Genomic DNA, 63,419 nt, shown 5'->3' on the forward strand with positions numbered 1-63,419 from the left:
GATGGGTTGAAAACACTAATTAGGGTTTAGAAAACTCTAATTTTAGGATTTTGGGCTTGGACTTATCGGGACCCACATTTGGGCCATTAGAATGGAATTGTGTACTAAGCCCAATCATACCATATGACTTATTTAGTAAAGTGAGGGACTTAATGGATTAAGTCCTTAATGGGTTAAGTGAGAAACACTTAACCCTAATTGTCATTTTATGTGAAACCCTAATTTCACTTGGGTTTATTGTTGAGCCCTCCTATTGGGCCTTGATGATTAGGTTATTAATGAGCCATCCAAGATCAAGCAAAATGGACTAGAATAATTAATAGGCTTTGAGGTAAGGCCCATATAAGGGCTTGGGCCCAATTTGGAAAATTAGGCCATAAATGGGCCTTTATGATTATGAGATATTGGGCCTCTAGAAATCCCAAATGTTTAGACTGGACTAATTGGTTGGGCCTTTGAATAGGACCATGTAAAGGTTTGGGCCCAATTTGGAAAATTGGGCCATATGGTTGGCTTTGATTCCTAGTTTGACTTTTGGGTCTTTGGATTGGGCCTTGGGCTTGAATCAAGCCAAGATGGGGTAATGTAGCCTATTACTCCAAGAACTTATGGTTATGTGTTGGGACCCAATTATTAATTGGGTGATGTTTTGATATTGACAGTTCGGGAATTTGTCATCCAGCAGCTGGGATTGTGTCTATGGGACTTCAGCAGTGTGAGGTGAGTTACCTTCCAGTAGGGGTGGGTCTAAGGCACCAATGTTGGCCCACCAGTAGGTGATTATGTTTGAGATGATTGTCTTGCCACTATTTGATATGCTTATTGTGCTGGGATGCTATGAGATATGTGTTCGTAGTAATGGGGGTGCAATAGTCCCCAGTTACCGGTTGAAAGATACTGAAGACGGTTACCGGTTGAAAGAAACCGAAGGGGTGGACAGGACCCATGCTTGCCTAGCAGTAGGGGTGAGCGCGGTGCGGTTTGGTGCGTTTATTAGCCAAAACCTCACCACTAACCGCAAATGCGGTTAATCCATTTTCAAAACCGCTTGGTGCGGTTATTTTTGCGGTGCGGTTAGACGGTTATTTTTGCGGTGCGGTTTTGGTTTTTTGTGTTGCGGTTATTAACCGCATGGATTTGGTGCGGTTATTTATTGTGGTTTTTAACCACAGTTTAGAGCTCAAACGATTTTAAGAGTTCAAACATATTACCTGTAATAATAAAAAAACCATAATGTATAAGACAATTAACTTAAATCACAAACAATTAATATCTTAAAAACGTCAAATCAATAATAATTAATAATAAATTTCTTAAAATTGTCTAATTTCATCATTTTTCAAAGTTAAACATAACAAAAAAAACACACTTTTGTCTTCTAGTATTTTATTCATCTTTCATTCATGAAACTTGTCTTATTTTTAATATTTAAAATATTAATAATTAATAAAAAAAAGTTGTATATAATATATGCGATGCGGTGCGTTTTTTTTGGGGTTTTTGAAAACTAATAACTGCACCGCACCGCAAATTTGAGGTTTTTGAAAAATAGAAAACCTCACCATCGATTTTTATTGCGGTTGTGGTTTATCGGTTGCGGTTTATGCGGTTAATTTTAGTTGTGGTGCGGTTTTTGCTCACCCGTACCTAGCAGTATGTTTATGATATGTTATTATGTGACCAATATGGTTATGATATGCCATTATGTGAGTGATATGTTAATGATATGTTATTATGTGACCAGTTTGGTTATGATATGCCATCATGTGATTCAATATGTTTATTTTATGTTATCATGGAACCAATATGTTTACGACATATTATTATGTGATAGTGATAGGGGGTGAAATAGTCCCCGGATATCGGTTGAAAAATACCGAAGGGGAGGTTAGCTCCTGGTTACCGGTTGAAAGATACTGAATGGGAGGTTAGTTCCCGAGTACCGCTTGAAAGACACCGAAGGGGAGCCCAACTCCCAGTTATGTCAGACAGATACCGGTTGAAAGATATTGATGGATAAGCATTATGTGGTATGTGGTATGATGGGGGAACTCACTAAGCTTCGTGCTTACGATTTCAGTTTTGGTTTCAGGTACTTCGTTTTCAAAGGAAAGGAGCCGGCGATCGCAGCGCATCACACCATGTTTTTCGCATAAGAGATCTTTGGGATTACACTCTGATATTATTTTATGATAACATGTTTGACTACTGACACTTTGGTTTTGACACGAGAGGTTATTATGGATGTTTTTATACATATGGTTTTATAATAACTTATTTAAAAATGAAATTTTTGGCCTTGAATTTTGGGATGTTACAATATAGCCCCAACCCGAGATATTAGGGTTTCCTTCTGTTATGATTACGCCCAGCGTACTCAAGTGTACGCCCAGCGTACTAGGGCGCGCCCTAGTACGCTCAGCGTACCCTTATGTACGCGCAACGTACTCCTCCTGGTCCTAAAATTACAAGTTAGCCCTTAGGCTCTTCATGGCTTTACCCTTCCATCCCTAGGGACTACAAATGATGAAACCTGGGATGTTATAATAGTCATACTTGAGAAAAACACTCACTTTTAAAAAAGAACAAACATACAGAACAATTGGGTCTTGGTAGAAGGCTACTTTCCATTTTAGTAGAAAATATAGGATTTTCTAGGAAGTATACAAACATTTACATCAAAACACTTACAAACACTTTCATCCAACTTATACAAACATTTGACACTAAAATACTTCTGAACCTACCAGCTTAAATGTTGATCTACTCTTTCAAAGTAACTTGTATTCTTAGGTCACCAGTAGACAAGTACAGATGGCCAGGTTTTGAGAAGACGGAGTACTTTCAAGACTCATTTTTTATTTTGATATATATATATATTTTTGGTGTCTTATAAATACATTCATAACACACATGTATAACTTATACTATTAATAAAATAGATGATGTTGTTGCTTGTTTTACTATTGTGCATTGTTATGATACTGAACATGACGTCCTCTGCCCCCGAACGTTTCTGCCGTTCTGGTTTGGGGGTGTGACACTTCCGGACCAAGGTCCGATACCGGGCGAGGCCCGAGGAAGGTTTATAGGTATATTATTTCGGACCAAGGTACGATGTCGGGGCAAGCCCGAGGAATGTTTGTATGTTAGTTATACTTGTTGTCTGCGTGATACTTGTATGTGCCTGGTAGGGAGGTGAGTATGGGCGAGGTCCCGTATCTCATCACTAGCTGAGTATGGACAGGGTTCTGTATCTCATTATTAGCAGAGCAGGGGTGGGGCCCGAGATAAGAAAGAAGTGAGTATGTGAGGGTGCTCGTATCTCACTATCAGCAGGAGTGTGGATGGGGTTCCATGACTCATCAGTAGCAGGACAGGGGCAAGGCCCAAGTTATACGAGGCCTTAGAACAGGAATACAGTAAAGTATGATTCTTATGTGTTAGCATGTTATATGATTGTATGTGTTTAGCGGGCAGGGCCCAGAGACAGGCGGGGCCTAAGAGAGATAGATCTGTATACCGAGCGGGGCTCAATGCAAGGCGGGGCCTGATGCCGGAGCGATTCCGATGCCGAGCAAGTCCAGATGCAACGGTCGGGGGCCTAGTATGCGGTTATATGTTTGGTATGTGGTAGTATGGGGAACTCACTAAGCTTCATGCTTACGGTTTTCAGTTTTGGTTTCAGGTACTTCCGGTAGCGGAGGGAAGAGTTCGGGATCACTGCATCGCACACACCATGATGTTTTAGCTTGGGATGTTTTGCATGGAATTGGGTCATAGGAGGCCCATTAACGCGTAAGTGCGTTCCATTCGGGCCCAAAGATCATGTTATTGGGCTAGTAAGGCCCAACAAGCACAATTTGAAACTTTCAAGCCCAAAGTTTGTATGTTGACTCATCATAGCTATCGCATGTTTAACGAATTACTTGGGTTATTGATTTTTGTTTTGCTATTGATTCGAGACCGAATCAATTTGTTTGTAACGATATTTGTTGTTGAGAGTGCATTTGTTTTTCCGTTTCGTCGGTAGTCGTGGATCTTGTATTTTGTCTTAATGAATTAATTTGTTTTAAAGTAAGATTTTTACCCTTTTACAAACTTTCTTTTATAAAAATAACACTTTTAGTCCTTTATATAAAAGAATTTCATTTTTAGTCCTTAAAACATTTTTTTTGACACTTTTGTATCATAAACTTGTTGAAAAGGCATTTTTAAACCAAAATTTATTTTGTAAACAGCTTTAGCCCTTCCAGAATGATGTTTTCTCGGTTAGAACCCCTAATTTCGCAACTTTTACAGTTTTGGCCCAAAATAGAAAATGTTTACATTTTTTATCCTTTTTAAATTTAAAAAGCATTTTTGACCTTTGAAATAGTTTTATTACACTTCAAATCTCCTGTTTTACAGAAAGTTACATTTCCAGCCCCTCAAACTTGTAAATTTTGCATTTTGAGGCTTATTGGGCTGAAAAGCGCAAATCTAGTCCATTAAGTGCCAAATTTACATTGTAAGTCCCTTAAAATGTTGTTGTTCAGAAAAATTATTATAGAAACTGTTTGGACGCTTGTGACCCTCCAGAAACTATAAATTTGTCGGTTTGTACCGTAAGTTTTGTATTTTTGACAATTTAAGCCCTAAAATGTGTTTTAAGTTAGGATATGTTCATCTTAACCTTATAAACTATTTTTCTTGGCTTGATTAGTGTATAATAGCTTAAGTTATGTTTATTTCCTTTCTCATGCCTTAGATCTCGGTTTTTACACACATTTTGATAACATAATCATCACAAAACACATGATATCACACACATGCATGCATCCAATCACACATAACATACATTTACACATAGATCTACACATTTTCTTGTATTCTCCCCCATAAAACTCATAAAAAACCGAAAAGGAAGGGTTATGAAACTCACCTTGAGTTGTGATTTCGGTTTTGAAGAAGATTGGAAGAAGTTTGATGTTACTTTTGGCCCTAGCAAGCTTTCCTTTGTTGATTTCGAACTTAGAGGGATTCTAAGAGAGTGATCATGATTTTTGCATGGGTTAGGAGGAGATTTTTGATAAAAAAAAGAATCTAGATCATAGATCTAAATATAAACTTACCTTGGATGATGATTTTTGTGGAAAAATCTCTTTGAAAAGCTCCTAAATCTCAAAAACTTGATGAAGAAGAGTGAGGATGTTCTTGAGAGAGTTTGTTTAAGAAAATTGGATGAAGTGTGTATGCTTGGGAGGCTCTCGACCGAAGGAAAAGAGAGGGGGGGGGGAGAGAGAGTGAGTTTTGCATGGAAGTATGAGATTTGCATGGAAGTCCATGGTGTAATAAGGAGGTGGCTAGCCCTCCTTAATTCAAGAGTTTTTTATTTCTTCTTCTTGGGCCGAGAATAGAGAAGAGAGGAGAGAGTTTTGGGACTTGAGTGATTAAATCCAAGATATAGGCCAAATATACATCAAAGTATAAAATTTTATGGCCCATTAGGGTTATTTAGTTTTGTTATGGCCTAATAAGGTCCATTTGGATATTTTATTTCATTCTAGGCCCAAAATATTTAAAATATATGGGAGTGGGTCCAATTAGAGCCCTTTTATGAGTTCTAAGCCCAAGATAGTCAAATTGGAAGCTTATTGGTCCGTTGGGCCCAATAAGGAAATCCTAGTCCAAAATGGACTCAAACAAGGATTTCTAGGGTTTCCAATTGTTTGTTGACTATTTGCAGTGCATGTATGATGTGTTTGACTGAGATTTTGTTGTTAATGAATAAGTATCTTACATGATTTCCCATTGTTGGTTTACATTTGTTATCCTTGTTCAATGTTTACAAGGCTTCAAATTCCTAGTTGTGACATCATCCCCCCGTTAGAGGGAATTTCGTCCCGAAATTCTTTTGAAAGCTAGATTTGAGAATGCTAGAATAGATGAGGGTACTTTTGCTTCATTTGATCTTCACGTTCCCACGTGAATTCTGGGCCACGCTTCGCGTTCCACCGTACTTTCACGATCGGAATGCGACTTTGCTTAGTACGCTTCACTTCCCTGTCCATGATTTCGACTGGTTCTTCGACGAACAGGAGATTCTCGTTGATTTCAAGTTTGTCAAGGGGAATGATGAGAGTTTCATCGGATAGGCACTTCTTTAGATTTGAAACATGGAACACGGGGTGTACACTGTTGAGCTCAGCGGGTAGCTGCAGTCTGTACGCCATTGGACCAATTCGGGCAAGAATATCGAAAGGTCCAATGTACCGTGGGTTCAGTTTTCCCCGTTTTCCAAAAAGAATGACCCCTTTCCAGGGAGAAACTTTTAACAGCACTCGATCCCCGACCTGAAACTCCAAGGGCTTTCGCCGTTTGTCGGCGTAGCTCTTTTGTCGGTCGCGCGATGCTTGGATTCGAGCTCTGATTTGAACTATCTTTTCTGTGGTTGCACGTATGATCTCCAGTCCCATTAACGTCTTGCCTGATGCTAGTTCCCTCGCTAGCTGGGTGTCGCCCACCTCAGCCCAACACAACGGGGATCTACACTTACGTCCATATAGCGCTTCGAAAGGAGCGACTTTGATGCTCGAATGGTAATTGTTGTTGTACGAGAATTCAACTAAGGGTAAGTGGGTATTCCAGGACTTCCCAAAGTCTATCACACATGCGCGAAGCATGTCTTCAAGCGTCTGAATGGTTCGTTCACTTTGACCATCCGTTTGTGGGTGATAAGCAGTACTCATGTCCAGATGGGTTCCCAGTGTTTTCTGAAGTGATTGCCAAAAACGTGAAGTGAACCTACTATCTCTATCTGAGATGATAGACACCGGCACTCCGTGAAGTCTCACGATTTCTCGAATGTATATTCTTGTCAACCTCTCCATCTTGTAGGATTCTTTTCCTTTCCGCGTAATGCTTCGCTTGTTTTGTTTTCCACTTTCATGGCATCTGACTGGGCTGCCCTGATCTGAGTGGTTAGGCGAGATTGGATGGTTATTGAGAGAGTTTTCACACAACGATTAGAGTACTCTTTCCGACTCAAGGCATCAGCTACCACATTAGCCTTGCCTGGGTGGTACTTGATTTCACACTCATAATTGTTTAATAGTTCAACCCATCTTCTTTGCATCATATTTAGCTCTTTCTGATTCAAGATGTGCTGGAGACTTTTGTGGTCCGTGAAGATGGTGCACTTCGTACCATAAAGGTAATGCCTCCAAATCTTCAGAGCAAAGACCACCGCTCCCAATTCTAGATCATGGGTTGTATAATTCACTTCATGTGTCTTTAGTTGGCGGGATGCGTAAGCTATCACTCTTCCACGCTGCATGAGAACGCAACCTAAACCTTGATTCGACGTGTCACAATAGACCACGAAATCTTCCGTTCCCTCTGGTAGAGATAGTACCGGGGGACTACGGAGGGCTTGATTCAGGGTTCGGAATGAAACTTCTTGTTTGTTCGTCCATTTGAATGGTATGCCCTTTTGTGTAAGCGAGGTAAGTGGATTGGCGATCTTAGAGAAGTTTTGAATGAACCTCCTATAGTAGCCTGCTAGGCCTAAGAATTGGCGAATTTATGTGGGTGTTGTCGGGACTGCCCATCCTTCGACGGCTTTGACCTTAGAAGGATCCACATGAATTCCTTCCCGACTAACAACATGACCTAAGAAGTTCACGCTACGGAGCCAGAACTCACACTTAGAGAGTTTTGCGTATAGCTTTTCCGTTCGCAGGGTTTCTAGGATTTGTCGGAGATGTTGGCCATGCTCTTCTTCGCTTCGGGAATAGACGAGAATGTCGTCAATGAAGACGATGAAAAAGTTGTCGAGGAATGGTCAACAGATTCTGTTCATCAGGTCCATAAATGCGGCGGGGGCATTTGTTAGACCGAAGGGCATTACGACAAATTCATAATGTCCGTAACGAGTTCGAAAAGCGGTTTTGGGAATATCCTTTTCTCGGACTTTGAGTTGATGGTACCCAGATCGTAGATCTATCTTAGATAAGTAACTGGCTCCTTGGAGCTGGTCAAATAGATCGTCGATTCGTGGGAGTGGATAGCGATTTTTGACTGTGAGCTTGTTTAGTTCCCTGTAATCGATGCACATCCTAAAAGATCATTCATTCTTTTTGACAAAGAGAACCGGAGCTCCCCATGGCGAGAAGCTGGGATGGATGAATCCTTTGCCCAGGAGTTCACTGAGTTGGCTGGACAATTCCTGCATCTCAGCAGGAGCCAATCTATACGGTGATTTGGCGTTGGGAGTAGCTCCTGGAACAAGATCAATCCAGAATTCAACTTGTCTCTCTGGGGGTACTCCAGGAAGATCTTCGGGAAATATGTCTGGGAATTCACATGCTACTGGAATGTCTCGAACGTTAACCTCTTCCTTGGTTTTATCCACTATATGCGCCAGGGACGTCAAGTTGTTCTTTCGCAGATGCTTCTGAGCCTGGACGCGCGAGATGAGACGAAGGTTCGTGCTAGGTTTGTCTCCATAAATAAATAGGGTTTTGTGATCTGGGAGGTGAAGGCGAACGGCCTTCTCGTGACACATAATTTCAGCATGGTGGGGGCTTAACCAGTCCATGCCAACAATCACATCGAAACTCCTAATGGAAACATGCATTAAGTCTATTTGGAAGACGTGTTAATTTAGAGTTAGGGTACATCCGATGTAGATTTCCCCAGTGGATTCGGTTTTCCCATTGGTCATTTCCACCGTAAAGGTTTCATTGAGCTTCCGGGGTTGTTGTTTAACAAATGTTTAAACTTATTGCTCACAAAACTTCGTTATGCTCCGGTATCAAATAGGATGCATGCATAAGTGTGGTTTAGGAGGAACGTACCGGTAACGACAGCAGGGTCCTGAATCGCTTCTCCCTGACCCATGGTCAACACTCTCCTTGTTCCTCCATTTCTGGGATTGTTGTTGTTGGGGCAATTTCGACGGAAATGCCCAGTCCCTCCACATCCATAGCAGGTGTGAGTTGGTCCTGCATCGTTGCCTCCATTGTCGGTGTTGTTGTTGTTGTTGCGGCTGTTGCTGTTGTTTCCTTGTTGTGGGTTCTGAGGAGGGTAAGTCCTGCAGTACTTTGTCGTGTGCCCCTTCCGATTGCAACTGGTGCACTGCATCTCTCTGCATTCTCCATTGTGATGGAGACCGCACTTGTTGCACTTGGGAAGATTACCAGAATAAGGTCTAGGAGCACTTGGAACAGTTGAGGCTGGAGCATGTGGTGTGGATGAAACTTGAGTGGTTGCAGCATTAACTGCCACCATTTGCTGTTTTCTTGGATGATTCGGAGCCTTGATGCCCTTTCCTCTTATCGTTCTTTCCCTTTTTGTTGTCACTTTCCTTCTTTACTTCAGTCTCCACTGGCTTCTCACCCTTCTTGTTGTTGTGGTCATACAGCTTCTTGGCCAATCTCTTGGCACTGTTGAAAGTTTCTGGATTTGCAGCTATCACGTTCCCTTGGATCGGGGAGGTTAGTCCCCAGATGAATCGCTCGATCTTCTTTCCTTCTGAGGTGATCATGTCAGGGCATAGCAGAGACAGTTCATTAAACCTTGATATGTATGCATCTATATCCGCGTTTCGGACGGTGAGATTCCACAACACTTGTTCCATTTTCTGAATTTCGCCACGAGGGCAGTATTCGTCCATCAACATTTCTTTCATCTCTGCCCATGGCATGGAATTGGCTACGGGGAGTGTCATGGCTTCCACGTGTCCGTTCCACCAAGTGAGCGCTTGGTCAACAAGAGTGCATGCGGCAAATTTCACCTTCATCTCCTCAGGGCATTCACATATCTCGAACACCGATTCCACCTTCTCGATCCATCGTTTCAGGGTAATCATTCCTCCAGTTCCGTTGAAGGTTCGTGGTTTGGCGTTGGTGAAGTCCTTGTAGGAGCATGTTTTGGTAGGTCCTTGATTCACCCCGTTGTTTGAACTTGCAGATCTTGGTCCGTTGACTCCTCCATTGTTCCCTTGGTGAATTTGGGCCATAGCCGCGGTGACCGCAGCCGATACCGCTGCCTGAAAAGCAACAGGGTTGAATTCGGGCGGGTTTGGCTCAGGGTTTCCATGGGTTGGTCGTCGAGGCATCTTTCTGCCATGGAACAGAAAGACGTTGAGTATCTGTGCTTTTTGTGAGAGTGTGATCCTATGAGCTAGGTGTGTGGCACGAACTTAGGTACTTTCACAATTTGGCACACAATCATGGATTTGTAACACATAGTAGATTACAACGTCAAAGTAAAACATATAAAATTTTTACTAATATTATCCGCAATTGATTCATGAAAATTTTGCTCGAAAGAGCATACATAAGCGGTACAAGTTCGGCAGCATAACGGCTTTATGAGTAGTGTAATCACTTAAACATAGAGTCGGGGTACATAGCATAGATCCTAATGGCATAGTACTAAAGACTGATACGGCTAACCCTAGTCGCGGTGAGATGTGACCGGGGGTGGTGCTGAGGAAGTGGAGGCTCCCTGAAGACGAGCCACCTGTCGTTCTGCATCCTGGAGTCAGGACTCCCACCTTACCTGCCTCATGTGGAACTCTCGAAGAACGTCTCGTGTCTCTTGCTCTGCACGCTCGACCCTAGTCCACATCTGACGTACCTGGTCGGCGGTACTTTGAGCTAGGTCACCTGTGTTCCGTAATCGTTTCACCATGACCGGAAGGGCTCGATCGGCCGGTCCTCCGTCCCTAAGGTCAAAGAACTCGCGTGACATGCCGAATGGGGGTCGCTGTCCCTGCTGCCTGCTCCATCTCCAGAGATCAATACCCCAGGGGGGTGTAGGACCAGTGGGGCCCACCCGGTAAGCGGGCACCCTAATCAGATAAGGGGGGTTGATGACCTCGGACTCCGCGTCCGAATCACCCCCTTCGTTATCGCTGGGTTCCTCCTCGAGGCTTCCTTCATCTTCTTCCTCCTCCTGTTCTTCTACTGGTTCGACAGGTTCGCCCTCGACTTCTACCTTCGGTTCCCTGTCAGATTCTTCCTCGGGGTCTTCCTTGGGCTCTTCTTCAGGTTCTTCGTCCAACCATCCGTTATTCCCATGGTCTGGGAAATAAGGATCCCCGGGGTGGTGGAAACCAGCCATGTTGTCTGCGAGAGTGTATAAATATGCTAATATCATCCTATGACGCTTTAGTTGCTAAATGTACTGAATTGGTGTTCTCTTCTTGGGGATAAAGGGGTATGTTTTTAGGTTCCCTAGCTATCACGATTTCCTCAGGACATGTGATAGTTGTATCTTGGAGGAAATGTAGTTGATCAGGCTACATCCACTCCTTGATACGACTAAGAACAGTCCTGGCTTAACCGAGATACTAGCATTATCTTGTTTGGTTCGGTATTATGTTCTTTTTCCTAATACAAGCAAGGGTGTTTTTATTGTTGTGTTTTACTTGTTTTGTTCAGAGTTGTGTTAGTCCCTCTTTTTGGTTTATAGTTGATGGGTTTTAGCCATATGAGCATTCTTATGTGCACATGCAAACCCTAATGCTTGGATCTAGGTTTCTCTAATTAAACATGCATTGAATCCAAGACTTCTAATGACTAATAGAGTATAATAACATAAGAAATCAGAATTAGAAGTTTACCTTGAATCACTTGCTTAATTTTCTTGTCCTTGGAGCTTTAGAGTCACAATTGTCACTCCTCTAATGGCTTACAAACACCAACTAGCAAGAGGATGATTTATGAGAGAGGAGAGGGGATCAAACTCGGCCAGGGTTTCTTTCTAAAGCACAAGTGCCGATTTCCCTTGACCCCTAGGGTCTATTTATACTAGTGAGGCTCCTAGGGTTTCACCCTTAAACCCTAATTGGATAACTTAGGCCCTAAGCAATCCAATACCCTAATTGATAAGCCTTTGGACGAATTCTAAGCCTATCCTAAGCCCTAGAAATCGTCCCCCCTTATCCTTAAGGGATTTATAGCCCAAAGTACAACTATCAATCAATTGACAGTTTATACCCCTTTATTTAATTAATCTCTTTAAGTCACCAAATTAATTCCTAATTAATTTATGACTTATATTAATCAAATAATAATAATATTATTCCTTATATTATTCTCATAATATATTAATAATATTTCTTCTCTCATTATAAATCATCCTGTCAAGTTGCTATGGTGAAGGTAACCCAAAAGGACCATGCACAACCGGGTCAAATACTTGCCTAATATAGTTGTAGCCTTAGACACTATTCCAACAGTCTCCCACTTGGATAAGTCTAGTAACTATATACAAGTATAATCCGATTAGCAATCGTAGCTCTCAAAGATGCTGTCAAACTCTGATCTAATCAATCTTGTCCTTTAGATAAGGGATCGTACAATCCTCTGTTTAGATATCATGCTGACAATTCTATGGAACCAATTTGTCTAGCATTTGGTTTCTCGATCTCCGATTTATTTGACATAGAACTTAATCGAACACATCAATTCAGTTCTGACCGGGCCCGACACATAAGTCAAATCAAATCATCGAGCGGCCGAGATATCACTTTTACCTTCTTAGGATAAAAGTAACAGATAAACTTCGACTTATATGCATTTACTTATTCATTAATCAACTATACACAACAATGCGTTTTATAACATCAAGTTACTGATGCAATTTCGCATTATCAATGTACAACCAATTAACAAATAACAAACCATATACCTTGGTTTTAAGACCATATGATATTATCGTCTTGCGATCACCCTTTTTATCACATTCCATAAGGTGATTCCAGCAAGTGCGAGTTTGTTCCAATGCTCAAAACTAGTTCATAAGCACTCATGAATGTTGCAGCAAACCTTTGTTGTGTCTAATACCATTTAGACAATCTACACACCAATTCATGACAATCTTCATTCATACCTACTTCCAACATATGAACGATTGTGGACAACTTGAATAATTCGATTACTCTTAATAAACTCAATTATTCTGGAAGTCAAAACATGCAAAGTGAAACAATAGTTAAACAATTAACATAAGACAGTAACATTACTCATAAATAATACTCTTTTATTTAATCATCAAATGTTAATTACATTTATTCATTAAACATTTCTACTACTATCTAATCTATACTAATATCATCCTTCAGCCCAATACTCCTAGCATGTTGCAAGTGCTTAACCCTACTCAGTCCCTTCGTAAGCGGATCTGCTGGGTTATCTTCTGATGATATCCTCTTCACCACGAGTTGTCCTTCTTCTACACGATGTCTAATGAAGTGATATTTTCTGTCGATATGTCGAGATCTACCATGATCCCTTGGTTCCTTGGTCAAGGCAACCACTATTTCATTATCACAGAAAATTTCCATAGGCTCCTTTATGGCAGGTACAACTCCAAGATCACCGATGAAGTTCTTCAACCATATTGCCTCCTTCGACACTTCGCTCGCCGCAATGTACTCTGATTCACACGTTGAATCAGCTACAGTTTCTTGCTTGGAACTTTTCCAAGTTACTGCTCCTCCATTCAGGGTAAAGACCCAGCCCGACTGCGAACGGTAGTTGTCCCTGTCGGTCTGAAAGCTGGCGTCACTATACCCTCGCACCTTCAAGTCATCACTCCCTCCGAGGACTAAGAACCATTCCTTCGTCCTCCGAAGGTACTTAAGGATATTCTTGACCGCAATCCAATGGGCTCTGCCAGGGTTCCCTTGATATCTACTAACCATGCTCAAAGCAAAGGCTACATCAGGGTGAGTACAAGTCATAGCATACATGATTGAGCCAACAGCGGAAGCGTATGGAACTCGACTCATTTCTGCTATCTCAGCTTCGGTACTCGGACTTTGAGTCTTACTCAACTTGGCATTACTTTGTATCGGTAATTCTCCCTTCTTCGAGTTTTCCATACTAAAACGTTTCAGTACTTTATCTAAGTAAGTGTTCTGAATAAGTCCTATTAGTCTCTTACTTCGTTCTATCACTATCCTTATTCCCAAAATATAGGAAGCCTCTCCGAGGTCCTTCATAGCGAAGCACTTCCCGAGCCAGGACTTAACCTCCTACAGAGTCGGGACGTCGTTTCCTATGAGTAGTATGTCATCGACATATAGAACGAGGAAGCTTACTATACTCCCACTGGCTTTGACATATACACATGATTCATCTTCGCTTCGTACAAATCCAAACTCTTTGACTTTCTCATCGAAGCAAAGATTCCATCTGTGAGACACTTGCTGAAGTCCATAAATGGACTTCTCAAGCTTACACACTTTATTTGGATGCTTCGGATCGACAAAACCCTCTGGCTGAGCCATGTAAACATCCTCAACCAACTTCCCATTAAGGAAAGCGGTTTTGACATCCATTTGCCAAATCTCATAATCATGAAATGCGGTAATAGCTAGCATCACTCTAATAGACTTTATCTTCGCAACTGGTGAGAAGGTCTCATCATAGTCAACTACGGGAGTTTGAGTAAAGCGGTTTTGTCCACGTCGCTCTTCTTCTTGAATATCCATTTGCACCCAACGGTCTTACGTCTGGGCACATTATCAACCAAATTCCAAACTTGGTTATCATACATGGACTGGATCTCACTGTCCATTTCCTCTTTCCATTTTGTAGACTCCGGGCCTGCCATGGCTTCCTTATAGTTATTAGGTTCATCTAGATTTATTAGTGTACCATCACTAATATACGTATCCCCTTCGGTAGTAATATGAAAACCATAAAACTGGGGTTGAACTCTAACTCTTTCGGAACGTCTAAGAGGTAAGGACTCGTCAATCGGTTCAACCGGAGTTTCCTCCTCGGGTTGAGTGCCAGCGGTAAAGGTTCCTTCATCTATCGACTCTTGAATCTCTTCACGCTCGATTTGCCTCCCACTGTCTCCTTGGCTTATGAGTTCTCGCTCTCGGAAAACTCCTCTCCTCGCAACAAAGACAACATTGTCCTTCGTTCTATAGAAGAGATATCCAAAGGATTTATGCGGGTAGCCGATGAAAATACATCGCTCACTACGAGGTTCGAGCTTGTCGTGAGTATCTCGTCTTATGAAAGCCTCGCAACCCCAAACCTTGATATGTGATAATGAGGGAGCTTTCCCTGTCCACATCTCGTGAGGTGTTTTGGCAACCTTCTTAGTAGGGACTCAGTTAAGGATATGGGCGGCAGTCTCTAAGGCATACCCCCAAAAAGAGATAGGTAGTGAAGCACGACTCATCATAGAGCGAACCATGTCTAACAAGGTTTGATTACGCCTTTCTGCCACACCATTCAATTGTGGTGTCCTAGGTGGCGTTAATTGTGAAACTATTCCACACTCCTTGAGATAGTCGTGGAATTCAAGACTTAGGTACTCTCCTCCTCGATCGGATCGAAGCATCTTGATTTTCCTGCCCAATTGATTCTCCACTTCATTCTTGAACTCTTTGAACTTTTCAAACGTTTCTAACTTTTTCTTGATTAAGTAGATATACCCATATCTACTATAGTCATCGGTAAATGTCACATAGAAGCGGTTCCCATCCTTTGTGGTTGATCTAAACGGTCCACATACATCGGTATGTATGAGGTCCAATAGACCCTCACCCCTTTCACACGTACTAGTGAAGGGTGACTTAGTCATCTTTCCAAGCAAACAAGACTCGCATGTGTCATCTTCCCTAAGGTCGAATGACTCCAACACTCCATCCTTTTGGAGTTGGGCTATGCGCTTCTTGTTGACATGTCCAAGACGACAATGCCACAAGGATGCTCTATCCATACCATTGGAAGAATCCATGCATAAAACATCATTTCCTAAGTTATCTACAATCATAACAGTTTCATAAATTCCATTACACGGTATTGCTTCAAAATATAAGACACCATTTAGATAAGCAAGAATAGAACCATTCTCATTATTAAAAGAAAATCTAAAACCTTGTCTAAACAAACCATGAAATGAAATGATGTTTCTTGCCATTTCTGGCGAATAGCAACAATTGTTCAAATCTAAACATAAACCATTCCTAAGCACTAAAGAATACACTCCAATCTTGGTCGCAGGCGACGATCTTCTGTTCCCCATGATTAGATTTATTCTTCCATGCTCCACATCCCTATTTCTTCTTATTCCCTGCAATTCAGAACAAATATGGTAACCACAAACGATATCAAGGACCCAAGAAATAGCACGAGATGAATCGTTAGATTTAATTGTGTATATACCTGCGAAAGATGGCTTGATCTTTCCTTCCCTTATGGCTTGCAGGTAGTCTGGGCAACTTCTCTTCCAATGCCCTATTTTATGGCAATGATGGCACTCTGCCTCCTTTGGGTTAGGGTTAGGCTTATCGGGATAAACTTTGGTCCCACTAGAAGAGGAACCATCTCGGGACTTTCCCTTGCGGTGGCTCTTAGACGGAGCCTTCCTCTTCTTGCCTCTTCCTTGCCCAATGGCCAAAACAGGAGCAGCGGGTGGATTGGGAGTGGGTGCAACAGACTTGTCCTTGAGGTTGCTTTCAGCAACCCTAAGGAGACCTTGGAGGTTGCTTAGGGTGACCTCTTCTTTGTTCATGTGGTAGGTCATCATAAATTGATTGTAACACGGAGGCAAAGAGTGAAGCACCATGTCGATCGCCAAGTCTTCCCCAAAGTCAACATTCAACTTGCGAAGACGATCGACATACCTTTGCATCTTTTACAGGTGCACGGTTAGAGATTCTCCATGACCCATTTTGGCGGAAATCATGTTAGCGAAAATCTCGTAACGCTCCTGCCTCGTGTTTTGGTGGTATCTCTCCAACAAGTCTTGGTGCATTTCGTACGGATACATGTCCTCATAGGACTTTTGGAATTCGGCGTTCATTGTGGCTATCATGATGCAATGAACCTTCGTTGCATCACGCTCATGAGTCTCAAAAGCAGTCATTTCAGCCGGAGTAGCAATTTCTAGGTTGATCTTCTCGAGCTTCTCATCGAGGACATACTCCTTGTCCTCGTAGCGAGCAATTATGCGAATGTATCTTATCCATTCGCTAAAGTTCGTTCCATCAAAAGTCACCTTTTGACAAAGGCTCATCAATGTGAACGAGCTAGCAGCAGCGTTGTTCGCGTTCGACATCTACAAATAGAAAGGAAAAAGATAGATTAGAACTTGAATCCCTAATTATCACCCAATAAGAAAAATTAGGGCCAGGATCCAACAACAATATTTACATATTAGAAAAGGGATGCCGTAATCTAACATGCAAACAATTTGAAGGTAAGTGAATGACGATTCACTAATTCTCCATCACGAAAACATAACTTTAAGTTCTAAATGTATTGAGAATTCCTAGGTTTGGATGAGATTCATTGAAACTTTTCAATGGCATGTTTAAATCTCGACATGCCCCTCTTGTTTGTGACTGGGACACTGAGGATCACAAAGTGGGTGTGAATTACCATGCAAATTCACATGGTGCCTTCATTGTAACAATCACCTATTCGATGTGCCGGTAAACCACACGCGCTCCATCGAACTATGATAAACAATGAATCACCCTTTGCCACCTTTGCTTAGAACCAATTAGTGTGCCGGTAAACGACACACGCTCCACTAACTTCTTAGCAAGGGCAAAGTGTAATTTCATGGGATTGCATCAATTCCCTTTTCCTAAAGTAACTAGGATTGAGAATTTTTTGAAAAACATGTAGTTACTTTGTATTTCATATTATACTTTTAATTAAGAGATGAGGTTGCCCTATCCTACCCGTTCGGCTAACGACCCTTCACCGATCAAGCAAGCGGTGGGTGTGAGTGTACACCCATTAAGCGCCATTTTATAGGCAGCAACCTTATACCCACCTTATAGACCGGCTTCGTGAATGAGGCCTACTAACGGTAAGACTAGCATTTTAATTATATATATATATATATATATATATATATTAATCTTGTAATATTATATTAGTATAGGGTTGAATTTTAAACTTGTAAAATTCTAGGGTTTGAAATTTAAATTGTCTAAATTAAACTTTTAATCACAAAACATAAATTTCAAAATTTGAGGGCAAGTTTTAAACTTTTCAAAACATAGGGGATCAAATAACAAATAATCTAAATTAATATTTAATCACATAATTATCCATATTTGATTTATTTAATAATTTCTTGCAAAACAATTTACCAATTTAATTAAAATAATTAATCAATTATCACATAAGGAAATAAATATTTTATTAATTGATAAATATATCTTCAATTAGATCAAGAATATACTCATATATATTATAAAATCGGATTTATATTGATCTAATATGATAAAGGCAAGTATCTCAAAGATAAACAACAAGAAATCCCGATATTTGCTCTTTCTGACGCTTGGACTCGCCGAGTACCCCAATGGACTCGCCGAGTACCCCAATGGACTCGCCGAGTCGAGCCTACTTGCCGAGTCCACTATGGGACTCGCCGAGTCCATCAGACAGAAACACAAAATTCAAATTTAGAAAGCATCAAACAAGCAACCAATGCATCAATTCAATAAAAACCAATCTAGGCTCTGATACCACTGATGGGTTTTAGCCATATGAACATTCCTATGTGCACATGCAAACCCTAATGCTTGGATCTAGGTTTCTCTAATTAAACATGCATTGAATCCAAGACTTCTAATGACTAATAGAGTATAATAACATAAGAAATCAGAATTAGAAGTTTACCTTGAATCACTTGCTTGATTTTCTTGTCCTTGGAGCTTTAGAGTCACAATTGTCACTCCTCTAATGGCTTACAAACACCAACTAGCAAGAGGATGATTTGTGAGAGAGGAGAGGGGATCAAACTCGGCCAGGGTTTTTTTCTAAAGCACAAGTGCCGATTTCCCTTGACCCCTAGGGTCTATTTATACTAGTGAGGCTCCTAGGGTTTCACCCTTAAACCCTAATTGGATAACTTAGGCCCTAAGCAATCCAATACCCTAATTGATAAGCCTTTGGACGAATTCTAAGCCTATCCTAAGCCCTAGAAATCGTCCCCCCTTATCCTTAAGGGATTTATAGCCCAAAGTACAACTATCAATCAATTGACAGTTTATACCCCTTTATTTAATTAATCTCTTTAAGTCACCAAATTAATTCCTAATTAATTTATGACTTATATTAATCAAATAATAATATTATTATTCCTTATATTATTCTCATAATATATTAATAATATTTCTTCTCTCATTATAAATCATCCTGTCAAGTTGCTATGGTGAAGGCAACCCAAAAGGACCATGCACAACCGGGTCAAATACTTGCCTAATATAGTTGCAGCCTTAGACACTATTCCAACAATAGTTGCATATCAATGTGTGGTTAGATATGCTAGTTCACTATAAACAGATGTCACACCCCCGAACCGGACGGCGGAAACGTCCGAGGGCTCTTGTGACTTAAATTGAATACCATCACAATGATTATACATGAATCATAACATCATTCACCACCATGCATTGAAATATTACAACTGATATTGTTTACATTCAGTACATTGTTTTAAACATTACAATTTTCATAACATAAACCGTTCGATAAATAATCTAAGCAAAACACCATGACATAACTTGATACTTATTCTTCGGCTTACCTGGTACCTGAGAATACAAGTTATTTTGGAAAACGTCAACATATGAAATGTTGGTGAGTTCATAAGTAATGTTATGGAAAAATGATTTTTGTGAAGTTTGAAAAACCCAGAAAATCCGATATTTTCTGAAAAGAGTATTTGTTTATAAAAAGTGTGAAGATCCGTAAATATGCTTGTCGATTTTGAAAACATGTATAATTGTTGAATTTTGTTTACATCACATAGGTGAAAATGTTGAACTTCCCGGGAAAACCCGATGTTTTCCCAATACGTAAATTACATGACTTGTTTATTGTTATACCGATACGACGATTGTTTTTGATTACCCAGGTGACATTGGATTAATTAAGGTTTGTGAGTTGTTACAATCACACATTAATGAAAATGACTAGTTTATAAATACACATTACGAACGATCCTTGAGGCGTCGTCCATACTACTCACATAATCCAACCACCCTGACTTCTCTTGTTTAACGTCACGAATCTGTTTACTCGAATTCTCATAAGCCGGTCAACCGAGGAGAAAGGAGGGTACGAAGCCCCCTTTATTTCCATAAGTTAATCAAGGCTATCGGGAATGCGAAAAACACTTGGCCCAACTCGCATTTGACTTCTCGACCTCACTAGCAGTACTAATGGACCATTAGGGCCCAATAACACATTAGAGCTATTGAAGTCCTTTTACATGGAATTGGGTCATAGAAGGCCCATTGACACGTAAGCGTATTCCCTTCGGGCCTAAAGATCATGTTATTGGGCTAGCAAGGCCCAACAAGCATGATTTGAAACTTTCAAGCCCAAAGTTTGTTTATTGGCTCCTCATAGTGATCGCGTGTTTATTGAAATACTTTGGTTTATTGATTTTTTTGTTTTGTTATTGATTCGAGACCGAATCAATTCGTTTTGTAACGATATTTGTTATTGAGAGTGTATTTGTTTTTACGTTTCGTCGGTAGTTCGTAGATCTTGTATTTTGTCTTAATGAATTAATTTGTTTAAAAGTAAGATTTTTTACCTTTTCACAACCTTTACTTTATAAAATAACACTTTTAGTCCTTTATATAAAAGAATTTCATTTTAGTCCTTAAAACATTATTTTGACACTTTTGTATCATAAACTTGTTGAAAAGACATTTTTAACCCAATTTTGTTTTGTAAATAGCTTTAGTCCTTCCAGAATAATGTTTTCTCTGTTAAAACCCCCAATTTCACAACTTTTACAGTTTTGGCCCAAAATAGAGAATTTTTACATTTTTGATCCTTTTTGAATTTGAAAAGCATTTTTGACCATTGGAATAGTTTTTATACACTTCAAATCCCCTGTTTTACAAAAAATTTCATTTTCAGCCCCTCAAATTTAGAAATCTCGCAAATTTGAAGCTTATTGGGCCGAAAAGCCCAAATTTAGCCCATTAAATCCAAAATTTACATTTTAAGCCCCTCAAAAATGTTGTTGTCCAGAAAAATTAACATAGAAACTGTTTGGACCCTTTTGATCCTCCAAAATTTATAATTTGTTGGTTTGGACCTCAAGTTTTGTATTTTTGACAATTTAAGCCCAAAAATGAGTTTTATGTTCAAGTATTCATCCTAACCATATAAACTATTTTTCTTGACTTGATTAGTGTAAAATAGTTTAAGTTATGTTTATTTCCTTCCCCATGTTTTAGATCTCGGTTGTTACACACTTTCTGGATAACATATTCATCACAAACACATGATATCACACACATACATGCATCAAATCACACATAGCATACATTTACACATAGATCTACACATTTACTTGTATTCTCCCCCATAAAAACTCATAAAAACCGAAAAGAAGGGGGTATGAAACTCACCTTGTGTTGGTTTCGGTTTTGGAAGGAGAAGATTAAGAAGAATTCGATCCTAGCAACCTTTCTTTGAGGATCTCGAACTTAAGGAGCTTCGAAGGTGCAAGATCACAAGATTGAATGGATTTAGAAAAGATTTTGATGAAATGAAGTAGCTAGATCATGGGTTTAACATCAACTTACCTTAGATGATGTGTTTCTTGATGAAAATCCTTAGACTTCAAGCCAAATTTTCGAGATTTTTGGATGAAGAAGAGTGGATGATTCTTGAGTGATTTAGGGAGAATTTTGTTGTGAAGTGTGTGTGTTTGAGGGACTCTCGGCCGAAAGGAAAAAGAAGAGGGAGAGAGTGCATGGAAACATGAGTAAGGCTTGGATGCATGATGAATAATGGCCTAGTTACCCACAAAATAACAATGAGGTGGCTAGCAAAAGTCAACCCTTCTTCTTGGGTTTGTCTTGGGCCGAGAATGGAGGAAAGAGAAGAGAGTTTTGGGCCTTAAATGCTTAAGCCCAAATTTCATGGTTATGTTGAGTGATTTTTGGTCCAAATAAATATAAATGTGATTTTTATGAACTATTAGGGCTAAATTAGGTTAATTATGGCCCAATATGGTTCATTCAAATAATTTATTTCATTCTAGGCCCAATATGGCCCAAAATATTGAAATAAATGGAAGTGGGTCCAATTAGAGCCCATTCAAGAGTTCTAAGCCCAAGATAGTCCATTTGGAAGCTTATTGGTCCATTGGACCCAATAAGGAAATCCTAGTCCAAAATGGACTTAAACAAGGATTTCTAAGGTTTCCAATTGTTTGTTGACTATTTGCAGTGCTTGTATGAAGTGTTTGATTGAAATTTTGTTGTCATAGAGTAAGCGTCATACATGCTTTCATGTTTTTGATTCATAATTGACATAAGTGTTGTAGTTACAAGGCACAAAAATTTCTAGTTGTGACAACAGAGCTCTGATACCAACCTGTCACACCCCCGAACCAGACGGCGGAAACGTCCGAGGGATCTTGTGACTTAAATTGAATACCATCACAATGATTATACATGAATCATAACATCATTCATCACCATGCATTGAAATAATACAACTGATATCGTTTACATCCATTACATTGTTTTAGTCATTACAATTTCATAACATAAACCGTTCGATAGATAATCTAAGCAAAACACCATGACATAACTTGATACTTAATCTTCGGCTTACCTGTTACCTGAGAATACAAGTTATTTTGAAAAATGTCAACATATGAAATGTTGGTGAGTTCATAAGTATTGTTATGGTAAAATGATTTGGTGAAATTTGTAAAACCCAGAAAATCCGATATTTTCTGAAAAGGGTAATTGTTTAAAAAAAAGTGTGAAGATCCGTAAATATGCTTGTTGATTTTGAAAACATGTATAATTGTTGAACTTTGTATACATCACACAAGTGAAAATGTTGAACTCCCCGGAAAACCCGATGTTTTCCCAATACGTAAACTACATGACTTGTTTATTATTATACCGATACGGCGAATGTTTTTGATTTCCCAGGTGACATTGGATTAATTAGGCTTTGTGAGTTGTTACAATCACACATTAATGAAAATAACTAGTTTATAACTACAGGTTACGAACGATCCTTAAGGCGTCGTCCGTACTACTCACTTAATCCAACCACCTTGACTTCTCTTGATTAACGCCACGAATCTGTTTACTTGAATTCTCATAAGCTGGTCAACCAAGGAGAAAGGAGGGTACGAAGCCCCCTTTTACTTCCATGAGTTATTCCAGGCTATCGGGAATGCGAAAGACGCTTGGCCCAACTCGCATTTGACTTCTCGACCTCACTAGCAGTACTAATGGACCACTAGGGCCCAATTGCACAATAGAGCTATTGAAAGTCCTTTTACATGGAATTGGGTCATAGGAGGCCCATTAACGCGTAAACGTGTTCCCTTCGGGCCTAAAGATCATGTTATTGGGCTAGTAAGGCCCAACAAGTACGATTTGAAACTTTCAAGCCCAAAGTTTGTATGTTGATTCATCATAGCTATCGCGTGTTTAACGAATTACTTGGGTTATTGATTTTTGTTCTGTTATTGATTCGAGACCGAATTAATTTGTTTGTAACGATATTTGTTGTTGAGAATGTATTTGTTTTTCCGTTTCGTCGGTAGTCGTGGATCTTGTATTTTGTCTTAATGAATTAATTTGTTTTAAAGTAAGATTTTTACCTTTTTACAACCTTTCTTTTATAAAAATAACACTTTTAGTCCTTTATATAAAAGAATTTCATTTTTAGTCCTTAAAACATTTTTTTGACACTTTTGTATCATAAACTTGTTGAAAAGGCATTTTTAAACCAAAATTTATTTTGTAAACAGCTTTAGCCCTTCCAGAATGATGTTTTCTCGGTTAGAACCCCCAATTTCGCAACTTTTACAGTTTTGGCCCAAAATAGAAAATGTTCACATTTTTTATCCTTTTTGAATTTGAAAAGCATTTTTGACCTTTGAAATAGTTTTATTACACTTCAAATCCCCTGTTTTACAGAAAGTTACATTTTCATCCCCTCAAACTTGTAAATTTCGCATTTTGAGGCTTATTGGGCCGAAAAGCCCAAATCTAGCCCATTAAGTGCCAAATTTACATTTTAAGTCCCTTAAAATGTTGTTGTTCAGAAAAATTATTATAGAAACTGTTTGGACCCTTTTGACCCTCCAGAAACTATAAATTTGTCGGTTTGTACCCTAAGTTTTGTATTTTTGACAATTTAAGCCCTAAAATGTGTTTTAAGTTAGGATATGTTCATCTTAACAGTATAAACTATTTTTCTTGGCTTGATTAGTGTATAATAGCTTAAGTTATGTTTATTTCCTTTCTCATGTCTTAGATCTTGGTTTTTACACACATTTTGATAACATAATCATCACAAAACACATGATACACTTACATGCATCCAATCACACATAACATACATTTACACATAGATCTACACATTTTCTTGTATTCTCCCCCATAAAACTCATAAAAAACCGAAAAGGAAGGGTTATGAAACTCACCTTGAGTTGTGATTTCGGTTTTGAAGAAGATTGGAAGAAGTTTGATGTTACTTTTGGCCCTAGCAAGCTTTCCTTTGTTGATTTCGAACTTAGAGGGATTCTAAGAGAGTGATCATGATTTTTGCATGGGTTAGGAGGAGATTTTTGATAAAAAAAAAAAGAATCTAGATCATAGATCTAAATATAAACTTACCTTGGATGATGATTTTTGTGGAAAAATCTCTTTGAAAAGCTCCTAAATCTCGAAAATTTGATGAAGAAGAGTGAGGATGTTCTTGAGAGAGTTTGTTTAAGAAAATTGGATGAAGTGTGTATGCTTGGGAGGCTCTCGGCCGAAGGAAAAGAGAGAGGGGGGGGGAGAGAGAGTGAGTTTTGCATGGAAGTATGAGATTTGCATGGAAGTCCATGGTGTAATAAGGAGGTGGCTAGCCCTCCTTAATTCAAGAGTTTTTTATTTCTTCTTCTTGGGCCGAGAATAGAGAAGAGAGGAGAGAGTTTTGGGCCTTGAGTGATTAAATCCAAGATATAGGCCCAATATACATCAAAGTATAATTTTTTATGGCCCATTAGGGCTATTTAGTTTTGTTATGGCCCAATAAGGTCCATTTGGATATTTTATTTCATTCTAGGCCCAATATGGCCCAAAATATTTAAAATATATGGTAGTGGGTCCAATTAGATCCCTTTTAAGAGTTCTAAGCCCAAGATAGTTAAATTGGAAGCTTATTGGTCCGTTGGGCCCAATAAGGAAATCCTAGTCCAAAATGGACTCAAACAAGGATTTCTAGGGTTTCCAATTGTTTGTTGACTATTTGCAGTGCATGTATGATGTGTTTGATTGAGATTTTGTTGTTAATGAATAAGCATCTTACATGATTTCCCATTGTTGGTTTACATTTGTTATCCTTGTTCAATGTTTACAAGGCTTCAAATTCCTAGTTGTGACAACATCCATATTTTTCTCTAACAAAACCCCAACTTTTTGTGTATCAATTTCTACTTAATATTCCATTTTTCCACAACATTTTTGGTATATATCTATATCCCTAATCTCTAAATATTATTAAAAGAGAATCCTTAATTCACCAATGAAACAATCAGGACCGTTGACTGCATTTCAATCCTATGTTTTCCACCATTAGATTAGATTGCTGACATCATATTCTTCAAATAAAATTCAAACACAATTACATTTAATTATAGAATGTTTAATAATCATAGAATCTTTAAATTCAATAATTATATTATCAATTATAGTGTCACACCCCCAAACCAAGGATGGCAGAACGTTCGGGGGTGGAGGACTTCATGTAGAGTATCACAACAACGAGTATAATAGTGCTCAAAGTAAATACAACCATCATAAATATAATTGAAAAAGTTACACCAATGTATATGTTTACATATTTCGAATCAATTACATTATGATGACAAAATGAACTGTTTGACGATTTATCGTCCCAACCTCAAAACGCTGTTGATTTCCTGTTTCACTGAATTCCTGAGAATACAAGTAGTTTTGAAAAAGTGTCAACACAAAGGTTGGTGAGTTCATAAGCTTTTGATAGTAAGAGTTTGAAAATCGATCTTTGTAAAGAGACTTATGTTACCAAGAAACATCCAATATTTTCCTTATAAAAGTTATGTGGTCCAATATTTTCCTTATAAAAGTTATGTGGTCCACAGATTCTAAGTCTATGATGTCCTGGATACATATAATTTTAATGTATCCACTAAGCAATTATTGACCTATTGATAAAAATCTATTTAGTTCTCAGATAAGTAATTATAGTAATACAAAATACTCCCATAGTATTTTAAACCCATGTTTTGTTCTGATGTTCTCATTGTGGTAGTGTTGGTAAGTTTTTAGACTTGTTGCCATATCATAACCATTCTTGGGCATGTGCTAATCACTCCTCGGACCAGCATAGTTGATCAGGCTATGCCACTCCCAAGACTGACCATACATCCCCGAGCTTACCTGTGATATCCAACAATCATTACTTTTGTTTCGTTCTAGAATGATGCTGACCTTAGTATGTATGCATGCATGTATACTTTTAATAGGAAATTATTTATTTCTAAAAGTATAATTCTTTTGAAAACTTTAAATCAAATACTTTAGTCCCAATGCATTTATAGTTTGTATATCTTATGTGGTTCGATATACTTAGTTCACTATAAACAATGCTCTGATACCAATCTGTCACACCCCCAAACCAAGGATGGCGGAAACGTCCGGGGGTGGAGGACTTCATGTAGAGTATCACAACAACGAGTATAATAGTGCTCAAAGTAAATACAACCATCATAAATATAATTGAAAAAGTTACACCAATGTATATGTTTACATATTTGGAATCAATTACATTATGATGACAAAATGAACTGTTTGACGATTTATCGTCCCATCCTCAAAACGCTGTTGATTTCCTGTTTCACTGAATTCCTGATAATACAAGTAGTTTTGAAAAAGTGTCAACACAAAGGTTGGTGAGTTCATAAGCTTTTGATAGTAAGAGTTTGAAAATCGATCTTTGTAAAGAGACGTATGTTACCAAGAAACATCCAATATTTTCCTTATAAAAGTTATGTGGTCCTAAATACCAGGACCGAAAATGAACAAGTATTTGTCATACTTAAAGATATAAAAGTGGTTTCAAATTGGCGTAAAACCCTTTCTGGTTTGAGAAAACTCCCGTAATGAATGGTGTGTAGTCTTAAATTCCAAGACTAAAAATATACAGCAATATCTGTAATTGATATGAAAAGTGATTTTAAATTGACATAAAACCCTTTTTGATATGAAGACGTACAAGTATTTTTCCATATTTAAGTAATTTCAGTGAGCTAAATCGACATAACTCGCTAATTTAAAGTTAGAACCCGTAAATCTTATGATTTGTTAATACCACATGTGAGCTATCATAATCATACTTGACTTAGACGGCCTCGTAATTGTGACGTTCTTCAGGCGTCGCGAAACTGAAATGACACTTGTCACCACAGACCTGCCGGTCTAGCTGTTGCAAGCAGCTCTGGTGTGGGTTTGTCAAACCCAATATAGATCTATACACAACCATCACGTTCTCCCTACAAGAGACTCTGATTACAATTTACAGGACTTTTTGACTTTGTTACTTTGGAAGTAACCCGAAGTGAATGTCTCACAAATTTATTCATTAACAGATTCACGTGAACTAAACTGAAGACCTTTTAATAATAATTTTGAGAAGTAAATGATACATAAACTATACCTATTATAGTTTATCCAAACGTTTGTAATGTATAAGAACTCTTTTATGAAAACGCATTTGTGTTATGAATCCATAAACTATGCTCATTATAGCTTAATATACGTGTTCTAAATGAATGAATAATCTTATCATGAATGACTAAGTTTCAGTTTATGATGATAAACTAACAAGGAAACACATTCAATACTTAGAACTTATTTTTATACACTTTGCTCCACATAATACAAAGTGTTATGAAAGTTATATGCTGTTAACTAAATTTAACCTTTCTACACTGTTTTAGAAAAGTCATAGAAAAATCATACGAAGTCGAAAAATAAATCCGTAAATTCTGAGAGTTCCCAAAATGTGTCTAGTTTACTAATAATTTTTATCACGATTTTTAATGACCTCCAACTTGGGTGAAAAAGTCCATAATCACAGACTGGTCCGGATTGGTGTTTAAAATGATAGACAGTTTTGTAAAAATCACCATAAATTGCAGAAAAATCGTATGGAGACGTGCAAGTAGTCATTTTAAAGCTAAGAACTGGAAATACTTACACCTAAAACAGTTTTGAAAACAAAAATGTTTAAGTTGTCCAAAACAGTCCGTGAATGGAGCCTAACTTTTCTGATGAAAGCTGTTAGAAAAGTTTAGTTATGTTCTTGGTGTTTTAACTTGTATTCTCCCCCTTAAAACTTATGAAAACATGAAAATAGAGGGGTATGAACTCACCTTGAGTGATTTCAGTAGATGAGTGTTGAAGAAGAGAAGTGTCCAACTCAAGAACACTTGAAGATTCGAAGATCTAACAAGAATGTGATGATGTTTGTGTAAGGAATCATTGATTTGAGAAAGAGGGAAGTGAAATAATCATATGGAGGATGTTAATACTTACCAAAAGAAGAAGAAAAGCTTGGAGTATAGCCTTAAATCTCGAATTTTAGAGAGAGAGAAGATGAGAGAAAGTGAAGTTTGTTTTTGATGGAAGAATGAGAAAATGAGAGAAGTGTGAGGAGAGAGGAGAGTTTTCTAGCCTTTGACCAATTGTGTGGTTGGAAAAAGATGGGAAAAGTACCATGAAATGACTAGATATGGGCTGATGGTGAATAGTGACATGGAGTGGGTATGGGAGTGGTTGCTTGTGTCATAGAATAAAGGAAAGTCAACACTCCACCTCTTGTACTTCACCCACTCTTCTTGGATAAGTTTTATCCCAAAAAACATGGATAATTAGTAAATATGGGGCCTTATATGTTAAAATAAAGTTTTGTGTGAAAATCCCGCATTAAAATAATTAAAAACAAAGCTAAAATGAAGTCGTAGTCGAAAACCGGGAAGAAAGGCTCTCCCGCGAGGCTTCTCGTAAGGGGGCCGAAGGTTCGGTCCCTTCTGGTGCTGGGTCCAAAGCGAGACGAGGCGAAACAACAAGAAGCGAGAAGGAGGCTCGGTCCGAAGCATCAGGAGCGAAATAGACCGAAATGAACAGTAGCTTCGGGTTCGGGCCCGAGAGCAACCTTCGGGTTCGGTTCAGCAGCCTTCGGGTTCGGTCCAAGAGGGTTCAGTTCAGCAGCCTTCGGGTTCGGTCCAAGAGGGTTCGGTCCCTAAGAGGACTTTCGGCCCTAAGAGGGGTTTCGGCTCCTTAAGAGGGGTTTCGGGTCCTTAAGCCTATTTTACTCGTTTCTACCCCGTTTCAAGCCGTCTTTGACCCGGTTAAGGGTCGGAATGACCCGAATGACTTCAAAAAGTTACGGGAACTTTTGAGAGAGATTTCACATTCTTGGAGAGATTTCTCATACAAGGAGAGATTTGGGAGAGGTTTCACATTCTTGGAGAGATTTCTCATACAAAGGGAGATTTGGGAGATATTTCTTGATTAAAGTGAGATAGAGTGAAAACGATTAAGAGAGGTTTCGTGTGTGACAAATCTGAGTGTCCGGCTTCGCAAAGCAAGGTCCGTAAACCCTGTTAAGCCTTGTTTAAGGATCTTACACACTCCCGATGAGTATACAACATTGTTTTATCGGTTTGGCTCGCCACGTACCACAGTTTTAGGTTAAGGAGATCTAGATGTACACACTTTTCGATTTATGATCTCTCATTAGAATAACGAGTTGTTTAGTAGTTACATAACGTAAGCCCTAGTACACAAGGGTTAGTTGAGTTGACCGGTTTGACTTGTTGACTTCAGTTGACTTTGACTTGACCGAAAATTGACGGTTGTCACATATAGTATATCATTCTATTTATATACGAAATATCAGTTTCTTTACTTAATATTGTTCCTAATTTAACTCCCTTATTTATAGCTTCTGGCTTCAAAATTCAAACCCGTTTAATTTTTATTTATTTATTTATTTTTTGAAAAAACTCATTAAATAAGCATATCGATAATTTGGTCATTAACCTATAAAATCTAATCTAATCCTATTAAATCAACAAAATATTTAAGAGTAAAAAAATAAAGTCAATATTATTTATAATTTATCTCCGGTATATCCCACATAAAATAAATCAATTTGAGATAATGGTTTTGAATTTAAAACTTATTAATTAAGCAAGTCAATTAATTTGAAATTTTGATTCAATATAAATGATATCATTTTTTCCAGATGAATAACCGAAAATCTCCAAGATAATATTTTAGGATCCTATTTTTTTGGAAGATAATGATTTCCTTGTTGAAAAACAACCTATATATATATATATATATATATATATATATATATATATATATATATATATATATATAATTACATTGAAGTTGTTATTCTTACAATTTTGGATTGAGTCCTATGATTTACAGTGTTCTTCTTCAACGGTCTTATTCTATCATTCTTTTTTCTAGGTTCTTTCTTTACCCTGTTCTTCTTCTTCTTCTTATTCTTCTACAATTTATTGTATTTACTTTGTTCTTATTATTTGTTATTACTGTATTCCTGTTGAGAGGTCATGAAAAAAATTAATCAATCTACTTTAAGTATATTAGTTTCATTCATTTAGTTATAGAAACAATATTATATCCTTTATATTAATTTTTTAATGTGCTGACCTATGTTTGTCAAGAGAAAACCATAAAAATCGTTTTAACGTATGATGGAAAAACTCGTGGAACGGACCAAAAGCAAGATAAAGAAGTTTTTTATTGTTACACTTCAACTTGCATGAACAAATACCTTGTTCTAAGTTTTTCAATAATTCTCTTATACATATTATTATACTCTTTAGTTAAATTTTCTAATTTTATATTATTGTATTTGTTTATATCAATGACTTTAGTTTCAAAATCGACATTCGAATACAAGACTTTACCGGTGTGGTGTCACTTACGTTATTTGATCGTGACACAAAGAAACTTTTGGAAAAAACGGCACAAGAGTTGCTTCAAAAGTTTAATGAGTTTATCGATATTAACTTCATTTATATAAAACTAATTTTTTACCTTTTGTCTATCTATTTTTATAACCATTTTTATTTTTATTTTTAGGAGGGTAATATGGAGATTTATCCATTTTCTTTGAATGTACTTTTTGATAAAAAGTTGGTGTTCAAATTCAAATTTCACATTATAATTTGAGGAACAAAGTTGATGGTTATGCAATCTCAAACTTCAATGTTGATAATACAATCATTGTTAAATTGGAAAAAAAATTTAACATCGAACATGAAACATTCTTTTACGAAGAATACTACAAACATTACACTTACTAAATTTCATTTTTTATATTTCATTTGACCAACTAACATATTTCTATGTACTACAAATATAGGCGCCATAATCCGATTCGTTTAACGTTTTATTGGCATAAGCCGGATCTCAAGACACATTAAATTAGAAGGTTTTAAATATAATATAACTAAATCTAATATTTTAAATACTTTAAAATATTATTAACTTTTAGATAGATATATGAATTTATTTTCTACATTTAGGATGTTGTTTCGTTTACCGGTGATAACACCACACCCGCTTCGAATCTTGATAAAAACACTGCAACAAGTCTACTAACTAAATTGACATCCTTTAAAAAAATGTATGGACATGAAGAATTAAAACACAACCTGTAAGATATTTATGATGTTGATAATCTGACAACCATGTCCTCAAACAAACGACCATCAACATCAATGACAAATCGTACTTCTAGAGAAGGCAAGCAAAAACTGTTAATTCCAAAGCAAGATAAACAATATATGATTTTCATGATTTTGTTTGAGTAGTTGAGTGATTTGAATATTATTCATTTCATGTTTTGTTTACATACTATTTTGTTTTGGGGTTTGATTTTTGATGACTTTATTTCATACTATTCGTTTTCGTGTTAGAATTTTGATAATTTGAATACATTTTTGGTTTTATGAAATGTTGAATTTTTCATATATTTTCCTTTTAGGTTTAAACTCAGATGAATTTAGAAATTTAATCATATTTTACTCTATTATTTCGTTTGAATGTGAATTTGTCAACATTGTTACAATGTTATTCATTACAACCTCAATATAAATATTAGAAAACTACCACTTTTTAGGAAATTGTAAACTTTTATAAATCTTTTAACCGTTATAAAACAATTATTTATATTTCTTGTGAAATTATCTATAAATTTATTAGTAATATTTACCATTGAAATATTATTATTTTTAGATATTAATGATATCATACAATTTTATAGATTTAAATAATAAAACTCATTACAATGATGATATAGAGAGACGAAAACTAAGACGTTTACATTTACAAAATAGAAGATTGATATCTATGTCTAAAAGAGAATTTTTATTCCATCATCTAAAGCAATAAAGACTTTTGATTATGTTTCACTTATATATTTTCCACCCTTAGATCAAATTGCTTATGTCATATTGACCAATTTGGTCAAACACGTTGTCCATTAATGTTTCCGCTCAAACCTTCACCAATTTCCTCTATCCCAAAAATAAAATTCAAAATTCAAAATTCAAATCCTCTCCAAATTTAAATCCGTAATTTATGCACTGACGATCCTATATGTTTTCAAATCAACATGATATATCTTCATAATTATTCTATTTCTTTCTCAGTGTAGATCGATGGTACCAAAATTTATCGAGGGAAAAACAGTCATCTTGAATTTAAATCTTATTAATATAGTAAATACTTCAAGTTTTGAAAGTAATAATCGATTTGATACATGTTAAATTGCAATTGCTCGATTTCCAATTATCTAACTCAATAATTGTATGTATTTATTCTTAAACTTATCATTTTTTATAATGTTATTGATTATATTTACTATATTTAAGTTTAAATTGCAGAGAATTTTACTTGAAAGTGATGAGCATTAGTTGATGTTCGTATTGAAGCTTGAGGATGATGCAAAACTCTAAATACCTTAGTGGTAATATCCTACATACTTAATAATTGAGTATTTCGAAAAAAAATATATTTTCCATTAACTTTGATAACAAATTTGTTAAATTAAGCATATTTTTATGTTTATAAATTTTTTTTCTCTACTCACTTGTACTTATCATCTTGAAGATGAGAAAATATTAACCATGACTATATTGAAAAGTGCCAAAAAGGTCATATTGGTCATACCTTTCTGACATGATCTTCAAATGTTCTTTGCTTAATTCTTTGTTTTTTTATTTATATCGTTTTTGTGTATTTGATTTGTTTCTTCAAGAAACTCGGTTTTCTACTAATTTTGATAAAAAAATTGTTGAATTAAGCATACTTTTATGACTATAAATTTGTCCATTTTCTATTAATAAATCAAGTGTAAATGAATTTGAACAATTGTTAAATTTCATATTCTATATGTAATTAATGTACTAATTAATCAAATAATAATACATGTCCAAGTGGTTGGGTACCTCCAGGACAATAAGCAAACATGTAAATTATAAGCAATTTCACAATATTGTATTTTTTATTAACTTTAAATTAACAATTACTTCTTTCACTTGCTTTAGATTATTAATTATTCATATAGGTTTGTAATAAAATAAAATTTTGATAAATTGAAAAAATTATTCAACAAAACTTAATTGGTTATATATCAATTTAGGCTTCTTTTTGTGGTGTCATGTTTGTTGATTTGGCTATATAGGATTCATTTGAAGTTCTATTTCTCTACAAGAATGTTAATGTTCACATTCAAATAGAAACAATCACAATCGGTAAGTACTCCAAATGATTTTTTACTTACATTAATCAAAACTGTTACTTTAAATGGTGCATTCTCATAGAAGTCACACCGGTTGTCACTATAGAGATCTTCGAGCGGTCTATAGAAGAATCCTAGCGGCTCTATGAATAATTTTGCTGCGTTTTCAATGAAGGACCACTCTATCAACATTCGTTCTCTAAAATTCTTTATCTTATTTTTGATATACATGCGTGTCACAACAATAAGACAGAAAGAAGTGTTAGTAACCATTAAAGATGAAAAGGTACGATATAATTTAAGAATATTATATAACGTATATATTGTGGATTTGTGATATTTATTTCTATGAAAAATATGTTGTTTGATTGCTAGGTTATATATCTCGGTTTTTTTTTTTTTTTTTTTTTTTTTTTTTTTTAAATTTGATTTTGACAAGTTTGATCTAAATTTATTAATTGAAGCAGGTAGGAAAGATATGTGCTAACAATTTTGAATTTGTATTGCCCTCCAGAAACTAGCTGTAGCCACACAGATCGTTCTTTCATATCTTGGTAGGTCTTAGCATTTCCCCAAATTTGGCTACAAGAAGTCATGGATGCACTTCTTGAATCAATCCTCTAAACTTAATTTCATTTGTTAGTTGGATGCAGTGACCAAAAATGCAAGATTTGTGAAAATTCATTATTATTTATTAGTGTTAACCTTTGACAAATTATGAAACTAATATTATATTTTTATTCATAACATGTTTTTTTTTCTTGTAATAATTTCTTTGATAAGAAGATATGTATATGTGATTGGATGTAGCCTGAAAAATCATATTTTAATTCTTATAAGGAAAAAATACTTTATAAATTTACCAAATTAAAATATATGAATTTGATGTTTATGGTTATGAAAATGCACTTTAACTGTAATGTTTATCGAATTTCTTTGCAGAATTTAATGTTGCTGGTACATATAACAACTTATTGTTGCTTTTGGTTTTACATGACCAATATGAAAATAGTCATGTGAGCCTCCATGAAGGTAGGTACATCGGACAAAGTCAATTCATAAAGCTACTATACAACATGTTTTAATCAAGAATTCGCATCATGTTGTGATAAAACAAAGATCACGTGGATCATTTATGTTAAAAATTACTGTATTAAAAAACTAAATTGCTCTAATATAAATATTAAATATTTTTATTTAATAAGTTTGGTTGAAAAAGTCTAAAAATGAATCTAATTAATATTTTTTATTAAAATTTCACCTAAAACAATACCACATATTAATATAATATGTATTTAATTTATGTTTTCCGAACCGGTGGTAACATCAAATTTGTCATACTCCTAACCTATTTTCCTACGAATTAATAAAATGTACAAAAGGGCTTTAGATGGATTTTAAAATAAATAAGACACCCTGCTTAGATCCTCACTCAAATCATTGATTTCACTTTGGCTTCATGTAAACACATGATTTATTATACACACAAAAAGACTTCACAAAAAAAAAAAAAAAAAAAAAAAAAAAAAAAAAAAAAAGAACTGTAAAAACTTTCAATTCGATCATTTTCAGAACACCTAAAACCATCATCCTACAACAAACAATCTTTAGAATCTGAAAGTCATCCCACACCCAATTACAAAAATAAATAATCAATCTTTAGAATCATAATTCATAATTCTTTATGTTATTTAGAGACAATTGAAAGGAGAAACAGTATCGTTGATGAAGTTGAGGATGAGAAAAACAATCTGAGACAATCAAAAAGAAATGGAGCCCTATATTTGACAAAGTCTAAGAAATATCAGATTTGTTTGCTGATTTTTAATTAGGGATATTTTATAGGGTTTTCTCGTCATCCAGTGTTCAATTTGAAGATATTTTGCTGGGATTTGATCAAAACTCCTACGTCGACTACCCAGTCTCTCACTCAGGTGCGTTGAAATTTGTCTGGTGTTTCTTTGTTTTTTTTTAATGTTATTAAAAATAATTTTTTTAAGCAAAATGTTGATGCTTACCAACTGTCTGATGAATTGCCATGGCAATATTATGAGGAAAAAGGAAGAACTAAAGAGCATATGCTGTCTCCTCTGTGCTTCTCTTTATTGAAACCAAATTGAGTGCGCCATAAGAATTGAAATCCTGAAGGCAATATTAAATCTTCGAGGAAAAGCTTCACATCTACAGTAGACATGGATGATGATGATGATGATGATGATCAGACTTGGGAGTTGGGACGATGAGATTGCTGATGGAGAAGAAGAGGAAGATGATGACATAGAAGCATTCTGCTTTTTTGCAATTAATTCTGAATATTCTTCAAGTAATTCACTCTTTGAACACTGTTGGTTGTTGGAGCCAGAATTTTAAATTTGGAAGCATCAGAACTACAATAAACCTGGATTCTATGGTTGTTTCAAGGTAGCTCCTGAGCTATACAATAAACCTTGAACCGTGTCATTATTTGTTAATTTTACGAGGGGCAAAAGGAAGAAAGATGAGTCTTTGAAACATATAAATTGGTCTCGTCTCCTTGGCTGTATATTGGCTGGGATACTCGTCATTTCATGCCTCTCAATGCATATGCTGAAAAGATCATGAATGGAACAAATTAAGGATCCCTTATTCATCACTAAATTTGACTTTGGGCATATCGTGGTCTCCGGAACCCCATCTCTTCATGCTACCACAACTACTCACGTAGATAAACTCCAAAGAAGGATATTTGACTGTAGAATCCCCAGAGTAGAAGCTCTTTAGTTGTGGCAAAAACCCAAGGTAAATATGGGTAAGTCTAGGGAACTCAATGTCATTTTCAGCTGTATGCTCATCTCCACCAGAAATCACTACCATCAAACCGTCACACCACGAAATCTGTATACGTCTCAGATTGGAAAGCCCTTGTGCTACACTTAACGGGAACAACGCCGACAAGGAAGGACACCGTACAACTTCAATGACTTGTAGATTACGCAAGCTTATATATTGAAATGAACAATCAAAAAGAAGCTTCAGGTTCTTAAGGTTAGTCAGACGGATTTGTTCCACTTGGGAGAAATACTTTTCCTTTGTTGTTTTCCTTTGACCAAGCATCAGGTCATTGGATGCAACAAATGTTTGCATTGCATCCTCATCCGTTGTCTTCACCAAGCATGTAACATGTTCACAATCAGTCAATGCAATAGACTTTAATTCATCAACACTCTCTCTATAAAGGTCTGGTATGATGTTATCCAAATCTTTTATGTACTCTAGTTTTATACCATCACTTACCCGAAACAGTTTCTTGATTGGCATCTTGAATGGGAACTTAGAACTTTCAATGTATAGTCGACGTTTTATATGTGATACCGAGGGCTTCAACTTCAATTGAAAACGGATTTTCTGCAAAATATTTATTATTCGGATAAAAAATTCAAAATGGAATTCTTGCAATGTTTCCAAATAGGTACCTTCAGGAAAAAGATGACAAGCATCTGAATGCATTTTTAAATGCAGAGCTCTGAACGATTTCAATTTAATTATTTCCATAAGACCAAAGCAAGACGGGTCCCTGTGAAGGGTTCCAATATACAACTCTTCCAACCAAGTGAGCTTTGATATGACACCCGGTGTCACATCAGATAAATAGCGACAGTCACCCGCATCCAACAGCCTTAAGTTTGTCAATTGACCAATCTCTTTAGGAATCACTCTAATTCCGGTACCTCTAACCTTTAGAATCTCCAGGTCTTTTAGCTCCCCAACTATACAAATTTCAATGAGATCCTTATTGTAACTTAGATCGAGCGTGATGAGTTTTGTGAGAAGCTTCAATGATTGTGGGAGGGATTTGATCTTATTAAAAGATATATCTAAAACTTTAACTTCTTTCATGCCTCCAAAGAATTCATCAGGAATAATGGAAAGATCATTGCTTTGTATAAGGAAAGTATCAAGGAGTGGGAAATGAAGCTGATGATCTGGAAGCTTACGAATTCTATTATCCATGAGTGAGATCTTGGTGTAGCTGTCTGAGGTTCTGTTTCTTGGTTGCCATTCTGTCAAATCTTTTCCAGCCTCCACTAAAAACTTCTCCTTCTCTTCACCTTCAGAAGAAGAAGTTACTAACAAAGCCACAACATCGTGCATTTTTACTTTGTCTCCCGGCTCAAGCAATAACAAGGAAGAGGATGTGAGGGTGTCAACTGCCATTTCGACTTTTTTTTGGCATCATTAATGCTATCCAGATTATCAAATATGCGTAGACCCACCCCATATTCTGCTACGCGTAAAATATCTATGATTCCATCTTCCTTGAAGAAACTACACATTAAGAAGCAAGATTTAGCTTCTTTGCTTTCAAGTAAGTCATAGCTCAGCTTCAAATGAGTAAATGCCTTCCTTATCTCTGGAGCGATCTCTTGAGGGGCATGCTTTCGTAGTTGGTTAAGCGCCACCTCCCATATATGAATTTTTTTATTTTTTAAAGCATTTCCCACAGCTTGAATGATGAGTGGCAATCCACCACATTCTTCACTCACCTCTTTTGCAATTTTCTCCAGTCTAACATCATTGGCCAACTTATCATCACCAACTATATGTTTAAACAGGACCCACGCTTCTTCCTTCTTCAAAGCGTTTACACAAATATTCCTATCTACATTCATCCCTTCACATACATCCATCCTTCTAGAAGTCAACAAAATCTTGCAATTCATGCGGTCATTCCCACATGGTATTCCCATGTCAGGGAGGACCAGTGGTTCCCATATGTCATCTAAAATGATTAGAACCTTCTCCCCGTTGATTATCCGTTTTGCAGCTACTTCAACGTTTTTCTTAATCTTTTCAACGTCACCAGTCTGTGAGACAATTATAAACACAATGTCTGCAAAAAGATTCTTCACTTCTGCAGCAACTTCCTTGGCTAATGTAGTTTTCCCTACACCTCCTATGCCATAAATTCCAACCATTTGTATGCTCTCATCTTTGATAGCTTGAATAATCTCCCTCAGCACCAACTTGTGGGTATCAATATAATCTAGATTCTTTGGTTGGTAGAGGTCTACAAATCTTGGGGTGGGAGTGGGAATGGAGACACAAGATTCGTAAGTTTGACCATCTTCTTGATGCTGCAGAAGAAAAGGGGTTTTGTTTATCGACATCTTACTGTAATGGTGGAGGCTGCTCAAATTGACACAAGGCCGTAAGTCGAAGCACGACTTCTTGGCGTTGGCTTCTTCTTCGAGAAACTCTTCCACTTTGGATATTTCAATGTCTGCCTTGTCCATCCACTCTTGTACACCAGCCAAGAGAATTTCTCCATTTCCTTCAGCTGCATTGATTCGTTGTTGAATCCTAGCCCTCATATCCTTGAGCTTTTGAGTTTCACTCTTCAACTTGTCAACATTTTTAGTGTAATTTCGGATGTAATCAATCTCCCGTTTAGCCGCACTAAACAACAAGTCCACTATTTTCCCAGCCACAGTATTAGTGACCTCCTCCGCCATTGTAGCTAGGTTACTGTTCTTTTCTGATGGTTTGGATTCCTTAGATATGAAAAAAAAGATTATGATTACCCAAAAACCGAAGGCCCTGACTATGAATTGCACAAAAGTAAAGATAACAGTGTTTGTTTGGCTAACAAAGAAGAGTATGATAAAGCAAGAATGGAAGACGGTAGCTGCATAAAGAAAAGGAGTGACGATAAGAGTGAATACTATTCAACACTTTCGGAGTGTTTGATTGGTTTACAAAAGAAGATAAGATAAGAGTTACTGTAAACAAAATGATAGGTACCTTTTTTATATATAGATCACAACGCTCAACATTAAAGTACAAATTTGATCACTCATTATATTTTTTAATTCTATTGTAAAAATAGTAAGTTATAATATCATCGGGTTTAGGTTTAATAAAAAACAGAAAAAAAAAATACAAGTAATAAAAAAACTAATGCGGGAGTAACTGAGCATCGGAATGCATAGTATCAATGTAGGAAACAATGATGTATATTTCTTAGACCTTATTTGGAACATGCACTGAATTAAAAAATCTTATTTCAATTTTTATTATTTTTTTAAAGTCGTAGGGACTGAACCTGGTAGCTTGTAATACTAAGATGGTTGAAAATGATATTTTCTGTACTAGACGGTATCGAAGTGAACTCTTTCAAAATGGAACTATATAGTTGACATTTGCCCGCCAAAATGCTAATCAGTGGATGGATTTTTTGACTATCTTTTAAATAATTCTTTGATGGATTTTTTGACTATTTTTAGGAATTTATTATTATTATTATTATTATTATTATTATTATTATTATTATTATTTTTGCTAAAAAAACATCAACATTCAAGGATAAATGCCTTAGAAAAAAAAATCTATTAAGAATAAGGAAAAAACAAAAATTACAAGCATAATTCTAAAAAAAATCGATCATTATTCTTTAAGAATCAGATTCATTCTCGTAAGAATTGAATATAGTGCAGGTCAAAAAGACGAATTACAGGAACATTCTTTTTAACAACCTTAAACATGTTTTTCCGTTCCTTTACTATTCTACAAAATCGCACCAACACATCTGTTACAAAAAAAATAAAAAATAACCACAAAAAAGATGAAACCATATTCGAATCTTCAAAGATACTCATGCCATTTACCATACCTGACATGCTTTCTCTCTCAAACACCATTCCTTAAAATTTTGCAAGAAATTGAAATTCCACAAACCAATTAACAAGTTTAAATAAGCACATAATCATTCATTAAGATAATTTATGGGTAAAAGAGACAACAGCGGTGCAATCCTACAATATATTAGCACCAAAACCCCTACAAAACACAAAACCTTATTCATATAATCAAGACCAGTGATCTAGCCATTACCCATCAAAATTGTGGCAAAATAAAGGCACATAGCTAAGATCTCATACAAACAGATTGTCAACACACACTTGGATTGTTTAATTAAAAAAACAATTTTATAACAGAATCCAAATCTACTTTGTGAGATGGAATATAATTTGGTTCATATAACAAAAGAATATTAAAATAAAGGTTTAATGGAAAAGAAAAATACATGCAAGTAGTACCTGAATTCCTGTTCTTGAGGTTTGTTGCCACTACCGACTTATTGTCTAGAATACACTTGAAATCAATTATTGCTTTCCATTGAGGTTTTACAACTGTTGTATTTAATTACCAAAAAACTGAGTCAGAATATAAAATATAGATTGAAAAGGTAAACTCACAGTTTCACCATTCCCACTTCACACAACGAATTTTCTTGAAGAATAGATTATAAATTCTGTAATGAAAGTCAAAATGCATAGCACTGTAGCAGAAAGGAAAATGATAAATAAGATTCAAGAAGTATAAGCATGCATAAATTCCGTTTTCCACCAATTTAAAAAGTAAACAAAATGTAGAAATTTCCACTACCTTTGACGATTGGAGAAATTATATCAAACACATCCAAATTATTATTGGAAAAATTCTATCAACACATCCGAGACAATGTTGCCATATTCAACAGGGACCGTAAGAGTACAACACGTTTCCAAGAGAACCACATAATCCCACAACCTACAAAATACATGCTAGAAGGCAAGAACAACATGGTTCTGCAAGAAGAAAATTGGTTAAAAAATACAGCTTCAGTGAGACATTTCATCCAACAGTTTATAAGCAACGTACTCTAATAATAATAACATACTATATACCATCAGTTTTTGCCAATCCCCTGTTCAGAAACATGAGCATAAAGAGCCTGTACCATATGATTATCATCTTCAACTGCAACAACCTTGTTTGCAACTTCAAAAAGCTTCATGGTAGTATTTCTAGTGCCACGGTCATATTATGGTGCTAATAGGTGGTGTTGGTGATGATGATGGATATAGTCGACTAGAAAGTTGGAGGCTCATGGCGGAGCACGTTTGGTGGCCGGCACGGGAAATGGATTTCAAAAATCGAAAAAGGGGGATTCAAAATGGTGGGTTTGTAACTTACCTGATGAAAAAACATCCATTTGGTGTATGGGTGAGCATTTGTACCGAACCGGACCGGACCGGACCGGTGCTTGGACCGGACCGGACCATGGACCGGATCGGATGAGTCGTGTCCGTGTCCGCGTCCGGGTCCGGGTCCAGGTCCGGGTTTTCCGGTTCTTGGACCCGTTTGGACCGGTACAACTTTAATTGCATAGAGTACAAGTCGTTAAAATAAGTTTTTAGGTTTGATACGATACAACTTGTAAAAATGATTATGTTTATGTTTCATGTATAACTAATATACCTTGATGTTATAATATTATAAGTTGCAAAATTAATTTTCCAAATAAAATCAACTAACATATAAATCAAGTTCACCAAGATTCATTTCATATGATTTATCTATCAAAGATAGATAAAATTCAGAATTATAGTATAAAATGATAGTTAAAAAGTTGAAATATTTCAGCTTTGATAACTCAATTTTGAAGGATTGTAACTCACTGAATATAATCCAAAATCAACAAAATTATAGTCTAAATTTATCTACAAACTGTAACCTAAATGTTGGAAAAAATCTCGGGTCAATCCGACTTAAAAATAATGTGTTATGGTTGTTTAAAAAGATTCACAGATTACAAAATTTTAAAAAATTTGCTGAAAAGCTAAAATATTTCAGCTTTGATAGCTCAACTTTGAAGGATTGTAACTCACTGAATATAATACCAAAATTAACAAAATTATAGTCTAAATTCATCTACAAACTATAAACTAAATGTTGGAAAAAACCTCAGGTCAATCCAACTTAAAATAATGAGTTAGATTGTTTAAAATTTTTTTCAGATTACAAAATTTTAAAAAACTTGCTGAAAAGCTAAATTTTTTTAGCTTTGATAGCTCAACTTTGAAAGACTGTAACTCATTGAATATAATACCAAAATCAACAAAATTATAGTCTAAATTCATCTACAAACTGTAAATTAAACGTTGGAAAAAACCGCATGTCAATCCTACTTAAAATGAATGAGTTATGGTTGTTTAAAAATTTTCACAGATTACAAAATTTTAAAAATGTTGCTGAAAAGCTTAAATTTTTCAGTTTTGATAGCTCAACTTTGAAAGTTTGTAACTCATTGAATACTATACCAAAATCAACAAAACTATAGTCTAAATTCATTTACAAACTGTAAGTTAAACGTTGGAAAAAACCGCGTGTCAATCCGATTTAAAACGAATGAGTTATGGTTGTTTAAAAAATTTAACAGATTACAATTTTTTTTAATCCGGTCCAACCGGTTCTAAACCTAGTAAAAATTGGACCGGACCGAGAAAAAAACTGGACCAGACCGGGATGGATTCCTAGAACTGAGAACCGGCATTGGGGTCCAAAAAAGCGGTCCGGTCCGGTCCGGTTCACCGGTCCAAATGCTAACCCCTAATTTGGTGCATATAAGCATATAAGGTTAAAGGCGAGGGGAATGGTAGGGATTAAGGAGTGTGTGCATTCTCATCATTCTATTTATTTTTTATTTTTTTTTCTAATTTAATTAAATTACGAAACATTTTTTTGCATAAATATTAAACAAAATTTATTTTTTTTAACCACAAACAATTAATATAATATCAATTATATTTTTAAAGCACCTCATATTAAAAAATTACAATAAATTAAAACTTAAAATACCTAACACTCCTTGTTTTTTTTCATTCTTTATTTCAAATATATATATATATATATATATATATATATATATATATATATATATATAATAAATGAAGGTTTTTTTTGCCACATGTCCTCTTCTCATTCATTTGGACACATGACATTTTCTACAATTTTTAAAATTTCTATTTTCCACTTGTCATTTTATTGTATTTTTTATTTTATTAAATTAAAATTCCACATTTAATGTGTAAGGTAATATATATATGTAAAGTATTTATTAGAAAGAGTTTATATATGTAATGTATTCAATACATTAAAGTCTCATTAATTTTAATAATTCAAATTTTTTTCATTTTTCTTATAAATTCAAACTTTTCAAATTGTTAAAATTTTATATTTTTTTTTTAATTAAACCCATGTAGTACATGGGTCTCACACCTAGTATATATATATATATATATATATATATATATATATATATATATATATATATATATATATATATATATATATATATATTAAAAGTTGTAGTTGCTAAAAATTGATCTTTTTTTTGAAATTTTAACAAGATCTTAATGATTAAATTTTTTACAACAAAAACATACATTTTATCTATATATTTCTAACACATATTAAACTATTAAGAAAAGATAAGAGTGTGATTTTGAAACTTCCATCCAAATGGAATAAAAAGGAATCGAAATAAACTCGGACATGAATGGTGAAGATTCTCCAATAGCCAATCAGATTCAAGCAACCTTCTCTCTCTCCTCTTGTTACTCCATTAACGAGCTTAAGGTAGCGAGCCCCCTAGCGAGAGCTAGGGGCGGTGTTCTTTCTTCCTAGCGAGCTCTTTAGCACATCCACTCCTATCAGCCGAAAATGACCTGAGAGATTGAATTTGGAAGAGAACAGAGAAGTCGGTGGTCCGCCAGTGATGATTGTGGTCTGATTGTGTGTGTAGACTTTGAAGAACTTGGTACTAACTTGGTAAATATGGGGGAACGGTGGCGGCGGTAGTCAAAGTGATGGTGATTGGTGGTTGTTTTGAATGTGATATTGTTACAAAACAAATTCATTTGTGGTTCAAAAAATAAAATTTGTTTAATATTTATGCACAAAAATGTTTCTTTATTAAAATAAAGTAATTTAATTAAATTAGAAAAAGAAAATTCAAAAGAAAAAAAAGTAGAGTGCTAGGAGTGTTACCACCTCCCTACAAAATGCAAAGATTAAGTACTAAATGTTCAAAAATGAGATGACACTCCAAAATCTGACGTGACAAGATGTTAGAAGTGTTACCACTCTTCTTAACCTTAAGATAATATAGGCTTCAAATTAAAACAGTTGCTATAACTACATGATAATATTTAAAGTTCATTTATTTACTAGGTTATGGAACCATGGGAAAAAGATTAATAAAACATATATACTACTAAAAAGATTTAAGTTTTTTTTTTTAATTTTTTATTGATTATTTAAAATTAATATATATTTTTATTTGAATATATGATATAGTTATGCATGTAAAGACGTTTAATATAATGATGATTTATAAATAAGAATACAAATTAAAATAGAGTGTAATAAAATCACAATCAATAATGGAAATGACATTGATATAAGAAAAATAAAAATAATATAAATGTAATAAAATTAAATAAACACAATACAATAAATTACAAATTTAAAACTACAAATGGTTTATAAATTTCTAAAACTTCCTTATACCTAACATTGGAAACTTTGTTTGTAAATCTATTATCCTTATCTAAAATTAACAATTTAATCATTATTTACCTTCAACTAGGGATGTCAAAAAGTCTCGTGGGACCCCGATCCCATATGAGGATATTTGTTAAAAAAAAAACCGGGGACAAGGGCAGCGTGGGGGCAATGTTAACTCCCGTTTTAGTTTCCGGGGCGGGGACGGGGGTAGGTAGTCCCGTCCCGAACCCGCATGGGCCCCGTTAAAATTATTATATATATATATATACACACACACACACACAAATATAGCCAGGTTCTTTTGAAAACCAAAAGATTTGCGAAAACTTGCGAATTCATAATCAACTCATCATTTTTCAATACTAAGAACACCAATCTTCTCAAAATGGTGCGTCTACGCCATATCTATGCTAAAAAAAAGATTTGACGTTTTTTTTGGCTTTTTTGTTTGACTGTTGATTGTGCTCATCAGGGGTACATACGACTGCTGATTGTGCATACATGCAAATTTCAAAAATAAATAAAATAATTGTCAAATCTTTTTTTAGCATAGATACAATGTTGTAAAACTCACCGATTTGTCCGAGTACTCACTACTCGACCCCTTACCGAGGCGAGTTACAAAATCCGAGTACTCCCCGATCTGCCCCTTATTGAAGCGAGCACTATTATAAAACTCGGCCAACTTGATGATTAATATGTATAGTATACTTAATGATTTATTATTTAACACACACATATGTGATTATTACTACATATATATCTTAAATTTTCAATAATTATTCATGAAGTGGGACCATTGTGTGTTTTTTTAGTTTTTGTGTATTCACATGTATCTAATTTTCTTATATATTTCATTCAACTTATGGTTTTAACTTATGATTTTGACATATATAATTTCCCTAAAAATATTTCTATATGAATTACCGAATCCGAGTACGCCTGAGTATGCCTGAATACTCCCGAGTACTCGCTACTCGGTAGTCGGCCGAGTAGGTACCGAGTAGCGAGTTCTACAACCATGCATAGATATGAATTAGACGTACCATTTGGAGAAGATTGATATTTTGGGTTTTGAAAAATGATGAGTTGATTATGAGGTCGCAAGCTCACATGCTTTTTTTAGTTCTCACAACAACTCAACCATATATATATATATATATATATATATATATATATATATATATATATATATATATATATATATATGTGTGTGTGTGTGTGTGTGTGTGTGTTTAAATGAGAACATTTTCTACAACGAGAACATTTGAGAACAATTCTTGGCCATTAGTTTTTTTTAATTTAAAGTTAAAATAAATTATTTCGTTATTATTGAAATTTAAATATATCTTTGTTTAAGACTCTTTTGTATCTCTTTCTCTCTTCAGATCACTCTCTCTCTCTCTCTCTCAATATCTATCTCTCTCTCATAGGTAAGTCTAGATTCTAGACCGTCGGAACCACCATAATGTCGCCGGAACCTTCGCCTGACCGCCTCTTCACTCCTTGCGGATTTGCTTGTTCGCCGCCTCCCTCTCCCTTACCCTGTCGAAAACCACATTCTCCGCCCTCCTCTTCCTAAATTGTCACTGAATCTCATTTTACCGGCCATAAGATCGCGTTATCAGATCTGGTTCCATCGGTTTTAAGATCTCGTTTCCCGCTCTTGTTTCACTGCCACAAGACCTGCTTTCCCAATCTAGATTTAGACTCCTCGGACCTCCGAGAGCAGCTCACCGTGAAAGACCTTTCGTCTCCGACCTTCACTCTCAACTTTTTTCTAGATCTCATTGATGGGTTTTGAGCATTCTAACACTCCTAAGGTGTACATGCAACCCTAGAAACCTTGGATCTATGTTTTACTATGATACATGCAAATTTGATTTTCCAAGGTTTATAACCTATCTAGCATACATGGGGAGCTTTAAACATAAAAGCTAGTGAGAAAAACATACCTTTTGTTGCTTGAATTCCTTTGAGAACCTTGTGAGCCTAGCACCCCAAATGTGATGCCTCAAATGCTTCACACAACACCAAATACACTTGGAATAACCTTGAGAGAAAAGTCACACTTCTAAAATCGGCTATGCCCTCTTGTTCTCACTTAGTGACTGATTTTGGTGAATAACATAATCCTTTTATAGTGTGTCACAAGTAGGGTTACACCATGTAAACCCTAAATGACATTACTCTTCATTTCTTGGATCCATGGGTTCAAAACAACCATGGAGCATCCATGGAGCATCTTATGGGTTTTAGCCCAACTTGATAAACCATGGATCATTAGCCCACTATATAAAAATAGATGATTTACACAATCAACCCATATATTTAATTAGTCTCTTTTTTATCACAAAATTAATTCTAAATTAATTCTTGATCAATACTAATTAAATAATATTATTAATATATTAGAACTTATAATATATTAATAACCATACGTGTCCTTTCTCTCAGCAAACAAAACCAATCTCTTTTTGTCATCTCTTACAATATCCAAACATGATTCAAAACTATAATATGAATCATTGACTAGCTTTACATTCTCACAATCACCTGAATCGGATTGAAGAGAACTAAAACGATCATTTCTTGGTATAACATCCTTTCTCCGTCTTTTCAAAATGTACCTTTCAGGAATTTCTTTAACACCACATCTCATCATTATTATAAAAGCATGTCTGGATAAAACACCCATACACTTAAAATAAAAAAATAATATATGAATAAAACAATCATATATGAATACATGAAACTCATATAAATAAAACAAAAAACATTCATATATGAATACATAAAATTCATGAGGATTCAAAATATATAAAATAAACATAACTTATTCATATATGAATAAAACGAAAAAAATAATAAATTCGAAATTACAATTATCACATGTTTATTCATATATGAATAAGACAACAATTTATTCATATTAACATATTCATATATCAATAAATGATAATCCACAAAATTAAAAACAACAAAATAATTTAATAACTGATACCTTCAAAAAATGAGTTCTCAACATCTTCTTCTTCACTCTCACTCATAGAAGAATACAAATCACCATCAATAACACTAGAATTCGACATAATAATCCAAATGATTTGTTTAAATAAGCAAAAACAATCTTAATATCGAATATATCTCATAGAAAAAAGTCATAAAGATGAAAACTTGGTTAATTTCGAATATATGTCACCTCAACGTACAAAATATCTGAAAGAAACTTAAATCAGATCGATCAGATGATGTAATTAAGCAATCTCTCTCAGTTCAGAGCGTAAAAACTACAACAATATATCCGATTAAAAATTAAATTAGCTCCGATTTAAAATAAATATCTCAAACTACATAACAAAAATCTGATGAAATCACTGCAATACATATTCGAAACTTGATAATCTTGATAATGAACTCCGATGAAACAACTCCAAAACGAAGATAATACGCGTAATTCCAAACAAATTATATAAAGCAATAATATTGATAATGAACTCCGATCTATCCGATTCAAACGATATACATACCTGATCAAATTGGAAACTGAATACGAAGAAGAAAACTGAAACACAGATGGCAAACTTCACAATTAATGGAATGAATACGTATAATTGATAACGAGTTATATAAAGAAAATAATCTTGATAATGAATTCCTCATATCCGATTCAAACGAGCTAAAGATATTGTAGCACCTGGTTTCCGGTATGTGAATTTTATTTGAGCATTGACCTAATTTAGCCTTAGACTCGGCGAGTCATAGGGTCCGACTCGCCGAGTAGGGACGGGACTCAGGACGCGTTTTAAGTAGGCGACTCGACGAGTCCATATCCTGGACTCGGCGAGTCACCGCTGCGGGATGAAACCCTAAGTTTCAAGGGTTTGCACCCTATTTAAACCCTCATTCCGCCCCAACTCGTCCCCATTCACCCCAGAACTCCCCCTACATCGTTTTCCCCTTGTTTTCTTGAGAGTTTGAGGTGCTCTTAGTGTACTCTTGAAGGTTTTGAAGTGTAAAAGGAGTGGATCAAGAAGAGGAGAAGGAGATCAGCCATCCTTGTGTCATTTCAGCATTTCCCTTGAGGTATAACCCGTTTTCCCCTTGATTCTATGCTTAAAACTTCATTTGGGTCCTTCTTGGTCAATTCCCCAAGTTTGCATGTTCATTATATGTTGTAATAAGGCGTTTGGCCTTTGGATCTATGTAAGATTGAGCTCCAGGAGCTCAGATCTGTTAGCTTTTTGGTCCCATAAGGCTTGTTAGCCCTAGATCTACCATTTTGAGCCATTTTGAGCCTTATAATCCTTATTGGTGGATATCCACACGTAAAGTTGGAAACTTTACGTGTGATTCGTGTCCTAGAAGTCCAGATCTATGAATGGCATAGTCTGGAACCGAGCAAATCGGTATATTTAAGGAGTGCATGGCGGCGACTCGGCGAGTCGCATAGGTGACTCGGCGAGTCTGGTCGCGAGTCACAGAATCGGTCCCTTCTTCATGTGTCGAGTTGAGCCTTGAGTCACAGGGAGTGACTCGGTGAGTTGGGAGCTGAACTCGCCCATGTTAGGACTCGGCGAGTCAATGCCCTGACTCGGCGAGTCCAAGGCAATCTTCATAGCTCAAGAACAGACTCGGCGAGTTGTTCATACAACTCGGCGAGTCTTAGCATAAAGTGTTCATCGGATGAAGATGAACTCGACGAGTTGTTCATACAACTCGGCGAGTAGGATGAAGGACTTGAATATTGGTTAAGAAGGTGAACCCGTCGAGTCGTCGCCTAACTCGACGGGTAGGATCGGGATTCAGGGCAGTCGTTTGGATAGGGACTCGGCGAGTTGGAAAGCCAACTCGACGAGTCGGGTCAACTGAAAGTTGACTCTGATTTTGACTTAGGGCATGGTCATGGGTAAAATGGTCATTTTACCCAAAGGTCAGTGAGCAATGTTTGATTGGGTTTATTGTGGAATTGCAGCCGGAGGATTTCCGGAGCAGCAGCGGCAGCAGTAGGCAGTCAGTTTCCGATCAGTTCAGCAGCTACTTTGAGGTGAGTTACCTTCCAGTAGCGGTGGGTCTAAGGCCACAATGCCGACCCACCAGTAGGAGATGTATGGTAGATGATTGTCTTTGTGATATCATCTAAGTTTGCTATTACCTGATATGTGATATGCTAGCATGATATGTTGTCTGTGATAGTAGTAAAGTTCGGTCGTTAGGACCGAAGGGTAGTCAGACACCCCAGATACGTCCGACAGTATGTGATGATATGTTTGTATGCTGGCTTGTTATGCTATATGTGATCATAGTAGTAGGGGGTTAAATAGTCCCCGAGGATCGGTTGTCAGGACCGATGGGTAGTCAGCACCCCAGAATGGCTTGACACGGGTAAGACGGCACCCCAGAATGGCCGTATGGGTAGGTCAGCACCCCAGAATGGCTTGACACGGGTAGGTCGGCACCCCAGAATGGCCGTACCGGGTAGTCAGGCACCCCAGAATAGCCTGACAGTATATATGTTATGTGTTTGTATGGTATGCGGTACGTTGGGGGAACTCACTAAGCTTTGTGCTTACGTTTACAGTTTTGTTTTCAGGTACCTCTGCATCGAAGGGGAAGGAGCCGGCGCGGTAGCGGCACGTCATACACACACTCTTCGGTTTCCGCATTTAGGAGATTTACTGGGATTGTACTCTGATATTTTGATGGGATGTATGGTGTGGCTTTTTAGAACATGGTTGCAATGTGTTATGGTGTGAACAAACAACGCTTCTTTTTATTTAGATAATGTTTTTATTCATTAATGTTTTCTAAAGTAATATTTTAAAAACGAAATTTTTGGACGTAAAATTTGGGTCGTTTCAAGTTGGTATCAGAGCCTTGGTTTGAGGGATTCGGACACGCCTTCGGGAGTGTTTGGACTCAAACCGAGGGATTGAAAGATTTTTCCAAAAGAAATTATTCTTTAAAACCCGGAAAAGAGTCACGAGAAAGAGTAAAGTGTGTGACGTGCGCGACCGGCCGAGCTCAAGTAAGTATTCCCCATAGTACCCATACAAGTTTATGTTATGTTTACCAGCTTTATAAATATTGCATGCTAGAATAGGCTAAGGATCTAAGAGTGATGCCTTATGTGCCTGTTTAATTGTTCCCGCTTATTGAATATTGCATGCTAGAATTGAGTAGACAGCAGTAGGGTAGCCTGTTTAGGTTATGCCTGATAGTATGAGCTTAGCATCCTATGTTAAGTGTCGTTTCTTGTTCTAAGAACAGTTGTGGCTTGGGTCTGTTTTTCCTTATCCGAATGCTGCTTGCTTCGTGCTTAGTGGGATTCTGAGTAATGGGAGTGAGCCACTAGGTAAACACGTCACACCACATGTAATCGGGGTTGAATGATCCCAGAGTATTGGAACTGGTCCTATTGCGCAGCTCTTGTTTGAGTCCAACCGTTGTAGGGACGGGTCTTTTACTTGAAGGATTATCTAATCCTCATTACATGTGATGGTGTTTAGGTGGTGGCTAACTGGCATTAGGAGGAGACCTACAGCAGCTGAGGACCAGTTGTGTTGAACTTGAGTTCTCCCTAGGGCAAGCCTAGGGTGAGAATAGCGGAGAATAGCAGTAGTAGAGGGGAGTTGGTGGAGTCGAGGAATTCCTCGAAGAAGGTACGGATAGATGTGGAAGGTAGTATGGGCCCGTACTACTGAAAGCAGAGGATCCGTACCCGAGCCGAGGAAGGCCAAGACGAGACCAAGGAACCTGTAAGTAGTTGAGATCCCTCAGGAAGTAGCAGTACCACTAATGATTATTATTGATGTTTTGCAGAATGGTGGTACTTCGATCGAGACCGACGGATGGCGGGTCAGGAGAGGGGTCAGGTTCGGGATCTGGCACCGAGCCGATTGAGGAGAGGCTACGTGAGTTCATCACGTCGGAGATCACTAGGGGCATTCTTGAGTCGACCCCCATCATCTTTGGGTCGATCAAGGAAGGGATTATGGAAATGATGGAGGATCGCCTACGGGCATTCAGGAGCGACTTGGCCTCTAGCCAGTCAGGATCTCGCACACTGTCCTTCAAGGACTTCAGGAGCAGTGGTGCGCCGGATTTCCATGGGGTAAAGGACCCCATTGTCGCCAGGCGGTGGATTGCGGATATCGAGTCCGCCCAGTTGATCAGCTTCTGCCCCGAGGGGTCGAAGGTGAGGTACGCAGCAGGGTGTTTACGGGACCGGGCCCGAGATTGGTGGGAGTCAGTGGGTGACTCGATGGGAGCCTCGGCTGTCGAGGCAATGACCTGGCCTGACTTCGTGACTAGGTTCAGGGCAGAGTTTGCGCCAGCGGTCGAACTTCAGCAGCTGGCCAGGGAGTTCTTAGATATGAGGCAGACGACAGAGACCGTGGCGGAGATCACCGCCAAGTTTCGGGAGAGGGCTTTATTGGTGCCCCAGTATGCGGGTGACGAGGATATGAGGAGGACTCGTTACCACGACATGCTACGAGCTGACATTCGGGAGCATGTTAGCTTTTCGGCTTGCCCTACCCTGGACTCCATGATTGCCAGGGCTAGGGAGAGAGAGATAGATTTGGAGCACATCCGGAAACGGAAACTTGAGGATGGTCAGGCATCAGGGGCTTCGGGGAAGAAGCCCAAGGGATCAGATGGGAGGCCGAAAGGTCAGTCGGGACCGAGCCGCTGCAGGAGGTGCGGCAGGCCGCACGAGGGGGCGTGCAGGATGGGATCGTCAGGCTGCTTCAAGTGCGGCAAGTTTGGGCATATCAGCAGGGATTGCACTGCTCCTGCGACTGTTATTCAGACATCGGAGTTGCTGTGTTTCCACTGCAACCAGAGGGGCCACAAGAAGGCCAATTGCCCCATGTTGACAGCTTCAGCGCCAGTGCAGGCGCCAGCTCCAGCGACCCTGCGGATCACGGATGGCCGTCAGGGCAAGGCAGAGGCTCCAGTGGTGAGGAGTCGGGCATTTCAGTTGACTGCCGAGGAGGCACGCGCCGCGCCCGATGTGGTGACGGGTATGATTCCTTCCTTCTATCTTTTATTTTTTTCGTTGTTATGATATTGATATGTGCTCTGTGTGTATGCATGTGTATTAGGATCGTTCCATGTGAACGGCATCCCGGTTCAGGTATTGTTCGACTCGGGTGCATCCCGATCGTTCGTTTCTCTTGCTCTTAGCAAGAGATTTCACGAGACTTCAGGCGAGTTAGATTGCCCGTTAGAGGTAGAGATTGCCGATGATCGATCGGTGCAAGCATCGAGGGTGTTTCGAGATTGTGCCCTGCGACTGTTTGAGGAGTGTTACCTGGTAGACTTGGTTCCCATTCCATTGCGTGGGAACAAGGTGATTATTGGTATGGATTGGTTGAGCCCTAATGGGGCAGTGATAGATTGCGCGCAGCAGCTAGTGCGAGTCAAGACCCCAAGTGGGGGAGAGTTGGTGATTCATGGAGAGCGGCCGCCGTGTGGACCCACTGTATGTTCAGCAGCGAGGGCTAGGCGCTACCTTCAGCAGGGATGCGCGGGTTATGTCGCGTACGTGATGGACACCCGGGAGGCGGGTAAGGCGACCGTGAGCGAGGTCCCGGTGGTTCGAGATTTTGCTGATGTTTTTCCGGAGGAACTACCTGGGATACCTCCGGAGCGACAGGTGGAGTTCAGGATTGACCTCGTTCCCGGTGCGGCTCCGATAGCCAAAGCACCGTATCGGTTGGCTCCTCCCGAGATGCAGGAGTTGTCTACGCAGCTGCAGGAGCTGCTGGACAAGGGATTTATTCGGCCGAGCAGTTCGCCCTGGGGAGCCCCGATTCTGTTTGTGAAGAAGAAGGATGGGTCGCATCGGATGTGTATAGATTATCGGGAGCTGAACAAGGTAACGGTGAAGAACCGTTACCCGCTTCCGAGGATTGATGACCTCTTTGACCAGCTTCAGGGCGCATCTTGGTTTTCCAAGATTGATTTGCGTTCGGGTTATCATCAGATGAGGGTCAGGGAGGAGGATATGCAGAAGACCGCGTTTCGGACGCGCTATGGCCATTACGAGTTTGTGGTGATGCCGTTTGGGCTCACCAATGCTCCTGCCGCGTTCATGGACCTCATGAACCGTGTATGCAGACCGATGTTGGATCGGTCTGTGATAGTCTTTATCGATGATATCTTGGTTTATTCCAAGACCCGGGAGGATCATGAGGAGCATTTGAGAGAGGTGTTAGAGACCCTGAGGAGGGAGAGCTTGTATGCCAAGTTCTCCAAGTGTGAGTTTTGGTTGCGCGAGGTGCAATTTCTGGGGCACCTCGTCAACCAGAACGGGATTCTGGTCGATCCGGCCAAGGTCGAGGCCGTGATGAGATGGGAGGTTCCGAAGTCCCCATCTGAGATTCGGAGCTTCCTAGGATTGGCAGGCTACTATCGGAGATTTATCCAGGATTTCTCCAAGATAGCCGTGCCCCTGACGCGGCTGACGAAGAAAGCCGTGGTCTTTCGGTGGGGACCCGAGCAGCAGGCTGCGTTTGAGACGCTGAGACAGAGATTGTGTGAGGCGCCGATCTTAGCCCTGCCAGAGGGCGTAGAGGATTTCGTGGTTTATTGCGATGCGTCCATTTCTGGGTTGGGCGCGGTATTGATGCAAAGGGGGCATGTCATTGCTTACGCTTCGAGGCAGCTCAAGCCTCATGAGGCGAACTACCCGACGCACGATTTGGAGCTGGGGGCGGTGGTATTTGCCCTCAAGATTTGGCGACATTACCTCTATGGGGTTCGGTGTACCATCTACACGGACCACAAGAGCTTGAGGTACCTCATGGACCAGCCGAATCTGAACATGAGGCAGCGTCGGTGGTTGGATGTGGTGAAGGATTATGATTGCGAGATCCTTTACCACCCGGGAAAGGCCAATGTGGTGGCCGATGCGCTTAGCCGCAAGACGGCGCCGATCAGGGACGCCTGTTTGAGGATGACTGTGGTGACTCCCCTGTTGGAGCAGATTCGGGAAGCTCAACAGGAGGCTATCAAGGAGGAGCATCGGAAGAGCGAGCGCGTAGTAGGTCAGGTTTCCTCCTTCGATTATGATAGCCGAGGGTTATTGACACTACACCGTAGGGTGTGGGTGCCGTATCACGGGGGCGTGCGCCAGATTTTGATGGAGGAGGCGCACAAGTCCCGATTCTCCATTCATCCCGGGGCGACGAAGATGTATAGGGATCTTCGTCTAGACTATTGGTGGCCCTGCATGAAGCGGGATGTGGCATGGTACGTCGAGCGGTGCTTGACCTGCAGGAAGGTCAAGGCCGAGCATCAGAGGCCGCATGGCAAGATGCAGCCGTTGGACATTCCACTGTGGAAGTGGGAAGATATCACGATGGATTTTATCACAAAGCTTCCCAGGACCGCACGTGGAGTGGATTCGATTTGGGTCATCGTGGATAGATTGACCAAGAGTGCTCACTTTATTCCGATTCCGGAGAGCATATCGGCCGAGAAATTGGCCGACATTTATATCAGGGAGGTTGTGGCACGGCATGGGGTGCCAGTATCGGTGATCTCAGACAGGGATGTGCGTTTTACTTCCAGGTTTTGGAAGAGATTCCATGACGAGTTGGGCACTCGTCTGCATTTCAGCACCGCCTTTCACCCGCAGACAGATGGACAGAGTGAGCGGACCATCCAAACTTTGGAGGACATGTTGCGGGCGTGTGTTCTGGATTTCGGTGGTAGCTGGGATACCTATCTTCCTTTGGCTGAGTTCTCCTACAACAACAACTATCACGCGAGTATCGACCGCCCTCCCTTCGAGATGTTGTACGGACGGAGGTGTAGGACCCCGATATGCTGGGGTGAGGTTGGCCAGAGAGTTATGGGAAGCACCGAAGTGGTGCTCAAGACGACTGAGAGGATACAGCAGGTCCGGAGCAGGCTTCAGACTGCTCAGAGTCGACAGAAAAGTTATGCCGACAAGCGTCGATCCGATTTAGAGTTCCAGGTCGGGGATATGGTCCTCCTGAAGGTGTCGCCGTGGAAAGGCGCCATCCGATTCAGGAAGCGGGGCAAGTTGGGCCCGCGATTCATCGGACCGTTCAGGGTCTTAGCCCGGGTGGGCAAGGTAGCATATAGGCTGGATCTGCCAGCCGAGCTTAGCCAGATCCACAGCACTTTCCATGTTTCGCAGTTGCGGAAGTGCCTAGTGGACGATACTGCAGTAGTACCTTTGGAGGATATTCAGGTTGATGACAGCCTGAACTACATCGAGCGCCCAGTCGCAATCCTCGACAGGAAGTCGAAGGATTTAAGGAACAAGAGGGTGGAGCTAGTGAAGGTGCAATGGCAGCACCGCAAGGGTTCAGAGTGGACTTGGGAGCCGGTAGACGAGATGATGGAGCACTATCCCGAGCTGTTTCAGGATCAGGCAGCAGACTTCGAGGACGAAGTCTAAAATAAGTGGGGGAGATTTGTAGCACCTGGTTTCCGGTATGTGAATTTTATTTGAGCATTGACCTAATTTAGCCTTAGACTCGGCGAGTCATAGGGTCCGACTCGCCGAGTAGGGACGGGACTCAGGACGCGTTTTAAGTAGGCGACTCGACGAGTCCATATCCTGGACTCGGCGAGTCACCGCTGCGGGATGAAACCCTAAGTTTCAAGGGTTTGCACCCTATTTAAACCCTCATTCCGCCCCAACTCGTCCCCATTCACCCCAGAACTCCCCCTACATCGTTTTCCCCTTGTTTTCTTGAGAGTTTGAGGTGCTCTTAGTGTACTCTTGAAGGTTTTGAAGTGTAAAAGGAGTGGATCAAGAAGAGGAGAAGGAGATCAGCCATCCTTGTGTCATTTCAGCATTTCCCTTGAGGTATAACCCGTTTTCCCCTTGATTCTATGCTTAAAACTTCATTTGGGTCCTTCTTGGTCAATTCCCCAAGTTTGCATGTTCATTATATGTTGTAATAAGGCGTTTGGCCTTTGGATCTATGTAAGATTGAGCTCCAGGAGCTCAGATCTGTTAGCTTTTTGGTCCCATAAGGCTTGTTAGCCCTAGATCTACCATTTTGAGCCATTTTGAGCCTTATAATCCTTATTGGTGGATATCCACACGTAAAGTTGGAAACTTTACGTGTGATTCGTGTCCTAGAAGTCCAGATCTATGAATGGCATAGTCTGGAACCGAGCAAATCGGTATATTTAAGGAGTGCATGGCGGCGACTCGGCGAGTCGCATAGGTGACTCGGCGAGTCTGGTCGCGAGTCACAGAATCGGTCCCTTCTTCATGTGTCGAGTTGAGCCTTGAGTCACAGGGAGTGACTCGGTGAGTTGGGAGCTGAACTCGCCCATGTTAGGACTCGGCGAGTCAATGCCCTGACTCGGCGAGTCCAAGGCAATCTTCATAGCTCAAGAACAGACTCGGCGAGTTGTTCATACAACTCGGCGAGTCTTAGCATAAAGTGTTCATCGGATGAAGATGAACTCGACGAGTTGTTCATACAACTCGGCGAGTAGGATGAAGGACTTGAATATTGGTTAAGAAGGTGAACCCGTCGAGTCGTCGCCTAACTCGACGGGTAGGATCGGGATTCAGGGCAGTCGTTTGGATAGGGACTCGGCGAGTTGGAAAGCCAACTCGACGAGTCGGGTCAACTGAAAGTTGACTCTGATTTTGACTTAGGGCATGGTCATGGGTAAAATGGTCATTTTACCCAAAGGTCAGTGAGCAATGTTTGATTGGGTTTATTGTGGAATTGCAGCCGGAGGATTTCCGGAGCAGCAGCGGCAGCAGTAGGCAGTCAGTTTCCGATCAGTTCAGCAGCTACTTTGAGGTGAGTTACCTTCCAGTAGCGGTGGGTCTAAGGCCACAATGCCGACCCACCAGTAGGAGATGTATGGTAGATGATTGTCTTTGTGATATCATCTAAGTTTGCTATTACCTGATATGTGATATGCTAGCATGATATGTTGTCTGTGATAGTAGTAAAGTTCGGTCGTTAGGACCGAAGGGTAGTCAGACACCCCAGATACGTCCGACAGTATGTGATGATATGTTTGTATGCTGGCTTGTTATGCTATATGTGATCATAGTAGTAGGGGGTTAAATAGTCCCCGAGGATCGGTTGTCAGGACCGATGGGTAGTCAGCACCCCAGAATGGCTTGACACGGGTAAGACGGCACCCCAGAATGGCCGTATGGGTAGGTCAGCACCCCAGAATGGCTTGACACGGGTAGGTCGGCACCCCAGAATGGCCGTACCGGGTAGTCAGGCACCCCAGAATAGCCTGACAGTATATATGTTATGTGTTTGTATGGTATGCGGTACGTTGGGGGAACTCACTAAGCTTTGTGCTTACGTTTACAGTTTTGTTTTCAGGTACCTCTGCATCGAAGGGGAAGGAGCCGGCGCGGTAGCGGCACGTCATACACACACTCTTCGGTTTCCGCATTTAGGAGATTTACTGGGATTGTACTCTGATATTTTGATGGGATGTATGGTGTGGCTTTTTAGAACATGGTTGCAATGTGTTATGGTGTGAACAAACAACGCTTCTTTTTATTTAGATAATGTTTTTATTCATTAATGTTTTCTAAAGTAATATTTTAAAAACGAAATTTTTGGACGTAAAATTTGGGTCGTTTCAGATATCATCAAATTGGAAACTGATAACAACGAACATGTAAGTTCTATGTAAAAAAGTTGTTAATTTACAAAGATACCCTTAATGAAAAATGGACACGCGTATTTTTTTTTTAAGGTGAACATGTTAGATAAATGATTGGCTGAGAATGATTCCCCCATTCTCAACCTTTTTTATTTTCTCAATTGAACTTATATATATATATATATATATATATATATATATATAGAGAGAGAGAGAGAGAGAGAGTTAGGTTCAAATGTTTTCACTATCTATTGTGTGCATGTATGATTAATTCTGAACCAATCATTTTAGTTATTTTAAGAAAGTAATTAATGCATATTAAATGCTGAAAATGTAATTAATATCCATTATATCTTCAACATGTAATATGTATTAATTACTTTCTTAAAATAACTAAAATGATTGGTCCAGAGTCAATCATACATGTACATAATAGATAGTGAAAACAAAATAACCTAACCCTATATATAGAGTTAGGTTCAAATGTTTTCATTGTCTGTTGTGTGCATGTATGATTAATTCTGGACCAATCATTTTATTTATTTTAAGAAAGTAATTAATACATATTAAATGTTGAAGATGTAATTAATATTCATTATATCTTCAACATGTAATATGCATTAATTACTTTCTTAAAATAACTAAAATGATTGAGTGCATGTATGATTAATTCTGAACCAATCATTTTAGTTATTTTAAGAAAGTAATTAATGCATATTAAATGCTGAAAATGTAATTAATATCCATTATATCTTCAACATGTAATATGTATTAATTACTTTCTTAAAATAACTAAAATGATTGGTCCAGAGTCAATCATACATGCACACAATAGATAGTGAAAACAAAATAACCTAACCCTATATATAGAGTTAGGTTCAAATGTTTTCATTGTCTGTTGTGTGCATGTATGATTAATTCTGGACCAATCATTTTATTTATTTTAAGAAAGTAATTAATACATATTAAATGCTGAAGATGTAATTAATATTCATTATATCTTCAACATGTAATATGCATTAATTACTTTCTTAAAATAACTAAAATGATTGGTCCAGAGTCAATCATACATGCACACAATAGATAGTGAAAACAAAATAACCTAACCCTATATATATATATATATATATATATATATATATATATATATATATATATATATATCATTACCTATATGTTAAAGAGTTGGGCTTATGTCCACGTCGATAGTTGCTTTCCCTCCTCCAATCAGAAGACTAATGGGCGGCCAATTTTAAACGATGCTATGTTCTTCCGTTATACCCTTCATCATCTTTCCGTTAGTTTCTTGGCTGCATGCATCACCAATCTGCCTGCTTGTTTCCAGTCATTATTGCATCAGGCCAACGCAACAGACGTCAAAGGTGGGTTTACTCTCTGTCGGTGTTTCCCCCATAGCTCTTTGCCGCCTCAATTAAGCTTCTTAAGGCGAGTCACTCTTTCTTTCTCACGTTTTTCTTTTTGCCACTCTTTCTTCTCCTTTTTCTTTCTTCTTGAGAAGTAACCGCCTTAGATTTCTTTAACCACCGATATCTCCTGATCCAGGTAATCAGTTCTATTTTTTAGTAGTTATCTACAACATGAGATTTTTGGTCTAGTATCAATGGATAGTTACTAAATGTTTTGTACACCAAATCCTTTTATGCATCTTGTTTATATATGTAAATTAAAATATGAGAATCGACCAGTAGCAACAAGAACTCAATTTGCAGATTATTTTTTCCCTGTTGTTTCAGTTGATGTCTTCGGCTATAATTTTCTTTTTGTTCACTGATGCTTGAAGTGGTTACATTAACCCTAATCATCCACCGAAGTTTATTTATTTATATATTCTTACTCATTATTTGCATGGAATCTCTTTTCTCTTTTGCATCATGGTGGTAGTACTAAAAAATTTCAAAAAGGGGGCGAGGGGTTCTCTGTTCCACGTCGATGAGTTGCTTCTCTCCCCCAATAGAAAGACTGGAGTGGGCATTTTTAACGTATATGACGGTGAGCAGCTTGGCTGTCTACATCACCGAGGTGCCTGCCTGTATTACCAGGGTGCCTGCTTCCGACGCCGCCTTAAAAACGTTTATGACGTATGATTCCCGCCAGCGATGGTCTAATTGAAGAAATCGACCACTTGGGTTATGGGTTTTCCTTTTGGCGGTGATGTTTTCTTCAAAGCTGCTTCCACCTACTGCTTTGTTTGAAGCGTCGATGAAATGTGCGTTCGTCGCCTTGCTTCCCTTTGTCGAGTCACACTCTATTATGAGCTCTGGTGGCCACCTATTGTCGTGGTTTTCAAGGTAATCTTTTTATATTGATTTCATTATATACCGACTTCAATCTCCTTCATCTCTTTCTATTATATTTTTTTGCTATCTCTTTCTTTAGACAATGCTTTGGGTGAGTGATTTCGACCTCAAATCGAAGCTACATGATTAGGGATTTTTTGTTTTGTTGTGTTCGTTTGCTGGATTATGGTTCTATCTTCACAAAAAGTTTTAATTTGAGACGTTGGATTAAACAAGAAAGGACATTCTCCTTTTCATCTGATGGTGGTCGGGGACATACGACGTTGCCGCCTGCCAGGGCAGCTTATGTCTTCGTTTTTCCTTATTTAGGTAATCTCTACTATCGGCTTAATTCTAAAATACAAGCAATCGATATTCAATCATTTTTGTAGAACAATTTACATAGTTTTTTGGTATTTGGTAGATTTCAAGTACTTAACTTTATTTTTCCTAATGGCATGCACTTTTGTTATTTAATGAATTTGTTGAATTACGGTCATTTGTTTGACACAATAGCGATAGCCAATTAGAAAGTGGGAAGCTATCAGCTTTATAAATTATTTATGGTTTCGTATTTGTTAGCTCTAATATGTTTGATCTTTATGCAGATGGCGGTTTTTATGGAATTTTAACAATTGGGTGATATTGATGGTTCAGGAAGCATAAAAAGGATATAACACAGTTTCAGGCTGGATTTGGGTACCAGCAGAAATCCAATGCCAAGTAGATAAGAGAGATTCGGAAGTAGAGTTTATAACCACCTTCAACTTTCTCTGTTCTCTGCAATATCATTGTTTCTATTGTGGGTTGTTTCAATTGTTTCTTCTTTGTTAAAAGATTATGATGGGGCTTAATAACAACTCGTAGTCTTCATCTTGAGAAAATATTGAAGCCTTGGAGGAAACTACTGATTAGTTTTATCGAAAGACCAATGATTCTTACACTACAAGAAAGTATAGCATTACCGGCGACAGGCGTCGTCCCTAAAAGTGCGGCTTGTCGCTGCTAAAACGTCGACGCTGATATTTTGTCGCTATTAATCAAATTGTCGCCGCTAATGCGTGTTTGTCATTGCTAAAGACTTGTCGCCGCTAATAAGCTCACGTCGCCACTAAAGACGTGTCGCCGGTAATAACCTATTGTCGCCACTAACGGCGTCGCCTGTATTGGTGTTTTTCTTTTATATATATATATATATATATATATATATATATATATATATATATATATATATATATATATATATTTCACATTAAAATAAAAAAAAACTGGTATGATATTAATTAATCTAATCCTACATTATTCCATTCCAAAATATTAATACAATATCCGTTTAAAATTACTCGTCTGATTTAACATAGAACAAAATATCGAAAATACTAGTCTAAAATACTTGCACAAATAAAACATAAAAAAATCCTAAAACTATCTACTCGTCATCATCGCTCTCCTCGTTTCCTCCAGTTTCATTTCGTTGAGGCAACGAACGAAACCAATCTTCAAGTGCAGCACTACATGCCAGATCTTTCACTACTAGAAAAACAGCCTTTTACGACGCTCATTGTGCGTCGTAAAAAGCTCAGACGACGCGCAAATGCGTGTCAAGGAAGGCCCTGTCATAAAGAGAGACGACGCGCTATTACGACGCTCATTTACGACGCGCAATTACGACGCGCGTTTACGACACGCAATGCGTATCAAGGAAGGCCCTATCATAAAGGAAGATGACACGCATTCGCGTGTCGTAACCTTACGACGCGCGTGTTAATGACACGCAATGCGTATCAAGAAAGCCCCTGTCAAGAAAGGCCATGTCATAAATGAAGATGACACACATTTTTGCGTATCGTAAATTTAAATGTTTAAAAAAAATATAAAATAAAATAAAATACCATATACAAAAAATACAATCCATTGCATAATATAAAATAAAATTTCATACTCAAAAAATAAAATAAATTGCACAAATTGTAATGTCATACAAAGAAACATTCAAATGTTAAACAAAAATAATACATTGCTAACATGGGTTATACATTCCTATAAAACTAACAAATAATCATACAACTCTGTTTCTTACTGGAAAGGAATGTCAAACATGATTACAAGTCTCCCTTAATCTTGATTACTCACCTGCTTAAGTAGAATCTTGTTGTTGAGAAGGTTACCTAGCAACAAAGAAAAACACAACACCTCTCCCACAATCACAACATCATTTATAGAGAAAGGGTTG

General features: G+C 37.9%; 2 long non-coding RNA genes and 1 pseudogene across 2 annotated transcripts; 2 read left to right on the forward strand and 1 right to left on the reverse strand.

The window, feature by feature from the left end:
* Positions 1–36,218: 36,218 nt before the first annotated feature.
* LOC145065819 (disease resistance protein At4g27190-like) lies at positions 36,219–39,615 on the reverse strand (annotated as a pseudogene).
* Positions 39,616–48,941: 9,326 nt separating this feature from the next.
* Positions 48,942–52,185, forward strand: LOC145071457 (uncharacterized). The gene is made up of 3 exons (XR_013690490.1): positions 48,942–49,325; positions 50,215–50,286; positions 52,062–52,185. It is a non-coding gene; the product is annotated as an uncharacterized LOC145071457 (long non-coding RNA).
* Positions 52,186–56,613: 4,428 nt separating this feature from the next.
* On the forward strand, positions 56,614–58,819 carry LOC145071458 (uncharacterized). Its single transcript, XR_013690491.1, has 4 exons — positions 56,614–56,714; positions 57,000–57,093; positions 57,983–58,054; positions 58,601–58,819. It is a non-coding gene; the product is annotated as an uncharacterized LOC145071458 (long non-coding RNA).
* The last annotated feature ends 4,600 nt before the right edge of the window (positions 58,820–63,419 follow it).

Source organism: Lactuca serriola, chromosome 8 (assembly GCF_051521515.1).
Source record: "Lactuca serriola cultivar US96UC23 chromosome 8, Lser_US96UC23_V15, whole genome shotgun sequence".
Lineage (NCBI taxonomy): Eukaryota > Viridiplantae > Streptophyta > Magnoliopsida > Asterales > Asteraceae > Lactuca > Lactuca serriola.